Genomic DNA, 72089 nt, shown 5'->3' with positions numbered 1-72089 from the left:
TTTAGTAATAAGAATACAATGATAAATTACCACAAGTTTGTACATTTATACTTGCATGCTTGTGTGTATTTGTAAATAATCAAATTTGCAAGCAGATGATTTACTGAATGATTTGTGCTGAAAAATGGCAAAACAAATTCTAGCATTTAATGCAAAATCCATGGTATTTTTGATACTTGATACCATAAAATTATCTCAATATTGATCCCTCTTGTTTGGAGGCATCAGTATCTTGGACTGCACAGCTCCTGGTTCCTCCACCTTTCTAGCCTGCAGATGGCTATTGTGGAATACCCAGCTTCTGGTTGTATAAGATAATCAAATAAATCCCCTTTTTATAATCATACATCCTGTTGAGAATCTGAGTACAGAAATAATATACTATTAAATTTCTGTTATAGTGTAGCCACCATTCAAAAGAGAAAGGTCACAATAATTTTGAGATATATGCTTGTAGCCTTTTTCAGGGAAAAGCACAGCAAATTATTATAATTCAAATAAAATTAGCTTTTTAGTTTCTCTTAAATATTGTATTTCTTGTGGAAATTATTCTAAATGTAAGACAAATTCTGATTGGTCATGACAGACATAAATTAACCTTAGTTACATGTCCCACTACCTAGGTATATAATACTTAGTGATGAAGCATGCTGCCTATGTGGCCAGTAATGTTTTTTATTCACCCCACAGCTATTTGTCACTACGTTGGCCAGGATGATACATGACTGTAGTAAATGTTGGCTGTTTTGAGGGAGAATGCAAAATCGAGAACTCAGAGTCTATCAAGCTTTTAAGAGATGGGAGGTTTGTCAGTGGAAATAATGCTGTGTACTCCAGATCTTATAATATCCCTTATAATGTTCAAATCTTCTTCCAGAATCTTGATATCTTCTGGTCAAGTTAGAAATTTACTATGACCCAGTAGCTATTTAAATTCTTCACTTAAAGAGAGTAGATCTTATGCCACAGAAAATAAGGGCTTCTTCAAGAACATGAGGAGTCTATGCTGTGACTCTCCCACAGAAACTTGCCATACAGTCCAGAAAACATCCTTACCCAGCACTGATCTAAAGCACCTTCCAATTTGCTAGATGGTCCAGATTTCAGGGAAACTGTACTGCAGCATATGTCTGCTGCCAAGACTCACTGTGCACCCCAAACCTTGATGCTTCCAAGTAATTTGTTAAATGAATCAGAGCATTATTCCAAAGTGTGCTTTATGCTCCTCTAAAATCCAAAGAGGAAGCAAAGATATCCAAGGGCATCAAACAAAATGCAATGCTATCTGGTCACAAAGAAGGACTAGTTTAGTTTATTTTAAAACATTGTAACTTCATCTTCTATAACTCATTAAATAGGTCTTATGGAAAAATAAGCTGTAAAAATAATATTAAGATATTTAGAATAAGCATATTTTTGGTGGTGGCTTTGGTATTATTCAATATTGACAATACATCTATGGTTGATAAAATGAATATGCAGTTATGTTGTTAAGATTGAAGTTTTGCATGAAAAAAGGTATACAATGCAGTCTTATAAAAATTAATGATTTATAAAGTCAGAATTTTAAAAATAAAGCAAAAAGTACATCTTAAATATTAGGCATTACACACAGATTTCATATCAACTCTGGATTGACAATTTAATTTCAGAAATTAAGGTAATCCACTTAACACAGGATTTATCTTGAGGTCTGGCACATTTTATTTGGCATTTTCTATATTGTCATGACTGGCACAACATTTACTCAGTTTCCTGAACCAGACAGTAAGGAGACTGGGAAAAACGGACAAACAGACACAAAAATAGAAAAAGTGGGACTCAGTGGTTCAGCCTGACTCTGGTGGAGGAAGACTGACCACAGCAAGCTCAGCAGTTTCATTATATAAGTTTAAACATCAAAAGGATTTACTGTGAGAAAGCTTCTTTAAGATAATAAAATGGAAGTTGTGGGTAAAACAGTCCCATTAGGGTTTATCGGCATGCACCCACAACTCTTTATCTCCACGCAGGTGGCATTTGAACTCCTGGCAATGAACTAATAAATTCTGTGGCTTGCACAGAATCCTCATTTTAACAGTGTTTCACCATCAACTGGTCAGTTTTTGATCAGTGACTTCCTGCCAAGAATTTCCCAAGAGACATATCACCTCTGTCTGTCTATGAGCAGTTTAGAGCAATGATTCATTCATCACTCCAGACACTACATGGAATTAAAAAAATTGTAATAAGTATATTTTGATTAAATTCAAAAGTATCTTCCTAAAAGGAAATTGTTTTGACAAAGTGATGGAGATGTAAGTCCCTGGCAACTTAAAATCATGATTATGACGTTTCTGATTTTATATTATACTCTTAACTTTTTTGACAAATTTTAATTAGCATAATAATAAAGTCATTCTTTACCAATTCCATTGGGCACTTTATTACATTTTAAGTTCTAAAAATTACTGACAGTAATTTTTATTTGGTTTGTATATTTATTAATTAATGACTGCTACAGGATGAGTATGTAGATTAGGGATAGTACAACCTGGAAGGAGATTGAAGTCAGATTCTTGAAAATATTTAATGCAAGCAATGGAGATCTGTTTAATTTTAGAGCCTGAAAGCTGAATAAACTAACATGATCTGAAACAAAGAAAAACAATTGTGTGATGAATAGTAAGCAGATGAAGTTTAGGATATTTCCAAATTTAAGTGATAAATCATCATAAAAAAGGTAATGCTGACTGCTCACTAAATGCCAAGTATTGTTTTTGTACATAGATAACTTTTGAACAGTATTATTAGTATTTACATTTCAGTAATATTCTCATTTTACAGTTAAGAAAGGAGATGAAGGAGCTGGGTGTGGCAGTGCACACCTGTAATCCCAGTGGCTTGGGCAACTGAGGCAGCAGGACAGCAGATTCAAAGCCAGGCTCAACAACTTCATGAAACCCTGTCTGAAAAACAGGGGGGTTGAGGATGTCTCAGTGGTTACATGCCCCGAGGTTCAATCCCTGTACCCCTTGAAAAAGAAATTAAATTATGTAATTTGTCTAAAAGAATTCATTTAATGAAAATAGACTTGGGTTTGGCTTCAGTAGATAATACATGCCATTTTGGCAGGGGTTGTGGCTCAGTGGTAGAGTGCTTGCCGAGCATATGTGAAGCACTGGGTTTGATCCTGAGCACCACATAAAAATAAATAAATAAATAAATAAAATAAAGGTGTGCCATCTACAACTAAATAAAAGAGAGATTACATATGATTAAAACAATGACTGCCGAATATACTGGATTTGTTTTTAAAATTTACAAGCTGACAAGCTAGAATAACTAAAGTAATGATTGAAATTCATGGTTAATACATTGAAAAGCCAAAGATCCATAGATCTCTCTCCTCCTTCAACAGTGAACGATGAAGGTAGATACTACTGTCCTTTCCTCACACTAGTTTTGTTGTTCCTGTTGCTCATATTCTGTAAGACAGCATAAATTCTAAAAGACAATTTTGGATGAATACATCATTAAATATTGATGTATAAAAACACTAATATTTATGCAAACGTGCGTGTGTGTGCACGCACACGTGTAACGTACATGAGTGTGCATAATTTTTCAGGTCATAAATCACATATATGACTTCAAATTAAATTTCACTTCTCAAAATTATTTCCATGCTCATCTTTACTTCTACTGGAATTTTACACCATCAGGGATTTTTCAGAATTAACTTTTACTGACACAGTATATTTATATTTACTAGTGAGATTCATTATGCCATATTCATACATGCACATAACATAATTTATTCTCTTTCTAATCAGAGACTTTTGACAAGAGAAGTGACCCTGATATTTACATTCTAATTTTATTTTAGCTCTTTGAGTTCCTGATTTTATGGGATTCAGGAAGTCCTATTAATCATTAGTTATGAGCAAAAGTTGGTGTTAAATCTCTTGTACTTATCCTTCTCTGTCCTCATTCATTAAATCAACTCTCTATACTTTATTATAAATGCTAATTATACTGTACCCCCACTTTCTAAACTGGAATAAACCAGAAAGATGCCAGTCACAAGGTAATATTTATCTTATCCTTGTCTTAGTGCCAGCTATGGAAGTTATATACTTAAATGTCCCTTAAAAAAACTTATCATTCCATGAATGGTGTGGCATACCCATAATCCCAATGATTGAGAAGACTGGGGCAGAAGATCAAAATATCAAGGCCAGCCTAAGCAACTTAGCAAAACCCTGTCTCAGAATAAAAAATATAAAAGGGTGGGCATGTAGCTTAGTGTGCTCATGAATGTAAAACCCCAGTACCACCCACACACCCCAAAACAAAACAAAACAAAAAAAAAAAAAAAAGAAAAATTAAAACAAACAAATAAACAAAAAAAACCTTGCCACTTATCTTCAAACAGTACATAAACCATACAGTCTTCAAGTACTATTTTGGGGATCTGCACACAATGTCTGAGTAAAGGCAATTTTCTGACCAGTTTTCTCATAGCCAAAAATTGAATACTACAAAAGCACTAGGCTCAGCCATTTCTGCCCAACATTGGACTCCTCTGAGTTGCCTATCCTGTGGAGATCCTGTGTAGTTAGTTGGCTAAGCTGGTGCCAGATCCACATGGTATATGAGGTGGTGCTGCTCAAATCTTCTTCGACCTCTTCATTACTCCTCTGAGAACTTTACTGTCCTCAGTCTGTTGGTATCTGCTTATTCAAAAAAGGATACCGGCATAAAGAGTAAAACTTCTACCTAAGGAGAACCCAGATTTGAAAAAAAAAAGAAAAAAGAAAAAGAAAATCTTCAAATAAATTATTTAATATATTTATAAGAGCACTAGCTCCCCCTAAACCCTTTGACTGCTTTCCTTTGGTTGCATATTCTGTCTTGAAACAGCATATCTGGTAGAAGAGCAATTCAATATCAAAGAGATTATTTCCAAGTGGCAACCACAGTATTTTTATAGTAGATTTTTGTAAGACTGGAGTCTTTTGGTTGAAGGATTCATTTTAAGTCAGAGGCAATTCTTTGCAGATAACATGTCTATGTATGGACATGCTGTTGAAGACTGACAGAGGAAGGGCAGCAAAAGCAAATCCATACGCATCATTGTGTTAGTCACATTGACAAGGCTCTGGGCCTGCCAAGCCACCCAGTCAGCCAGCTGGTTCCTGCCAAGAAGCAGCAGCAGAGCTATGGAGCTGCAAAGTGGCATCCCTAGTAGTGGGAGGGCCCTGCCAAGTGGAGCCCGCCATACAGGCAAGGTGCAGCGAGTCAGCCCCAAGACCAGCCAAGGTTATGCGGATTCCTCACCCTGTGGCAGCCTGGGGGGCCAGTCACAGAAGCACACTCTGAGGACCTCAACCTCCTACTTCCTGACCTGCCATGGGAAAATTGAAGTGGGACAGATTTGAATGAAAGTTGAGACTCAAAAATCAGCCAATAGTTTTAGTACATTTCCAAGGCCTAATTAGCCTATATTTAACCAACAGCAACTTAGAAGTTTCCAAACCCTAATTAGTATAAGTATGGACCAAAGGCAGGGAACATAGTATTATGTAAACCCCTAGATTAGCACAATCAGTAGGCGAAAACCTGCTTTTGGGTCCCCTCTTGTGGTGCAAGAATTCTGTCCCTGTTCTTCAATATTTCCTACCCACATACTCATCATCTTCCATGGATTTCATTCTTCTGATTTGGGAGACAGGAACACAGAAATAAGGAGAAATGAAGATGAGCTGCTGGGTTCTGCTACAACACTGGAGGGCATGGCCTCCTACCATTAAAAGCTGCAACACTTCCCTAATACAGAGGCCTGCACCTTGTGCAGACTCCACCTGCCAGCCAAAGAGGTGAATTCAGTTTTATCTCAAAACTCTAATTTCAAAATGGATGCTGGCTAGATTCTTTATGGTGTGTAAAATATTAGAATTCCAGAATGGTTTTTTGTGGTAGTTTAATTGGATATTCAGGTGGTATTGCACAGGTCAGATGTGAACAAGAGAAATACATGGCAACTGGGTTGATGAAAGTACACATTTCTTCCTCATATCCAAGAGGAGACAGAGAAAGTCACCCAGTTTCAGTGACTTAATGGTCTGCATGTTTATTTAGTGAATTCAGAGAAAGTGAATCACAAAACTGATCTTGAACTTCCAATTCATCTTATTTTAATTTTGACTTATTTTTCTAATTCAATAAGCACCCAGGAATACATTTAATGTTTGATTGTGAATTGTGTTGATTATGGCCTCAGAAAATTTTCTTTCCAGCAGTGTGAATAAGGCCTACAACTCAGACTGGTGATCCTGCAGTTCAGGTTTTGTTGCCTTACCATGTGCATCCCTCCTTAAGGAAAAATGTGTATTTTTCATGTTTGCCTAATTGTGCATTGCAAATTTCACACTGTTTGAGATAAGGATTGAAGGCTGACCATAATTATGGTCCCACATGTGCACATTTTATTTTGATTTGGAACTTGCTTGGCATTAATGTCTTATAAATACCATACATTATAAAATTCCCTGAAGTTTTCATAAGGGTGAGTTCTGAAATCAGAGTATCTAGGAACAAACCACAGATTTACTCACATATTGACGAGGGCATGTTGCTAAATTTTTCTCCAACATAATTTCCTCAACTTTAGAATGTGTACACGAATGATGCTTATCTTACAGAGATGAGGTATTATGTAATAAAATATATAAAATGTAATAGTGGCCATAGAAATGGTATTCTTTACAAACAAGTGTATACCCAGTGGACATTAACTTCTTTTTTTTGGCACCAGGGATTGAACCCAGAATTACATAATCAATGAGCCACATATCCAGCCCTTTTAATTTTTTATTTTCAACTGTGGAAGAATATACCTGAGATTATTATTTACCACTATCATCCATGCCTTCATCAGTGCTTCTCAAACTTGAATGTTCAAATGCCTCCCAAGGGATCTTGTTAAAGCACAGATTCTGATTCATTCCCTAGGTGGGGTGGGGGATTTTGAGTGTCTAAATATCTAACAGGTTCCCAGGAGATGAAGTTATTGATACTGACTAGAAAGGAGTACTGGTGTGCCTTGCTGTAAAGGAAACCACATGAAGTCACTTACAGAATAGGTTAATACTAGTTAAGAAAAAAAAAAAAAAAAAAAAAGAAGAAGTTGAGTTCGTAGTTCCATGTCCTGACTCAGTGAAATAGAATGGAATGATGCTCTGGAGTGCTTGACCCCAAGTTATGTAACTGAAATTTTGAAGCAAATGCTATAGAAGGAAGGAGTTGACATTTGGACTCTATCTAGATGACACATGTGTGTCTTGTGAAGATAATGAAATAATGTCACTAAGACATCTGGACTTTTAAGAGAAAGTTCTAGAATTCATCAGGTATGGTAAATGCACTAAATTACATATCTAGATTCCCTAGATAAAGAAAGTAGATTAGTGCATTTTTTATGACTAATCATTTTACAGTTTGGAATAATTACTTTTATTAATTGTTGGACTTTAAAAAAGTCTTGGGTCTACTTAGTAGCAGGATGGTTTAGATTCATGGTTTGAGGAACTGTTGGGAAATTCTGACATCAGTAGTCGGTTCTATTTGTGTCTTGTCAGAGAATGCAGTGATTATGTGTGAGGAAGTCAGGAATGGGCACCTGTAGTAAATAGGGTGTGTGCACCATGGATGGTGAAGGTTGAAGTCATCACACTATTGTGAAAATTCAGTGACTTATGGGATCACCTTCCTTGTCCAAGCTCCCAAACTCATTTGTTTGTTGTCTCGAGGGATTTTCATAAAAAATTAATGGTAAATAATACATCCAGGAGATAGACTGTTGATAGGTGGTGATGGATAGAAAAAGGGAAAATAGGAAATAAAAAATGTCTACATGTAGGCTGGGGAAAATCAGTACTTTGGGGGTGCGATCATCTATTATGATCAGTAGAGTGCTGGGGCAGAGATATCTAGAAGCTATCATTCCATTTGTTCAGGAGAAAAATCACAGTCTCTTCATAGGACTTTAGTATAGTTCATCTAGCTCTTTAATACTTTAGAGTTAAAATAGTTTTTCTTCATATTATAACTAGGACATTATGGTACTTAAATGAGGCATAATACAGTATACTTTTCTTAATTTTTAAAATACATCTTTATATATTTTAAATTTAATATGTGTACTATTTAGTCACTGAGTAGCTCATGCAGTTTAATATTTTCCCCAAGCTCTGACAGCTTTATGTCATAGATTTTATATATATATGAGTCCAGGGTGCTTGTGTCATAAGTTCGGAAAATTGGGATTCTTCTTAAATCTTGAGACCCTTCATACTGATGAATTCATGGTGTCATTTCCATCAGAGGTAAATACTTATAACTGATATAAAAAACGTCATGGAATTTAAAAGTTGATGCTCATTTTGTAATACGTAGAAATAGTAAATATTTTGTTTCACAATGGACATGTCTATAGATAACATAATATAACCAATTCACAATTGCTCTAAGGAATATAGACATAACATGTAGAAAATGATCTATATGTAGAATACACACAGAAAAGAAGCAAAAATAATTTTGAATTTAACATACACATTCAAAACAAATATTAAATCTTGATAATGAGAGAAAAAAGAAACATTTGGGACAAGGTAGAACACATGCATGCAAGTACTCAAAATATCTGAATAAGAAACAGCTAGAAAGTAAATCATTACTAAATTTTCCTCTCTAGAAAAAACTTGAACAGAGATTATAAAGATATTTAAAGGAAATTTATCTCAGTAATTCCTAGAATTTCTAAGGAGTTATTGCCTGCCCCATCCCCACTTCCTTTCACTTTTCACTCTGCCTTCTCTGTTTCTTCCCCACACTTCTTCATGACCTTTTTCCCAGAGGCCTTGCAGAAATCACATGAGGTGAGAGGCCTCAGAATCCCACTGCCTAAAATTCAGGACATAGCTGCTCATCCTGCTTGAGTCTCAAGATGAAAATAGAGCCTGGTACACAATAAATAATCAAGAAATACTTGTTGGAAGAATAAACAGATGGTATAATTTTTTTTCAGCATGATTTTGCTCTTGAGTATTCTGTTTCCAATTAGACTCTGATGCCCTGAAAATAAGTTCTAGCTATTATTTTGCTTCCAAATCAAATTTATCCTCTTGCCTGACTTGGCCTTGGTGTAAAAATTACAGTCAAAACAGTCAATGTGACCAACAGCTGAGAAAGTGTGAAGAATTCTGTGTAAAGCAAATAAAGGTGAACTTGAAAAAGGATTAAAGATTAATCATCTTTAATTAATTAAAGATGTAATTAAATCATTAACCAAATTTTAAGAACCTTATCCAGAATAGAAATGGTTGTCCAAACTCCTTTATTAAGATAAAAGTTAAATGTGCCATCAGGAAAATATCTTAATAGAAGATACTAACAGTTCCTCACCTCTAATTATATAATAAATTATTTTCAAGTGTATTCAAGTGCTAAGTATTTGTGGAGGTATATATGTGGAGTTGAGGCTTTTTTAGGTGAAGGAAATTAGCAAATAAAAATCATAAATGTAAATAAAAATATAAATGCACATAAAAGTAACATGGAGAATCACAATTAAATATATTAACTCCTGAAAATTTTATTAAATGTTTTAAGCATAAAGAGTCTTCCTAAACAAGGGAGATAAATGAAAATCTAGGAAAAGTGCATACTTCTTTGTTGCTTGTTTTTGGGGAGGCTGCCCAGTTATTTTCTGGAATATTTAAACTCTTTGGGTTGGCACTTTACCGAATCTCCTACAGAAAACAAGGCAAGGTTCCAATCATTGCCATTATTCAATGATCGTTTATTTTCTAGCTTGTCCACCTTCTCCATTTTAATGTGGTAACTGTTGAGTAGATTGTCCTAGACAGCAATCTATCATTCACCAAAGATAACTCAAATCCTCTCAGACCTTTACAGAGAATAGCTGTAGCACTCAAGAATGTAATTTTCAAAATGGCATCCTGGGATCCTGAAATCTTTCATTTACTTCGTAGGAGAAGTCATTTCTCTGAAAGTGGTTATGTGATCATTGACTCATGGCAGGGGACCAAGAGAGGTTGCTTCAGCTAGTTGAAGGAGAACTTGAAAAGGGATCAATTAAGGATTAATTATCTTTAAGTAATTAAAGATGTAATTAAACCATTAACCAAATTTTGTGAAAACAAAAATTTCACTTGGCAAGCCTGCTCATAGTTCCTCACCATGGTGGGAATCATCCCAGAGACCAAGTACATCTTCATTTGGTAAAGTGAAGACAGCAAAGTCTGCTGACTATGATATTAAAACAAATTTTCTATCTTGAGGTAACCAGTAAGACCAAAATTTGATTTTTTCAATATCCAGATAAACTACAATGGAATATCATATAAATGTTGAATGAGTAATTGATTCATTAAAATATTTACGCCTTAAACCAAACTAACAAAGTGGCATAGCATTGCATTCAGATAAAGGGAGAAGGTTAATAAATTAGTAGTAAGTTTCTTACTTCTGAGGAATTGAGATGTGTAAAGTATTTAGAAATAAATAGAAAACAGTTTCTATTAAACTATTAGCTCTCAGTTGGGGAGGATATGTAGTACAGAACTTTCAAAATATATTACTTCAAGAGAAATTTGGGAGAATCAAGTTATAAGAAAGGAAATAGTGAGGAAGACCAACTGAGAGGGAAAGAAATGGTAATGGCTTATAAACCTGTTGGCAGAGTTAGAAGATGAGGGACAGAGAGGATAAAATAAAATCACTGCTGGTCTAGCAAGACATCTTCAATTCCAACCACTGAAAATTATGGACAATCTACACAAAGGTGGTAGAGACAATGTCACACTTTTGAAGCTGAACAGATCTTGATAAATCTATGTCACTGATCAATATAAAAAGCTACTTCACCTCCATGAACTTCAGTTTCTCCCTGCCATCCCAGGGGATTGAACTCAGGGGCACTCAACCACTGAGCCACATCCTTAGCCCTATTTTGTATTTTATTTAGACACAGTGTCTCACGGAATTGCTTAGCTCCTTGCTTTTGCTGAGGTTGGCTTTGGACTTGTGATCCTCCTGTCTCAGCCTCCTGAGCTGCTGGGATTACAGGCACATGCCACCTTTCTTAGCTAACTTCAGTTTCAACATGTATAAAATTGGTAAGTTGTTATGAGGAATATATATGATCATATATGTTGAACTCTATGTTCACAATAGGTTCCAGTAAAACATTAGAACCTGTTCAATTCCTCTTAATGCACAAGGGTCATTACTTCTAATCCTGAGACAATAGTAACTACAGCCTGCCAAAAGATTCCTATTGTGTTTTTGCTTTTCAAAATTAAATACTATGCAGAATCCTGAACTGAACTCACCATGAGGATACTTTGTCTCTCTCTACCTTAATAACAACCTCTAAACGTATTTCTTTGAATGGAGACTCTTACATTCCCTGTGTTTGTATTGGGAGATCAGTAATGTGTGGAGACATATTGGAGTGTAGGCAAAAGAAAAAAATCAATAATGCAGATGATGTCTCTACTTTAAAACCTGATTTATTGCTCATCATAATTTTTGTCATAATTTTGATTTTCAAAAATTTCTGTTCAATCTAATTAATCTGATTACTGATTCTTTTCATATCTCCTTTAATTGTTTGCCTGAAGCAGGTAGTTCACTTGCCTAACCCTAGCTCTGTCTCTGTGGGTCATGTTTTTAGTAAGAGGTTCAGAAATTTGTTTCTGTGTCACTTTGCCACAAATTTCAGGATGGACTTAATCATAGTATATTCTGTCAAACCAGAAATAAGTTTTGAGGTGAGAACTATCACCTGCACAGAAGGCCGGGGAATAGTTTACCCTAACTGGGCACATGAGATCTCCTGCGGGCTTCTACTCTGCTCTTATTAAACATGGCTGTACCCAGGGCTTGATCACTGACCCTTTGTATGTAGCACAAGTCTGCATCACTGGAAAACTTGGCATTTCTCTTTTCATTAATAACACCCCTGCTGTTTTATATTTGTCTAATGGTAAATGATGATTCATTAAACACTTATAGCACACAGGGCATTGGAATATCTTTTCATTTTCTCTACCTTGTTTAATTTTATTAGAGGAGAAAAGAGAAACTTAATACTAAGGTTTTACTGATGAGAAATCTGACACTGACATCAACCAACCTATTAAAAAGCTGTTCTTTGACTTAAGTCTCAAATATGATGGATATGCTCAACAAAAAAAGAAAAGGCGAGAAATCAGAGTGAGAGATCCGAACCCTGTAAATGAACAGGAATTAGACAACAAACCACCATGTCTATAGTTGAAAGATCTTTATGATCCACACAATACTAGAGGCATCATGCTGCTTGGAGTCATAAAGTACTGGAAATAAAGCTTCAGAAACAACCCATTTAAAAAATCAGCATAGTCTTGGGAATAGAGAAAATATATGAAGCTAAGTTATCATGGAAAAGGAAAAAATGACCAGAGTCTGGGGAAATGTTGGCAGTTCATACTGCCAGAGTTTAGAGAACAGAACTCTATGATTATTCCAGAAAAGTAAGGAATTGGCTATGAATCAGATGGAATTAGGTAACCACTCTGCTGATTGCAGACATGGAGAAGGGCATAATTATCAGGGAGTAAATCATCACCAACCATCACGGTTCACCTGGAACTGAGAAGGTTTCTTTCAATTTGTTGATGCAGGGCTAAAACCAGGACAATCCCAGGGAAACTGGAATAGCACCAAGGAAATTGGGATGGCTAATTATTGTTGCATGAATCAGAGGTTCAAACTCAGCAATCAACTGTCAGAATGACAGAACTGGAGCAGGTAAGCCAAGTCAAGTTATGCACTTACAAATGGAAGGTAGACAAGTCAGGCAATGGGATGGGCTAAATTCAGACAAGGGAATATAGCCAAGACAGTTGAAATTCTCAATTATTTAAAAAAATTTGTAAGGCTAATGGAATAGATAATACATGTGCACAGTGTCATAAAATAAATAGTAATAAATCCCATAACTGAGAAGAAATAGGATGGCTGTTATGGGGATTCTCAGAGGTTCGAGAATTACCAAATGCAGTGAAAGGAGAGAGAGGACATTTAAACTAAGATATTAAGCACGACTGGTTTGTAATTAGGCAGATTTGGAAGAAAGCAGAAGACCATACAGGGCATACTGCATATATACCAGATATGCCCTTCAGTAAATCTGAACTGAAGGTGAAACAGAGATGTAGAAGACAGTATTGGAATTAAAATCAAGACTGTTCTTCAAGGTCAAAATAAACACTTCAGGCCATGTGTGCACCTGTAATCCCAGCAGCTCGGGAGGCTGAGGCAGGAGGAGCTCAAGTTCAAAGCCAGTCTCAGCAAAGGCAAGGCACTGAGCGACTCAGGAGATCATGTCTATAAATAAAATACAAAAAAGGGCTGGGGATGTGGCTCAGTGATCAAGTGCCCCTGAGTTCAATCCCTGGTAGCAAAAATAACTAACTAAATAAATAATTACTTCAGTTTTGATTTATCAAATATCAGGGTAACAGCTACTTAAAAGATTTCAATCAGGGAAATGGGTGAGGAAAACGAACTATGCTCTAGAGGAATTGTGCAGACTCTGGGAATTGTGATCTTTGGAGTGGGAGGGGTCAGATGGAAGGGAAAAAATTACAGAATGACTCAAACAACATTGTCCTATGTATTTATGATTTTTAATTAAAAAAATAAAGTAAAAAAAATAAGTTCCATGAGGCATAATGACATCTGCACGGAAAAAAAAAAAATGAAGAGAGAAAGCTTGAGGGGATGGACATAGAATGGGAAGAATGAGAGAGTGGAAAGCTTAGAATTTGAGGCAGTATGGCAAAATGGGATAAGCTCAATTTTCAGAGAAGCCAACCTCAGTTTACTAGATGTGTGGCCTCAGTAAGATACTTCAATCTTCCCAAGACTCTGATTCTCAGCTATGAACTGAGGACTCTACTACACATATCAGAGGCCTGCTGTCAATTATCAAATATGACAACAGATGTAAAATACAAGTTATAAGGCCCAGCATTTGACCTTCAGTGAATAATGACCATGATTCTATAAATTAACAGAAATTGACTACTGATTGCAGAGATGGTAAAGCATCAAAAATGGCACAATTTTCATTAGAATTTTACAGGGGTTCTGTAAAATTTCATTATATAGCTACTGAGGTTCTATCTCTGACTTTACAAATCATTAATTTGATTGGATTCAAATTCTATCTTTTTCCAGATCATAACCTATACACTTGAAAATTTACCTCATTTTGTTGATAAGTAGTATATTTGGGAGGCGGACATTATATAAATATAAACATACATTTCATTTACTAGTTGATAAATAGGTTACCAAATGCTCTTATTTCTAAACAGTTCCTGAGAACTATATTTAATGTTGGATATGCCAAAGAAACAAAAGAATTACCTTCCAAAGAAAACTCTCAATGACTTTCAATTGAAATAAATAATAATTTTATGACATAGTGTCTGACTAGCTGGTAAAAATAAACACAAAATCTAGGATAAGGAAGATTGTGTAGGATGGATGTTCCTATGGCCAGGTTGATGGATGATACATGACTTGAGCAGAAACCCTAGGACTTCTTTGAAAAGAGTCTTTTAAAAGATACTGGAACAATTTTTGAAATGCACCAGCCTCTTCCATTAGAGTGCAAGTGGTGCTTTGGTCTATAGTGAATCCCCCAGAACCCCTTCTTCTTCCAGGTTTATGAGCAGATTCTTATTGCTACTTGGAGATCCTCATGATGGATATTTACATGTTAAGATGTAAAGTGGGACCACAAGTTTTCTAGGAGCAGCCACCTGGCACCCAAGTTGTAAAGATATCTGGAATGATGGCAACTTAAAGATGGAATGATCCAGATGAAGGGGAAAATAAATCTAAAAGTAGCACTGAACCATTCCCAAGAAAAGAATTCATTTGCATGCCACATGGTCCTTTCTGAAAATGATTAAAAAGAAAAAAGGCAAACAGAATATTCTGTGTTCCCCTTGCCAGCCCATAGAAAGATTTGAGAATACCAATGCTCATATTGGAATTTTCACAATGACTAGAGAATATATATGTCCATATGGCTTGAGAAAGTCCCTTAGTCAATAACTCTTATAAGGAAATTATAAGTGCACTAAGGGGAATCATTAACAATAATATTCTATTAACATTACAGCAATGTATTTCAGTTTATGGAACATACACTGACATTCACAGACCTTTGGGGAAAGTACTGAACATGGGTTTAATCATCAAGTGAATGTCAAGGCTGGCAAAACTGTCTTTGCAAACATGTACCTTTTCCCAGTTTAAATGGGTATTGGACAAGTAGATCTGTCTGGAATATTCATGTGCTTGTATACATGTATCTATCTACAGAAGAAAATGAAACATGCTGCTATAGGAATTTACTATCAGTATGAGTGTATTAAGAAAACCAAATTATTGGTTGCTAGCATAAAATCAATTGCACTTTGTTAGGGAATGTTGAATCCACTAAACAACCATGAAGACATTCACAGGACTGTAGGCACTTATTGATTTGAATAGCTTGAGCTAACACATTTTTATTAGAGGTAGATATGATTCTATCGTATGCTGTAAGTAACATTGCCTTCCCTCCCTCTGTGTATGAAGCAGTTGCCTTAACATCACAGGTTCCCAGATGACTGACTCATCTTGCATATTGTTTGTCTTCTTTCTGATTTGCTCTCCAATATGTGAGGTTAAAAAAAATGTGATTTAAAAAATGCTTTGAGTACAATAACCCAGAATGTGTTATTGTACACAAAAAAAGGGAGTTTTTGACACATTTCTCCCTCACTGCCATGTATTTGATCATGCTGTTCATGCAGTTGTGTGTATCCTCCTTGATTCATCTCCTATCCATTCCTTGATGCTTTGTTTAACTGGCTCCTGGGTGAGCTTGCCCTGACACCATATTTACTTAAATTACTTCAACCCCTGAAGTTTCTGTAACAATTTATATATTGACCATTTGTTTGTCTGTCTTCTCCTGTGGTTATTGTTGTTTGTGGCATGAAGTCGAATCATTAGAGCTGTGATAGAAATAAGTACTGTATAATGATAGCACGAGAGGAAAACCTGACTCAATATATTGTCTCAAACTTGTACTGTACCTAGAGGAAAAGGAAGAGTTAGCCTCAGGAAAAAGTAAGCCATTATTTTTGTGCTCACATTTGTGAACACAAGGTGACATTTTCACAACTTTCCTTGCTAAGTGACAGAGATTAGGTTATTAATAGAAGTGTCATTAGGACTGACTTTTATACTTACTCACCATTATACATTTGGAATTAACTGACTCACAGCCTGACCATACACTATATAGAACCTACCCTTAACAAGGACATGTGAGGGATAGATATGGGTTTTTTTTTTAGTACAGCTCTGTCTCCATTTCTGTTATATTCCCCCCGCAAAACAGAACAAAACAAATGATGTAGTACTTTCAAGGGATTTTCAACATCTTGGTATCCTGTGAATTTTCTCATGGTAATACCTCATGCTAACCATGCCTCTTACTTTGTCCAATGACTGTGTTATATATACCTCCAGAGTCGTTGATTTTCATCAGATAGGATGCCATTTGCTGCTAATGCTTAGTGCATTCTATTTCAGACATTGCTTTTTTTTTAATTTAATTGATGTTTAATTGCACAACCTTCAAGTATCATGTAGGAAAGGACATTATGTTGCACATCAAATTGCACAAGGGAAGCACCCTTGTTTGTCACCAAGGCCTATTTATGGTTAGCCTTCTTGTCAAAGTAAAGAAATATCAGTTGTTTAAAACAAGAGAAATTTGTGTTTTTCTTCCCTGCATCCAAAAGGACTCCTTTTCTCACTTCAACTGTATGAGGTACTTCTCTCTGCTCCTGGTGACTGCAGCAGCACTCAGGGCATTGTGATTCAAACTGTGGTGCAGTTATTAGAATAGAGGGACACAGTGAGGTCTTTAAAAGCTCTCCCTTTTCATAAATCTAATTATATGGTATTGAGTAGAAGTAATAATATTAATCTAGATCACACAACTTTGCAAATCAGGACTCTTAGGATTCCTAAGAATTATATGAGCAACTCTAGTAATACCCATAGAGAAATATAAGCATTTTGCATACATCTGCATATGAGTCAGAAACTGTTGTAGAAATCACTTTTTCCCTTAAAGAAACAAGGGAGCAGGGAAGCATACTACAATAAAGTCCCTCTGAATGCCTGAGCTTAAACTACTTGTTTAATTTGTCCAACTACCTCTCCAGCGGTCTTTTTTTTTTTTTTTAAATAAAACTTGGAAAACCTTGGGATTCCCCTCTATTCTGTAAGTGCCTTTATATGTTATTTTGCTTGTTTCCCCACAAGTGTGAATTGTAGATCAAGGAAAGTATAAAGTAGTGCAGCTTGTCCTTTCTAGACATAGAAATATGATGTCGCTGTCTGGCTCCCAAAAAATGTTAGAACTTTATTATTATAAACCTTTTCTTAATGTTCCAAAGCATGCAGGAGATGCCTTTGCTAAGAGGACATAACAGGTAAACTCTTGAAGCATTAACATTGGTAATCATCTGGGCATAACATGGGACCTCATAGGTGAAAGTCAGTTTTTCCCCAACCCTTTTTTGGACACCTTCCATTGTGGATCAGGAAGACTTAGATTATGACTACTCTATCATTAATATCTTTTCCACCATTACTAAATCTGCATGTTACAGTTAGGATAAAAGCTCTTACTATAAAAATTTCTTGTTAGGATCAAATAAGGCATTGGAAACAGAAGTATTTAGAAAACAGAGTGCCTCCCAAATGACGAAGGCTTAAATTCTACTAGGTATTATGAAAATTATTATTTTCCATGAAAATGATCAAAACAGCAGAGTGCAGACACAGAATCTTAAGCTGGCAGGTATTATCAGCTAGCTGGAATTCAAAAGCATATTTCGCTTTTAAGGTTTATTTTATGGCTTCCCACTATTAAAGTATGTTTTCGTGGATATGCTTTAGTGTTTTCTTCATGAATCAATTTATTCAAGTAAAAATGAGTCAATTTAAAGAAAATATGAAATCATATTTTTTCTTATTCATAGATATAAAGTCTCTAAAGGAAGTTGGTGAATGGCTTATAGTTGAGATGACTGAAGAGGCAATCTACTCTCTTAAAGGTTTTCTTTGGGGAGATATCCATCCTATAGGAATGGTTGACTTTCATTAATATTACTAAATCAGACTTGCCTCCCGCTTCTCTCACCATCCCACGTCCCCCTTGGTACCCCAGTCCTGCCTCTTCAGTTCCCTTGCCTTCCCCTTCAAAATATAATATGGTTCCTTTTTCCCCCCAAAAAAAATCATCTCTAACTCTCCTAAACTGAAATCTTCTTTTTTAAAAAGTTTTTTTTTTTTTTTCTAAATGAGTTTTGTGATCAAACAGCATGGTGGTCATTTTTGCTGAATATATAACCACAGAAGAGCTCATTTATTTCACCCTTTCCTCACCAATAGTATGTAGGAAATGCAGGTAATGATTATTTTCATGTTAGTGTAAGGATTGCCTTTTATAAAAATACAGAAGGCATTAGGACATCTTCTCAAACTCTATAAAAGTCCAGGGGTATGATGGCTACAGTTGCATTTAGACCTACATCTGTTTTATTCTCCCTCCTTCACTCCACTCCTCCCTCAGTATTACCTCCTCCCTTTTCCTCCTACAGCTCTTCCTTGAGCATCTTCTTGAGGACATTTCCTAATTACTTCATGTTTGTAAATAAAGACTATGCTCTCTCCCCAAAACCATATTTATTCATTTAATTTTTGTTTATTGAAGTTTTAATTTTATCTCCTATAAAAGTTTGAGCTTGATTACAACAAAGAATATTTAAAATAAGAGCACTTAAATTTAAATGTTACGTTCAAATATTTTATGGAGAGAATGGAATATAAATATGCCAAATGCACAGTTACCGTAATTGATCATAAATTCAGCTATGCAGTCTTGGCAGCCTGAGCAGAAGGGGAATTTTGACTGATAATAAGGGGTCTGATGAGTATTTTCAGAGTGTGGCTAGACCAGACTCCAGGTCCTGAAGGATAGAAGTTGCCTTCAACAAGTTTGATTAGGGATAGTTGATCTCTAAATCTACTCTCTTAAGTGTTTTCTGTGGGGAGATAGCTATCATATAATCATGGTTGAATTTCATTAAATATTACTAAATGAGATTAGATGTTTTATAAAATGTTTCTCTAGTTTGCCACTGTTTTTGTTTTTTCTTATAAAGCATTCAATTATAAATTAGAGTTTGATATATCACCCACCAAATGACCATACTGAATACGTAATGCAATATTTGGAGTTGAGGAATTATTTTTGGATAGCTGGAATTATTTTGTGGAGAAACAAACTAATTCTGTCCATTCATTTAGTATTTTACAGTTTACAAAAGGCTTTGGGATATATTATCACTTTTAGAAACACAGATGAAATATATTGGACAGAGCTTTGGGCCTAAAGTTAAGTAATTTGCATTCAAATCTATACAACATAGCCTTAAACTGTTCCATTTAATTAGGGTAACTTCTTCCTGACTCATTCTTCAGTGATTCTGCACATAGACATTTCCATATCAGTACAAGTTTTGATTTTAAAATTGTTAATATTTGTTATGCAAAGAAGGGAATACTGGTATTCCCTTTTTTATAATAAAAATTATTTTTTATTATAAAAAAAGGTCTAAAGTATACATTATTTTTCTTAATTTATTTTCACTTTACATGTAGTCTACTACAAAAAATAATAGAGAATCATTTTATTATCTAATATTCTTTTATCACTTGCATTCCTTACATTTTATCCCACGGTATCTGACAAATGGAAAACTTCCATATAGCTTGATGCTCATTGTGCAAAACAAATGAACAAACTGTGCTCTTCTAAGAAAATACTGATGAACTTTTGTGTTAGCATTCCATTCCTGTGGCAAACACCTGATATTATTCCAATTATGAAGAGGAAAAGTTTATTTGGGCTTTCTCCTTTGGAGGTTTTAGTCTGTGATCCACTGGTCCTGTTACTTTGAGTCTGTGGTAGCATAGTACCTCATGGTACTATGGAAGAAGCACATAGCAAAGAAGGCCTATTCACCTCAGGACTAGGTGTAAAGGAAAGAGAGCGACCAAGGTCTATATTCTCCTTTGGAGGACACAGCACAGAATCACCTAAAACTTCTCAGTAGACCCCACTTCCTAAAGGTTTCATCACTTCCCTAAAAGTGCCGCACTAGGGACTACAAATGAATCTTTGAAGAATTTCCAAACTATAACACCTGTTTTCATTCAACTTCGATGTCATATTTTACTAAAATTTTCCTATTTGATTTACTGTACCACCAGTGATAATTTCCCCTCCTCCCCAAAGTTAAAGGTGGATAAACAGGAAAGGGGGAAAGATAAGTATGTGGGAATGCACTTGGAGAGAGAACCATGTTGTTTTACTGTTGTTTTGTCATCCAGATAAACTTGTAGAGTAGATTCTCCACCATTTCTCATTTCTAAAAAAATTAAAATTAATGAACTAATGAAAGGAGTCATGTATTGCCTCAGAGGAAAAATTTTTCCTGGAACTTAATTCTAAAAAGATTTTTTTTCTTTTAGAAGACAGATAAATAGAATTAATTATATGCTTCAGTACATGATATACTATGCTCGTAATAATTTTTGTAAGCTTGATGTATCCATATTTGTTTTTTACCTCCTCAAATTCCCACCTTCATTCATTCCCAAAGCTTATCTTCATAAGCATTAATTCATTCCACTGGATATTTGTAAATCATGTGAAATTAATTTTTGTTTAATTTACATAAAGAATGTTGTTCTATAAAACATTACTTCTTTATTTCTTTAACACCTTTTAAATCCTGCATTCATGCTCTTTAGTGTCTCTTAGGCTTATTTCTTTTTTACCACTCCACAAAATTCCATCCAGTGGAATTTTCTTTTTCTCTACTACAGATAATAGACACCTAGATTGCCCAATCCTCCTTCTAGATGAGGTGCCACACATTTCTCTGCATTTATCCCCCATGTATTACTAGAGAGCTTCTCTTGTGGGACTTCTCTCTCTTGGAATATACATAATCTTATATCAGAAAGTATCATCTGCTATTACTGCTGCCACAGAGGTTCCTCTTAGCCAACATTCTGGCCAATATTTGGTTTCATTCAACCTTTTAATGTTTGTCTCAAAAAGAAAGCGTTTTAAGTCACTTTGATTTGGTGGTGAAGTAAGTAAACATTCTACCTTCCTCACCCTGGGGTAAATTTTTAATCAAGATAACAGTGTGAGAGCTCTTTTTATTTTCCCTTCTCTGATCCCCTATTCTTCCTCCATCCCATTTTAATAATAGGTCTTTTATTTTTTTGTTGTGGTATATTTTAATAGTTCATTGAAATTATACATATTAATTTCTTATGGGTTTACTTATTTTATATTTTATTTATTTATTTGTATTGGCAACTGAACCAAGGGACACTTTAACATTGAGCTATCCCCAGCCCTTCTTTAATGTTTTCTTTTTAGACAGGTCTCACTAAGTTTCTTAGGGCCTTGCTAAGTTAATGAGACAGGCCTGAAAATTTCAATGTTCCTGCCTCAGTCTCCTTAGTTGCTGGAATTATGGTATATGCCACTGCACCTGATTCCTAGTTCCTTTATTTTTAATTGACACATAATAATTGTACAAATTAATGGGTGCGATATTTGATATAAACATATGACAATGAGTAATAACAAAATCAAGGTAATTAGCATTTACAAACTCCTCTCTTTTAGTTATTTTGAAATATATAATAAGTTGTTGCAAACTAGAGTCATTCTATGTCCTGTACAACAAGTGAACTTATTATTTATTTCCAACTATATTTTGGTTCCTATTATCTAACTTCCTTCTGTCCTCCTCCCTGTTATCATTCCTAGAATCTATTGATCACTTTCTATTCTTGGCTTCTATGAGTTCAATAGTTTGATTCCACTTATGGGTGGAAACAGACATGAGGTATTTCACTTTCTGTAACTGAAAATAATTTATTTGAGAAGCTACCTGATTGCACAATGTCTTCCAGTTCTGTCCATGTTTCTGCTATCAGTTTTAGATGTTGCAAATTATAGACTTCTGTTAGTTGCATGATTTTTCCATTTGTCATGTAGTGAAAAGAAATCTCAATTTTTGTATGTGTTAACATATGAACTATTAACAAAATGATAGGTAAAATTTTCAGTTAATTTGGCAAACTAATGTAAAAACAATCTCTATCTGTCTGACTCAAACATGAAACTCAAACACTGACAGCCTAACATTAAATCTCTGATTAGAACAGGTTTTTTGTTTTGAGGGTTGTTTGCTTGAATTACTGGCATTTGTCTGTCCCACAAAATCAATTTTGTTGTTTTACTCTTGATCTAATAATTGTTATAATTTCTACTTTATTAACTGCGCTATGGGTAATATAAAATTCCACAGAAATAGAGCTATAACCTAATCAAAAATATAAAATTCAGTATGAAAAAAATTTTAAGATACCAAAAGATAATATAAGGTAAAATAAAGTCTTTTTTTAAAAAATGTATTAATACTCTTTTTTCTTAAAACTTATTTTTCTAAAAAATTTAAAAAAACGCCAGGGGGGGGGGGCGGAGGGGGGTCTGCGGTATCAGCGAGCACGAGGCTACTTGAGCGTTCGCGGCCAGGGGAACACAAGGTCCCCGTTCCTCTCCGGACCCCATCCCACCGGGTGGCAACGGCAGAGCAGCCGTCCTCACAGGGGCACCACACCGGGCGACACCGCGTCGCCGGGTCCAGCCCGCCACGGTCGCTCCCGCGCCCGCACACATCTCCCCCACCGAGGGGGAGAGCATGCAGGCGCGCACTCGCCTCCTTAGCCTTCCGCCCCCACCGGCGCCATGCGACACCAGGGGAGGGGTGGCAGCAGAACCACCGGCCCCCACGAGGGAGACCGGCGCCTTGCCTGGGCTCACCGCCTCGACCCCCCAGACGAAACACACTTTTTCTTTCTAGCCACTCACCTCGGAAACCCCCACGGGCTGGGGGAGACCAAACGTGAGGCAGCGACCTCAGCGGCAGTGCCAGGAAGAGGAGCGGCAACACGCCGGCTCAGCCTCGGGCACCTCAAGCGACAACCCGGACCGCGCCAGGGGCACCACGGAGGACCAAGGCAGAGGCGCACTCACGCGCCACGGGGCGCGGCCTGGCCACCACAGAGGGTGGCAAGCGAGAAGCGTCCGCTGCCTCAGCCGACCCCAGGCGGGGGCGGGGCCGGTTCCGCACCCCTGCCTTCCACAGGCCGCCAAGAGACGGGGAGGAGAGGCGAGAGGCCTGCGGGCAGGACGAGAAGAGCGTCCCCTTCGCCATAAACGTCCGTCCCTCGCCTGGCGCGGCCTTGGCCCGTCCCAGGAGAGCAGTCACCACATCGATAATGAAGTCCTTTTATAACTAAGAAAATGTGTTGTCTTAGAAAATATGGTTAATTTATTCCTAGAATGCAGAACAAGAGTTAGGGGGTCTTGATTTTTATTGTTGAAATGTGATTTCCAGTGCCCAGTAATCAAAGTTATACCTTTAGACTCTCTGAACAGATAAAATATTTTTCAACTCTAAAAACTCCAATGCTTGAAAAACTGAATTTGTCTCTTCCCTTAATGATACCAAGACATGAAACACTAACAATTTAAAAGTCTTCTCAACCTGTGATATTTTATTTCAGGCAGGAGTTCTGAGGAGGAAAATTACTCATCTCAAGGACCAATGGATTATAGCCACATGATTTCAAAGCAGATTGATTTTTATCAGAATGGTAAGAGTCTAACAACTTGGATTTTAGTGTCATATTAAATCTAAGAAAATATTGATAGTAAATATATAAATGGAAAGACTTAGGGGGAAAAATAGCGGCTGCTTCAAAGTATTTGAAACATTCTCAAGTACAATGATTTAACTTGTATGGAATTTACCCAGAGAAAAGTACCAGAGCAGAGAGAAAATTTTAGTTCAATGAAAAAAAAAAATAATAATAATAATCCAAAGCAGAAATAGTTCAACATTTAAAGTGAACTGACTCAAAATACATGGAGTTGATTGTGAATGTCAGTCTGACCTTGAAATTTTAGTATTAGGATATAGAAAGAACGAGGGCAAATTGGTGAATGAAAAGAACTTAGGAAAAATATTTGGTAATATTTTCTCAAAAGCAGGTTATCTTTGGGAGAAGTCAAGAGGTAGGAGGAATTAGGAGGAGTTAGGAACTAGTTATCCTATGAACTAGTTTTTCTGTATCTTTCCTCTTTCTGTTTTATCTCCAAAATATTATGGTACTGAGTTCCCATTGACTTATTCTTACTTCTCTTTTCTTACTTTCATTGACTTCCAAGTAAAATCAGGAATCAGTAAATGAAATGGATTAAAACTAAAAAGCTTCTTCTCAGCAAAGGAAATAATCAATAACAGAATGGGAGAAAATCTTTGCCACACGCACCTCAAATAGAGCACTACTCTTCAGGATATACAAAGAACTCAAAAAACACCAAAAAAAAAAAAAAAAAAAAAACACACAGAACCCAATCAATAAATGGTCTAAGGAACTAAGCAGATACTTCACAGAAGATAGACAACCAATCAACAAACATATGACAAAATGTTCATTATCTCTAGCAATTAGAGAAATGCAAATCAAAACTAGTCTAAGATTTCATCTCACTCCAAGGCAAAATGACAATTATCAAGAATACAAGCAACAATCAATGTTGGTGAGGATGTGGGGGAAAAGGTACTCTCATACTTTGCTAGTGGGACTGCAAATAGTTGCAACCTCTCTGGAATGCAGTATGGAGATTCCTCAGAAAACTTGACCCAGTTATCCCACTCCTTGGCCTATAGCCAAAGGACTTAAAATCAGCACACTATAGTGATGCAGCCACCTCAATGTTTATAGCAGCTCAATTCACAATAGGTAGATTGTGGAACCAACCTAAATGCCCTTCAATAGATGAATGGATAAAGAAAATATGGTCTACATACACAAGGGAATATTACTCAGCCATCAAGAATAATGAAATTATGGCATTTGCAGGTAAATGGATGGAACTGAAGAATATTATGCTAAGTGAAATAAACTGAACTCCCAAATCAAAGGCTGAATGTTTTCTCTGGTAAGCAGATGCAGATCCATAATGGGGTGAGGGAAGAGATGAATGAAGGAACTTTAGATTGTGCAGAGGGAAGTGAGGGGAGGAGGAAGTGTGGGGATGGGAAGGACGGTGGAAGGAGATGGATATTATTACCCTACTTACATGTATATCTTACTCTACCGATGTGATTCTGCACCATGTATAACCAGAGGAAGGAGAAGTTGTGTTCCACTGTGTACATTGTGTCAAAATGCATTTTACTATCATGTATAACTAATGAGAACAAATTAAAAAATAATCGGGAGTTAAATACACTAACAAAGCTCTTTAAAATATTTGTATTTTAACAAAGATGAAGCATGTCATATAAAATTAAGATAATGCAATGTTGAACTTTATGGCTTTGTTATTTCAGATTGGAACTGTTAATACCAAATGCCCAGAACTAAAGCTTAGGTCATACCAGTAATGGACACAGAGTTCTGATTTTAAGAAATTTATCCACAATGAAATCCTGTCTACCTATATGAGGGCACGTTTACACATGTAGTCACTAACATACACATACCCTTCTCCTACTCACAAAAACTCTGTTCTTCATACCTAATGCATAATCACCAAATAATTAAATGATAATTGGTCCAGAACTGACTGATTAAACTCCTAATTTTTAGCTGTTCCTTAGGTGTCAATATATACCATCATTCCAGAATGCTTGAGTAGAAAGACTTGAGTCACATAGAATGCTCACTATGTGCAAATTGAAATTTTACAATGTATTATCAAATATCATTGTTTCTACAAAGCCTTATATCTAATCATTTGGTTCCTTTGGCTTCATGTTGACTGCTACTTAGTGGAATTTTGTTTCCAGAAAACTTAGTATCAGAGCAGTAGTGTAGAAAACCACTCATTTATGTGTAGAAGTTTTGAAACTTCTTTAACTCCTTTTCTCATATTAAATGATGACAATATACTTTTGCTCAATGGGTCTCAGAAGAACCACCTAAATGTAATAGGAATCAAATTGAAGAAGAGAAGGAGTAATGCCAGATAATGTGAAGAGGAGCAAGGACTGAGTAAAGTAACTCTAAAATACAGTTGGGCAGTGTATCCATGGACCCCACCAACCTTGGGTAGAAAATATTCAGAAAAATCTGCACTTATATTGAACACCTATTGACTTTCTTTTTTATTACTATTCCCTGAATAAAATCATATAACAACTGTTTACATCACATTTACCACTTGCATTAGGTATTTAAAGTAATCTAGAGATGATTCAAGGAACACAGAGAAATATAGGCAAATGTTATGCTGTTTTAGGTAATGGCCATGAGCACCCACAGGTCTTAGGCAGAAGGATTTGCAGGACATGTGTGGATACTGCAGATAATCCTCCATGGATTCTGAGGGAGAATATACTTACACATTTTCCCATATCCAAATAGGTTCCTCAACTATTTAACCCTGGTGAAAGATCCAAATTTAATAAGTATGCTATCTAAGGGAAAATGAAAATTCAACTTTTGGAATGTCAGAAGTCAAAGGGAATATCAAGGTCCAACTCAGGAAAATGCTTAGAAAAACAAAGCAATGATTAATAATAATAATAATGAATAATAATAATGAAATTGAAGACCAACTCAAAGCAAGGCATCTGATGGGATAAGGCAAGAGAAAAGCAAATCACCATTTGGCTGTGTATAGAGGAGGCACCTCTGTAATCCTGAGTTACAGAATGGAGAAAACAGACCAAAGAATGGAGATATGAGACCCAGGTATAAAAAGAGCAAGTGTTGAGATCAGGCTTCAGCATGTAATGGATACTCAGGGGAAAACTCTAGCAGACACCTCTTGAAATGTTCAGTGCAGCTGTTCAGTAGGATATTCTAATGAAATACTATCAGTGTGTGGGTTAATTATTACCCCTGGTTCCTGGAGTGGCAGGGTAGTCTGCAGGTGCCTGGGTGCTCATTAGACAAGGACAGATGGCTGGGAGCCAACCCAGGAATTTATATTTTCTCCATGCTATTTTACAAAAACTTTAAAAATAAATTTTAAGTTGTAGATGGACACAATACCTTTATTTTATTTATTTATGTGATGCTGAGAATCAAACCCAGTGCCTCATGCATTAGAGGCAAGTGCTCTACTATTGAGCTACAACCCCAATTCGAACACAGACTTCTTTTAACTCTCCCTAAAAAATCATTTTCTTGGGGCTGGGGAGATAGTTCAGTCGGTAGAGTGCTTGCCTTATAAGCACATGGCCCTGGGTTCGATCCCAGCACCAAAAAAAAAAAAAAAAAAAAAAATTTCTTTACATAACTGTTATTATAAAGCACAGTTTTGCTCTGTGTGATGAAAGTAATTGTGTCTTTTATTGATCCGTTCATTTGTAGCTTTTGCAATCAATTAAAATAATTTCATGTGGGAGAAAACTGAAGATTTGTCAGTAAGTCTCTTTATGTGTGCAACAGCTTAATGAACTGGATAGAAGCAAACTGCATTGTTGGCTGACACTGCTTCCATTCTTTTGGTTCACTCACTATTCAAACAATCATTTGATTTTTAATTTGTCACAAAATCATAGAAATAGATTTTTATATTTTTTCTTCAAGACTGCCATGGTAATTATGCATTTTTTGAAGTATTGTCTAAATTATCATCTACTCAAAATAATTTGGGAACAGAAGTCCATAATCTTTAATTTTCCAGTATATATTAACCAACACAAGACTTTGAGGAAGGAATAGTTTGAGTTTGAAATTGCAAAGTGTGGGGCTATAACAGACTAGAAGTGGATAATAAGAAAAAAGAATAACAACGATAAAGAATTATGGGTAAAATAATTTCCAAAATATAAAAATAAAATGGATTTTGTTGGTTTCCTTAGTGGATATAACTTTGAGACTCCAAAGCAGAGTCACTCAGCATAATTTGGTAAGTTTGCTGTCACTCTGTGTTCATAAGTCAAGTGCACTCAGAGTCCCTGCTGGCGATAAGGCTTGAAAAGGATGCTATGAAGACTGAACCCACATAATATTTTCTGCATTTTGTTATTGTTAGTTCTGTTGCCAGGATAGCTTAGGAGCAGGAATCATTGTGGAATTCATGCCTATTAATGCTGTCTTTTTCCCTTCAGCTAGAGTTAATATTTTAAAGTCACCTTGACACCTCTTTATTGGTCCTCCCTCCACATCCCAGGCAAGTTTTATTTTTTTATTGTACTTCTATAATATCTCTTATATGCATACCTTTCTTCTCTCTACAGTAAAAAATAGAATATTAATGTGATCATCATAATAACTAACAGCTATGAAAGACCTGTTAGGTACCAAGTACCTTAAGCAATTCACATACATTTCTCAGCTGAATCATCACAGCAGTATTTGAAGGAAATAATGGTATCTTCTCCACCCTACCAGTGAGAAAAGTCAGTCTCAGGGAAGTTACATAAATTGCTCCAATCATGCCACAAGAAAGTAGGTTAGGACTTGAAGGAAGATACTGCTGAGGGGTTTTGTTGTTGTTTGGTTGGTTTTTGTTTTTGTTGTTTTAATTTTGTTTTGGTATAAGGAATTGAACCCAGGGGTACTTAACAACTGAGCCACATCCCCAGGATTTTTTTTTTATATTTTATTTAGTGACTGAGACTTGCTGAGTTGGCTAGGCAAGTCTGAGTTTTGAGCACTGCTCCTCCTATTCCTAGGTCACAACTCCAGCAGGGTTCTCCTTGTCTATATTTTTTTCAATACTGGTGCTTGATTACTCTTTCTGCTCTGCAAGCTCAGCCTTGTCAGTCTGCTTCTGCAGGATCATTCCTACTTACTGAAGAAGGTAGCATAGTGAGCAGGCCTCTGGGTTCTAGCAACTGCCTGCATTTGAAACTTGTTGAAGTATATCAACTTCAACATTACTTTCTTTGTAAGTTTGCAAGTTCCTTAAGAGCATAACTAAGTCTCATTGATGTGCATATCTGTGATGTTATTGGTCCATAAATTTACAGATAATACTTATGTAAATATTTATATTTATATGAGCATGAATGAACAGATGTGAACATTTTTAAATATATAAAAATTTAAGTACATAATTGAAAGAGGTTAATGGTGCCATTTTTCTCAATACTCAGAATTTATGAAATGGGAGAATTAAGACTTCTGTTAAGAGATAGAAGAGAATACAAATAATGAATGTACAATCATTCCACAAAATAATCAAATTTAATGTCAACCTCTTATTTTATCATAATAAAACCTTTTTTTGATAAATCAGCCTCTAAATCATTCTCTATTTGAATGTCCTATATTCCAGAATCCTATACCTCTATTCTATGTCCCATTTCATCCCTTCCATCTAGTTTATGACTTCTAGTATTCTCTAAATCATAAAACCAACTTAAAGTCTTCCAAGACCTCCACCACCTGTTTCCAGATTCTGGTAGAATAAAAGGAGCTGTACTTTCCCAGTGCTCCAATAAAATTGGAAATTCTACTCAGAAACAGGAATCACGGACATAGACTTGCCATATAGGTGTTTCACACTGGACCACCACTCAAATTTCTTGAGGCTGAGGAGCCCCACGGTGTACATTTTGGATAACTTATCCCTCTCATGTAAGGAATAGTAAAAATTATTTCTTGAAAAAAATCTACAATTTTTTCACAAGAATACATGATTATCCTGGGAACCGAGCAAATATTGAAATAATATTAATCTACAAGGGAAGGGGATGAACATAAGAGATAATATTACTTCATCCAGGGTGCTAATATTAGACTGTTGGCTAAAATCACTCACCACAATTTATAATCTGTACAATATTGAAAAACTTATTTTTTCTGTTTTTCCATTTGTAATATGGAATTAAAAGTAGTACTCAAGAGATACAATTGTTTTGGCAGTACATGACATTCAAACTGTGAGCAGTATCTCCAAACTCATAAAAAGTACCAAATAGAATAAATATTTATTCTTTGTTTGTTATTCTTCCTATTATGAACTATAACCATATCACTATATTAAGCTTTGGCTCTACACAGGTTACAGCTAAGGTACTGCTTCTAACAGAGTTCTTAAAGATATGAAAAGACCATTTGATGCCTACAACAAATGATTTCATAATGCTATGGTTAAAGTTTTTGGGGGAAGCATTCACAAGAAAGAAAACATCTTACTCACAAAGCCAGCCTGGGGTCAAGTGTCATAAGGAAGGACAACAGAATACTTAAACAGAATACCTAAAAAACCAGAATACCTAAATTGCACCACATAGAAACTGACTGTGCATTGACAGTTAATCATTCATGGCAGTACAATAAAGGAACATATATTCTCTGGCTACAGAAAGACAAGCAAGAAAGTGATTGCAGCACAATGAACTACATTCTGTAACATAAGTAAATACAAGTACTCCAGAGAATAAAGTGCCTAATACTTTCAGGGAAAATAAGAATGCTTTACACGAAAGGCGACACTGCCAATGTAAACCAATACTTCAGGGTCAGTTTGTCAGGCAGACAAAAGGAATCGGCATGTGCAGAGACAGTAGCAGTAAGAAAAGGCAAGGAGTCTCTAGAGATTTGAAAGTACTTTGGTGTAACTAATTTATAATATGTGGTGGATGGAGCCAAAAGCTGTTAGCAGTAGATGAGTCCAGAACTAGATTGTGGAATTTATTATTAGAGATCTTACATGGGAATCATTCTGTTGTTAATTCTGCCTGAGGAGTGCAATCAGAGGTCTGATATAATCAGACTGCAGAAGTTATTTCTGACAGCAAAGTCAAGGAGTATAGGAGAGAGCAAAGTATGCAGCATGGAGGCCTGCAGAGGCCACCTCCATCAGTTACCCAAACTACTTACAAATCTCTGGAGACTCCTTGCCTTTTCTTACCACTGTCTCTGCACATGCTGATTTCTTTTGCTGGGGAACCCAGTATTAGCAGAACCTCGGAACTTGTTAGAAATGCAAATTCTCTTCTTCTGTACCAGAAATTCTCAATCAGATACTCTGAGATGGGACCCAGACATTGGTGATTGAACAAGTTCTTTGGATAATTCACTTTTCTTATTATTTAAGGCTTATGATCCTAGATAAATCTGTTGCCTTTGTGTAGGTAGAGTTATGTGATATTTTCTTCTGGCAGAGACGGTCCTGAGATTAAAATGGACCATAACAGCAGTTTCCAGTTAGGGGCCTTTGGTAAGAAGGAGAAACTGAGAATAACTTTGACTCATCAATCAAGTCTGTTATGCCTAAAAAGCAGATAAGGTAATGCAATGGGTAACTTGTGTGTGGGTAGGGGGTGAGAGTTTTAGAGACCTGTAGTAGCAAATATTACTATTAAAACAAAGCATTTGGCATGAGGAAATATCTAAGTGGAAGTAAGGAGAACAAAGCAAAAAATAGCATTATTCACAATTACTTACATCTAAAGCTTCAGGACCAACGATATCAAAACCAGAAGCCCCAGTTCTACCTATATGCGACCCAAGGGAACTAGGCTAGGGGTCCCCTATGTCCTATACCTCCAGGAGCATTGAATACCAGCACCACAAGCTTAAATATTATCTATTTATGCCTCCAGGGAGCTAAAGAAAATCTCTTTCACAGTCCATGGAGTTGAGATCACAGATGCTGGTTCCAAATACCATGGCATGACTTGCACTTGTCCCTTGAGACCTGAGGAAGGGATCGTTTGGATTCCATAGCTCCTAAAGCAGCTATAAATGGTACCAACTTCAGCACTACCTGAATTTTCCCCAAGGGAATGAAGGAAGGCCCCCTTTGCACCCACAACCTCAAGTCTGCAGTGCTGGATGCCATACACCCCAAAATCACCTGCACTCAGCCCTTAGTACCTGAAGAAGGTTATCGCCCAATTTTGAATCTCTAAAACTGTTATTCCTATGCCATAGACCAAGCCCTCTCATATATTCATACTGAGGAACCTGGGGAAGATTTTCACATTCTCTGGAATAAGGACCAGGTTACTGATGCCACAATCCTTGATGTCACCAGTGCTTGCCTTTAGGAATGTGGCAATCATCCTTTCCACATCATGCATAACCAATGTTATGGAATCTGCTACCACAAGTCCCAATGCCATCAATGCTTTCCTATCTGAGGCCTTAGGACACACACCTTTGGAAGCCTATGGCCCCTGCAATGTCATACAACTGCCATCAAAAATTGCTGCAGTGTAAACTAATGAGGTGCTCATGGACAGTGTGGACATCAACCAGAGCTAAAGAAATTAGACAAAGCATACACTTTTGAGGTTGCCTAAAACCACAGCCCAGCTGATACCCCATATGCCATGTATTTTCATAGAAAAACTACATCAACTTGGCTGAGGCCACTGTTACATCAAATATTCACATAGCAATGTAGGAACACAAGAAATATGATACCTTCAAAGAAAAGCAACAATTTTCCAGAAATAGAATCTGAGGGAAATCTATGGAACACCTGAAAAGGATTTCAAAATAATGATCTTAAGAAAAATCAGAGAGATAAGATAATACAGACAGAACAAAAAGGAACAATTCAGGAAATGAATGAGAAATTCAACAAAGAAAAAAATTAAAATGAAATAATCAGAATTACTGGTACTAAAAATTCCATCAATGAAATAAAATTCACATTTAAGATCTTCCACAATAAATTGCAACAACCTGAAGGAAGAATTTCTGAACTTGAGAAAAGGTCTTTTGAATCAACCCAGTAAAGAAAAAATAAAATAAAAACCAAAGAAAGATAAAAGGAAATAAAGAATGAATGAATAAATCCTACAAAACTTATGGGGCACTACTAACAGAAAACCTGCTCAGCTTGTGGGAAATTCAAAGGGAGAAGAAAAAGGAAAAACTTTGAAAATCCCTTTTAAAAAATAAGACCTGAAAAATTCCCAAATCTTCAGTGGTATGAACATCTAGATACAGGAAGCTCAAAGGACCTCTACTACATTCAACCAAAAAAATCTTCAACACGGCATATTAAGTAAAACTATCAAATGTACAAGATGAAGAAAGAATCCTAAAAATAGGAAGAAAAAAGCATAAGTCAAAATAAAGCAATTTTTCTCTAGATTTCAAGTACATTGCTTCATAGAAAGCTTATAGGCCAACAAAGAATGTGAAGGTATAAAAAATGACCTGAAAAAGAAAAACAAGGGGAAAAAATGCAAACTATAAGAAACAAATAAACAAAAAGCCCGCCAAGAGTACTACACCCAACTATACCCAGCAAAACTGTCCTTCAGAAATAGTCTTTCCCAAAGGAGAAACAGAAAATTCACCTCTACCAAACCAGCCCTACAAGACATGCTCAATGAAGTCCTGCAATATAGACGAAACAGTAATAACCATCTTCATGAAAACACAAGTGTACATCTGTTTCTACTAGTCTTTTCACTAGAAGAACTGACACACAAAAAAGGTAGAGAAGAGAATTAGTCTTTAGCATGACAGAAAACACTAAATTATAAAAATTAATGAGAGGTGAAAATGAACATGTGATACAGAGAACAAACAGAAAACAATTAACAAAATGACAAAATGAAGTTCATCCCTGTCAATTATAACCTCAAATAAAAATGGATCAAACTTACCAAATGACACAGACTCACTGAATAGATTCTAAAAACAAAAATATAAAACCAGACCCAACTGTATGCTACCTTTAAGAAACTTGCAGATACTGTTAAAGATACACAGAAACTGGGAGTTAAGGGTTGCTCAAGATACACCACACAAATAAAAACCAAAAGTTGGCAGAAGTAGATCATTTCCCTAATTCCTATCAGATAAAGCAGAATTTAAATAAACAAAATTTTAAAATGACAAAAGAGTCAGTAAATGTTTGAAAAAGTCTAAACTCAGGAAGAAGATAAAATTGTAAATATGCATGTATCCAACACAGAACCACCAAAAAATATAAACCAGATATTCCCATCTCTAAAGGAAAAGATAGACTTGAATACAATAGTAGCATGAGATTTCACCACCCCAAAATGTGGACAAAAAAATTAAAAGAAACATCTGACTTGAAACATACTGGAGAGGAAATGGACTAATGGAGTTTTAAAGAAAATTTTATCCTACAGTGGTAGAATAGACATTCTTATCATCAGGACATGGAATATTTTCTAAGATTTATCATATGTAGGCCATAAATCAAGTATTGATAAATGGTTAAAAAAATCTGAGGCCACAACATCATAAAACTGGATATGAGCAAGAAGAAAAATGAAAAGAATACAAAGACCTGGAAATTAAATAACATGCTTCTGAGTGACCACAGGTCAATGGAGGAAATTAAAAGAGAAATAAAAAATTATTAAAACATATGAAAATGATAGTATAACATATTAAAATCTGTGGGATACAGCAGAAGAAGAACTTGGAAGTTTATGGCAATATTTGTATGTATCAAAATCCTAAAATGATCTCAAACAACTAAATAAAATAAAAAGACTATACTCAAAATTAGGACAAAAATAAAAAAAATCATCATGAAGAGGTCAAAAATTTTAAAACTGCAAGAAAATTAAACAAAGAATTGTTTTTTAAAAGAATAAACAACTACTCTAGTCTCACCAAGAAAAAAAAGATAACAGTCAAATTAATAAAATCAAATATGAAAAAGAAGACATTAAGCTTATAGCACAGAAATACCTGAGTTCATAAGAAACTACTCCAAACAATTGTATTCTAAAAACTGGAGTATCTGAAAGAAATAGATCAATACCTGAATACATACAACCTATCACAATGGGATTGAAAAGAACTAGAAAATCTAAACAGACAAATAATGAGTAAATGAGTAATTAAAATCTGTAGCAATTAGAGATAGGCAAATAAAAACTACACTGAGTTTTAATCTCACTCCAATCAGAATAGCAATTATCAAGAATACAAGTAACAATAAATATTGGCAAAGATGTGGGGAAAATTGTTGGTAGGACTACAATTTGATGCAAACATTCCAGAAAGCACTGTAGAGATTCCGCAAAAAACTAGCAATGGAATCACCGTTTGTCCTTGATATCCCACTCTGTGGTATATATCCGAAGGATTTTAAATCAGCATACTAGAGTGATGCTGTCACATCAATGTTTATAGCAGCTCAATTCACAATAGCAAAGTTATGGACCCAACCTAGATGTCCTTCAACAGATGAATGGATAAATAAATCGTGGTATATACACACAGTAAAATACTACTCAGCCACAAAGAAGACTGACTTTATGACATTTGCTGACAGATGGAAGGATCTTAGACTATCATGGTAAGAGAAATAAGCAAATCCCCAAAAACCAAAAGTCAAATGTTCTCTCTGTTATGTGGATGCTAATACACAACAAGTGGGGAGGGACAGAGAAGAGAAGTTCAGTGGGTTAGACAAATGTTAATAAGGGGAAGTAGGGAATAGGAAAGACAGTGGAATTAATCTGACATAACTTTCCTATGTACATATATGAATGTACCCCAGTGAATTGCAAGATCATGTACATCCACAGTCTGGAATCCTAATTAGAATAAGATATACTCCATGTTTGTATAAATATGTCAAAATAGACTGTACTATCAGATATAACCAAAAAGAATAAATTTTTAAAAATCTCCTACTGTAAAAGTTCCAGAACTCATTGGCATTACTGCTGAACTCTATAAAACATTTAACAAAGGATGCGAATTCTTTTTAAATTATTCCAAATAATTGCAATGAAAGAAACTGCATCAAAACTGTATCATGTGGCCAGATTACTCTGATACCAAAACCAGATAGACACAATGACAACATAAAACTAAAAAAAATCTGATGATCATAGATTCAACATTTTCAATAAAATTCCAAGAAACCAAATTTAACAACATGTCAGCACAATCATGCACAAAAATCAAGTTGGATTCATACCAGAGAAGCAAGAATGGTCAAAGTATGCAAATCATGGAACACAATGATTTCCAACAGAATGAAGAACAAAAATCATATGATCATCTTGGTAGATGTGAAAAACAAACATTCAGTAAAATTCAGCATGCCTTCATGATAAACTTTCAGCAAATTATGTATGGATGAAACTTAACTCAAAATACTAAAGGCTATGTCAGAAAACCTGACAGCTAATATCATACAGAATGGGGAAAAACTGGAAACATTTTTCTGTCTAAGATTGTGGAAAAACAGTTTTCCACATATTACTGGAAATTTTATCAAGAAAAATTAGCTAAGAAAATAAAGGGAATCAATCAGAAGGTAGAAAATTATCCATGCTTCCAGGTGACATGATTTCACACATAAACATCTATGTACTGCTTCAAAAAGGTGTTTGAACTTATAAACAAATCAGAAAAGTTATAGGATACAAAGTCAACATATGAGAAATAGAAATATTTTTATTATAATTGACTTGCCAAAAAAGATATTAAGAAATTAATCCTGAGCCAGGTACACTGGCACACTACTGTAATCCCAGGGGTTTGGAAGGCTGAGGCAGGAGGATTGTAAGTTCAAAGCAAGCCTCAGCAGCTTAGGGAGGCTCTTAGCAATTCAGTGAGACCCTGTCCCTAAATAAAATCCAAAAAAAAGGACTGGGGATGTGGCTCATTGGACAAGTGCCTCTGGGTTTAATTCCTGGTTCAAAAAAAAAAAAAAGGCCAATTCTATTCAGAACAATTATAAAATATTTAGGAATAAATTTAACAAAGGAAATAAAAAACCTCTACAATGAATAACTATTAAAAAACTGACAAAAGACATTTTAAAGGACACCAAATATGGAAAGGTATTTCTTGTTCATAAATTGGAAGAATTAATTTGTTAAAATTATCATATTACCTAAAGTGATCTACACATTCAGTGCAATGACCATGAAAATGCCAAAGACTTTCTTCACTGAAATAGATTTTAAAAAATTCTAAAATTCATATGGAACCCAAAATGATCCAGAATAGTCAAAGCAATACTCAGAAAAACTCAGAAAAAGAAAAAAAAAAAAAAAACTAGTACAAATAAAGAAGCAAAACAACACACAAAACTGGATGCATCATGATACCTGAGTTCAAAACATACTAAAAAGCTCACCAAGGTATAGTGACAAAAACCGTGTGATTCCAGCATAAAAACAGACACATAGAATTGTAGTCAGCTTTTTCGTTGCTGTGACTAATCTGACCAGAACAATTTTAAAGGAGGAAAAGTTTATTAGGGGCTCACAATTTCAGAGGTCACATTCTGTAGACAGCAGACTCCATTCCTCAGGGCTGAGATGAGGCAGGATATCATGGCAGAAGAGTGGAGCAGAGGGAAACAGCTTATGTGGTGATCAGGGAGCATAGAGAGAGAATCCACTCTCCAGATACAAAATATATACCCCTTAACCATGCCCCAATGAACCACTTCCTCTAGACACACTCCACCTGTCTCCAGTTACCACTCACTTAATACCATCAGGGATCAATTTACTGATTAGATTAAGGCTGCAACCCAATCATTTCTCCTCCAAACCTTCTTGTATTGTCCACATGTGAGCTTCTGGGGGGCACATCACAACCAAACCATAACACATAGTCCAATAAAACAAAATAAGGTGTCCATAAATTAACCCATGTACATAAAGCTGAGTTTTTGACAGAAGTGCAAGGAGGATACAGTGGGGAAAGGATACTCTCATCAATAAGTGGTGCTAGCAAAATTGGATACATATGCAAAATAATGAATCTCAGTCCCTTTTTACTATGCACAAAAATCAACTCAAAATTGCCGGCATAATATGAAATTACTAAAAGAAGCCATAGGGGAAACACTTCAAGTCATTGTATGAGCAGTGAAGATCCCAAACTCACAAGCAACAAAAGAAAACATTGACAAGTGGAACTACATCAAACTAAGAAACATCTATGCAGCAGAGAAAATAATCAACAGGGCGAACAGATGACCTACAAAATGGGAGAAAGTAGTTGCATACTATTCATCTGATAAGGGATTAATATCCCATATATACAAGAAACTTCAAAGCCAAAAAACAATAACAAACCAATTAAAATGTGGGCTAAATATGTATGCTACCAGAGATCATTATGTTAAGTGAAATAAGTCAGACAAAGAATGACATACCCTAAGTGTTCTCACACATTTGTATTCATTAAATGGTCACTTTCATATAATGAAGGGGAATATTGACCACTAAAGAGTGGGAAGGGCAGGGAATAGCTAGGTAGAAAGGAGATCAACAAGGGAATAAAATAGAGAGGAGGAATTTGTTCTGGACTTCAGTAATGTAGTAGGGAACTGCTGATCAAAACAGTGTATCATACACTTCAAAGTGAGTATTAAATTTCCAACACATAAGGTTGATGGAGAAGATAGAAATTCTTATTACCCTGATTCAACATTTACCCATCACATACATGCATTTAATTACCATAATATGCCTCGATAAAGATATCAAATACGATATTTCAATAATAAAATATAAAACATGACAGTGATTGGCACACAGTAAGAAATCAAGGAAAGGAGTGCTGGTATTGGCTGAAGATCAAGACCAGGTAATTTTTTCAAATTTCATCAGTCTTAGACAGATGTTGTTCTATACCTATCCTAAACCTTTTCTATCATGAAATAGTGCCACCAACATTAGGCAATTGTACTCTGTAGTTTCAGAGGTCAGAGAAATGTGTTTGCCCTTCTTTTTTTTTAAGGTGGACAAATAATTTTATTTTGTGCATGCAAATACATGTCAAATACTGCAAACTTTTGCATCAAATTTCTCTCAAACACTGAAATCATGATGCTCTATTTTGTGAACAGCCAAAGCTAATTATCTCTTCACTTCAGTGCTACAGCAAAACACACAGAATTCACTCTTTGCTATTCACTATCATCACAACCCTCATTGTTCCATCTCTGTCCTCCCCCCATATACAGGCCTTATAAATCCTAGCCTTCCCCCATTTAATCCTATTCCTATAGCACAAAGGGAAATATTACAATTTGGAAATTCAAATTGAAATAAGTGGAATAGAATTTATTCCCATATATATTCCCCATTTCATTGTACAGAATTATTTTAAATTATAGTTTTAAATAGAAGCTGAGTATATGCCTTAAAAATGAGCATTAAATCCATCTTAGAGATGGTGTCTGCTTTTTACATGATGGGTGTACACCATCTTTAATTTCATTTACATTTCAATTGAACAATAGATTTGCAAAGAAAATGTCTAATACAGACGTAAATATATTCACACTAGAGCTTCACAATCGGTTGTACAATTGACAAACAGACCTCTTTTCCCAAACTTTCCGGCTAAGCAAATTTATAAAGTGTAATCAATGCAACAAGAAAAACATTTCTCTTTCACTTCCAGGGAAAAGAATATGCAATAAACACTATAAATGCAGACAGCAGTTGCTGCAAGATAACCACGATACTCCCAAGTGGCTGTACAGTGGATATGTGCAGTACAAATAAAAGCCACATGTGTTGTATCACAACTACAGTATAATTGTTTGCCCAGCTAAGAGAATGCATGCACTTCCATGCCTTGGGTTATAAAATGAGGCCTAATTCTTGACAGGTTGATGGAATATGTGCAAATGACCTTGGCTTTTGGCAGTACTAAGTGCAGCCAGTGTCTGTTTTCCACTGGTTTGGGGATATTTTTAAAATTTTATGTTAAAAACAAAACAAAACAAAAGAAAAGAAAAAAACCCAAACACCACACACACACACACACACACACACATACACTCACACTGCTAGTTTCGGACTTGGGGGAATAACTGCTCTTGGAGTAAACATATGTCTCATCTCAAATGTGGGGTGTTCTAATCTGTGGTCTCGACTCCTTATATTCCCTTGCCAGCAAAGGGATACAAAGAAACTGCTAGTATAAAGGAGTTACTAGCAAACTTATTTATCCAGAAAATGGAATACTCCATGAGCATGTTCATTTGTGTTCTGCTTGCAGAAGGGGTCCTTATGTAGGAGTTACAGTAAGTGATTCCATCAACATTCTTCATTCACTAAAACACAAAGGAAGTTCTTCCAGGAAACTAATACACAGTTGCAATCCAACTTTTCCCTTTAATGATCAGTTACCAATACTGGTGACAGCCTGCTCAGAAAATGACTCAAAGAAGCTAGGGAAGAAATATTCAGATTCAAAATTTAAATCACTTACTGAATCTGTTACAATTCCACCCCTGCTAAGAAGACAACATGGGCTTTAACATCCAAATGCAAAAGCAAGGTAGATGGTTTTTAGAATATTTTTTTCAAACATTTAAATGATCCAATTTAAAATTCCTATGAACTGCTGTGCATTTTTATAATTTTCTCAAGGCAGTAGGTAAAATTGGAATGTAATTTATATACTTAACACCGATTTGAAATCTTGGTGACAATTTCAGTTTTAGTATGTGAGGTTTCATTTTCTATTCTCTTATTAAAGGCCAACAGAGGGGGAAAATCAGTGTCACTGGTCTAATGAACTACCTTCTCTTGAAAATTACAATGTACAACTTTACATATGACACTGGCTCATCACATGGCATTGAAAGTAAGTCACTGCAGCAAAGGCAAGGGAATCTGATTTGTTTGGGTACCAACTGGGAAGAAATACATATATAACTTTCTCAGAATTCATAAAATGAAATGAGACCACAAAAAAAAAAAAAATTACTGATACTACATCCATGGCATCTAAATGAGGCACATGGATTTTGGAATGAGACTTAAAAATTCAAAAAGGAAAATCACAAAAAAGAAAGAAACCACCAATTTCCTGATTTCCAGACCTCAGACTGCTTTTTCCTGAATGGCAACAGTTTAGTTACCAGCATTACAAATTTCCTCTCCTGTTGCGCTGTAGTCTTTGATTCCAAATACGGATACATTACAACATGTTGGTAAAAGGGTCAAATGACCCTGGTCCTCAATGTTAAAGTCACATTCTAGGTCTGATTGTACTATTTTCCTCTATGACATCAGTAGATACCATTTTGAAGAAAGATCAGATGCGCTGTTTTCTTCTAAAGTGGTAGAGAACCAATGGCTTTACTCACATTAAAATCCACCATGACAGGCAAAAGGTGGCCACCATACAGAAAGATGCAATGCAGAATAATCACAACACAGAAACAATTCCTATGTTGTTAGTGAGAGAGTAACATTTTAAGAATAGGGAGTTATGTTTTATGGGATCACCTGCTGCAAGACAAGCATTATTTTAATATAAATGTTCTGAGACATACCAGTAAGGTGGCAGGTATATACATACACTGATGCAAATGTAATTTACTGGACAAGTAGGCAAACACCTAAGCAGTTTATCCCAACACCCTCCAGCAGAGCACAACCAAGTTTTTAAATTTCAATTTTAAAATTAAAAAGATAAGGTTAAATACACAAGATCAATTTATGTAGTATATATTCACCCTCAGAACGTGCTGAAGATGTTTTGTGTAGTTCTGTTGCACAGAGGGTTCTTTCCCTGAGGGCACATAAGGAGCTCTTGAACTGTTAATAGGTCTCTATTTTGTAACAAAATAGCAATTTTAAAATCTTAAAAAAAAATACATTACCTTCAACATGGAAGATCTCACTATTAAATATCCATGAAATAGACAGACTGGTTTGCATATCCTTTTTGGAATTACAAACAGCAAATAAAGTACATTGGGAGCATTTAAAATGTAATAAGCACATATTTATAGAAAGGTTCTGATATAAATTATATAACAATCATGTTCCTGTAATATCCTAGGCTAATTTATAATGTCAGAAATAAGTTAATGTAACATGGTTTAAAACTCTTGTTCCTATTCATTTCAGATTACAGAGTGAAATAAATAAAATGTCTTTGTAGGGATGGGGAGCACTGGCCATGGCAAAAAGGTACAGTACTAAAGAAAGGAAATTAAGTCAAGGCTACTGTGCTGTTATGCTACAAACATCTTCATACATTTGAGTATTAAATAAATGTGTAAGATCTTCCATACTGACACCAGAATATCAAAACTACCCCTTTGTTTCTCAGGTATATTTACAACTTATCAGTCACTTTATGAGCATGTTCATTAAGACAGGTATCAAACACCAGTATTTACTCATTCTGATCAAGAAATTTCAGGGAAATGTCAACCCTCCCGCTCCTGGAAATGTGCACAAAACTTTTATCAAAATCTTATCTGATACAATGCTGTGGTTTTGTAAAATAACTAAATAGCTCAGACGACCAATAACATGATCCTGTTTAAGCATCTTGCTAGCAGGAAAAGCCCTTACATACAGTACACCTGGTGAAAGATCAGCTTGGCTTAAAATATTCCAGTACAATTTTCAGAGTAAACAACTTCACAGAAGTTAATTAAAAAAATAATAATAATAAAAGTCAAACTAATCTTAAAGAAATGGAGGAAAAACAAAAAGACAAACTATAGGCAAGATCACCAGGAAGGAATGCCCAGCTTTTGTTTTCAAATGTTGACTGAAATTTAGGTTTCAATAAAATACCTCCCACAAATCTGAGGCACGGCTGGTTGAACATACTGCATACTTTCAGATGCCAAGTCAAAACAATTTCAGTCACATTATGGCAGGGCAGATATTATTCATGTTTTTAAGTATGAGTAAATGTTAGCCATTGTTCTACTATTACATGGTTCATAGTCTTATCAACCTAACAGAAAACAAGGAAAATTGAAACCCCAACATAAAGTAACAATAACCAATATTTAACCAAGATAATGCAATGAACATCCAAATTAATTATTTTAAATTAAACCCAGCAATACCATCTTGTTAGTCAGTGCAAACACTACATACAGGGTTTTCTCAAGAAAGCTGAAAGCACCTGATTCTTTTGCCAAGTCATCAGATTCAATAATGTACAGGCTTAAATCTGCATTTTAAAAAACTGCCATTACATTAGTGCATAATTTATCAAAATTGTAAAAATGATTCTGCATAACTTAGGAGAATTTAATATCTAGTACATCAGCTGAAAGACTTAGGCACTTGGTTATATTTTTAATTAATTACTTCAACAAGTAGCCTGTGTGTAAATATTAATAAAGCAGAAACTATTCTTGAAAAATGGAAAATCAAAAAAAAATTAAATGCTACAGATAAAAGCACTGCACCACACTCCTACATATAATGCAGTAAAGAAAGCTAGTATATAACCCTGTAAAATTCTATGGTAAGAACGTCTAACTCCACTCTTCAAAATTAAAAAAAGGGGAAAAAAAAAAAAGGAAAAAAAAATTCATGCAAAGTCCCATGAAAAAGATAAATAAAGCAGCTGGAATGAGATGGAAATTTCTCTCAGTGAAACATAAAATAGAAATAAATAAGTTAATTAAGTCTACTTTCACTAGATGTATCATTGTAGGATCCTGCTAGTTTAATAACTGAGTTGTTAATTTTCTATAGAAGCCATTTAAAATAGGAAATGGCTCAGTTACTGCACCGAATTGCTACAAACTCATAATAAGCTGCTTGAAGCTTAAGTTAAATGTTGTCCAAATTCCAATCACTTCTGGAAAGTGAACATATTACCCTAGTAAAGTAAATTTTCTTTTTTTTTTTTTTCATAATGCTAATAATGCAAGAGGGCTTGAAGTATCAAAGAGTCCACAGGAAATGGATGCCCCCAGTAATATCTTTTTTTAAAAAAAAATATACATTACATAATATATATATATATATATATATATATAAAGCCAGTGTAAATGCTTCCATGGTGTGGTCACAAATTTGAAAGATGAACCTCCTTTCAGCTGTTAACCATCTTCCCATTTGCAACAGGTTTTAAAAAGTCATTTTTATCTTCGGACATAACATGAGTTTTCAGAATGAGGTTGCCAACACTGACAGATGTGGTGATGGGGAGGCAACTTGCATTGCTAATAGACACTGGAAGTGGCTGGTTAAAGCAAGAAGTTACCGGCAGAATTGTTTTTTGCTCCTCCAGAATCACATGATCTTCACCTAAACTCTGTCTCTTCTGCTTTAGTGGCTCCTTCTGGTGCTGTTGGACTGGATGCCCATTTTCCACTGTAGTTCCATTCAGCAACTGATCATTTTGAGAACTGATACCAAGTTGCATGTCCAGGATTTCTTCAATTTGTTCACTTTGTCCATCAGGTTCATCAGTATCAAGTGCTGAAAGCTCTAACTCAATATCTCTATCAAGCTTAGTATCTGCTGCATCTTCAGTATAATCACTCTCTCCATTTCTCAGTTCAATCTCCTTGCTTAGAAGATTTAAGGTAAGGTGACGGCCTTCATCCAGGGAATTCCATTTCTGTTGCATGGCTAGAGCATTAGCCTCCCTCTGAAGAAGTAATGAGTTACTCTTGGCCTGCTGAAGTTCAATGCTCAAAAGGTCTCCAGTACTGGAATGCTTTCTATGACCAGATAAATCAGTAACAATGAATCTATCCCGTTCAATATAGTGTGCTGATGATGTGGCCTCATTGCCATATGAACTCCACCTTGAATCCACGGCATTGACATAAGGGACATAATCTGACACACTTAATGGGCTTAGTTGCACTTCCTTGGGAAGCAGTAGCCTGGACAGGATCTGTAGTATGGTAACCTGTGCGGGAAGATCGGGAAATTGCACCCCATTTTGAGATAATAGGTCCAACACTAAAGGGAATTATTGGATCTTCTTCTTTTGTCCTTCTCTGAGTTTCAAATAAATGCACTCTTCTCTTAACATCTCCACTGTCCAGGTCCATTAACACAGCATTTGAATTAGCAATTACATCTTTCAGCTCTGAATCGATGGCATTTATACAGGAGCCTATGGTACCACAAGACCAGGGAGAATAATGGGAAAGATGATCTTCAAATTTTGTACCACTCACAGGCTCAGGGAAATCGGTGCGGAAGTCTGCACTGAATAGAGGAGAAGGTGGTGTTGGTGACTGTGTTGCCACAGGAAGAGTTGAAGACACAGGTGCTTTCTGAGTGTGGTACTGTGCCCACTGATCTGGCTTTCTTCGTATCTGCTCCTCACAACTGGTCTTCAAATGACCACAAGGTTCCCTTGGTAAAGGCACCGTTGTCCTTGGCTCACTTGGTGGCTGACAAGCCACTGAATAATATCCATCTAATGAGTTATATCTTTCCCGCAAAGATGTCTGATAGACAGATGAGTGCATCACATCCATTGGAGGTAAAGAATTGCTTCTAATAATGTCATCTCGTTGGTACATGGGTGGACGCCAGATGCACCTACTGTTGTACACAGGAGCATACATTCCAGAAGGTACTGGAGGAACTGGTCCATACTGCTGCGGAGGAGGAGGTTGGTAAGGAGAAGAATTCATTCGATCTCGAGGGGAAAATGTACTGTAATGATCGGCATATGGCATGGAAGCAGGTGGGAGGGAGGACTCTGGAACATTATTGGGTCTCACAAAGCGAGGAACACAGGGAGCCACACCAGCTGGTACCATTGGCGGTGGTGGGTAGTATCCTGTTTGTGGGTACTGTGGGACTTCAAAGGGTATCTGAGTCCTTGGATCTTGAAAATACTGAATGTTTTCAGAATGCTGAGGGTATACTGGTACCCTAGTGAGAAATGGGCTGGATTTTGGAGGCACAGAATTCAGTTCTGCTCCAACATTAGAGGGCCCAGCTGAGGTAGCAGTTATGTTACTTACAGGAGTCTTGGGTGGAGAACCAATTTTATTTTTAGTTACAGACTCTGCAGAGGGCCCAGCAACATTCTGACCATTAGTGCCAACCTTCCCCACTTTCTTCACAGACTCCAGAGCTCTTAAAGTACTGTCAGTACTACGTGGGATTAGCTGGGAAACACTGTTTTCTGCATTTGATATTCCATTTGTACTTGGAACAATTTTCCCGGTTGTTTCAGTACTTCCTATGACAGAAATGACATTTCCGGCTGTGGTTGTGACAGTGTTGTTTACACCAACTTTATTTAGAAGAGGAAACATTCTTACAGTCGCATTGATCTTTTTGTTCCTTAATCGATACTTTTCAAGCTCTTCCTGAGAATGGGCAAACGTACAATTTGTTCCTCATGGACACCCCCCTTGCTGTCGCAAATCTCGGCACATGCTAGTCTTGTATTTGCTGTTCGGCTGAGGTTGAGGTGTCTCATGGCCTTTTCTGCTGTAATTTTGTATGAAGTCCACAAGGCCATGAACCACTGTTTTAACAGCTACCATTGCATTTTCTAGCTGCTCCCAAGTAGGTGAAACAGCATCTGGATTAGGGTCTATGTTCGCAAGAAGCTCTAAATGAGGCCTCAGTCTATTCAAGTTAGCTGGGTCGCTCGTTCGTTGCAAAACAATTGTCAATTCCTGGACACTCTTTGCAAATGATTCTGGGGACTGCAGCTTGTCAATGATAGATTGCATGTGTGGTTTATGAGCCAAGTCACCATATAAAAGTGAGGACCACTGCTCAGGTGAAATACGGAGTCCTGCTTCCATAGCAATATGAACAATTTGGGCATCATGTTCTCTGCGTAGTGCCTCATAACTACGGAATTCCTCCTTTAGCTGCATCAGGGAAGAATCTTCATCTCTTTTAGTAACCTTAAAACAAGAAGCTCGATACAGTAGTTGCACAACATGACCAATACTTGTTTTTGATGCCTGAGGAAATCTTGGTTCTAGTCTTTGCACAACAAAAAGTACCAGAACTTTCCTTGAGAGAGCAGAACCATCTTCTAATGCCAGCAACACTAGCTTCAAGGCCTCTTCTTGCATAGCTGGCCCTAGGAACTGGCATCCTCGAGCCCTGACAGTGGCCCACAAATTGGCAGACAATTGCTGAGGATTCTGGTGCTGTAATATCAGTTCTGTTACAGTTCTTTCTCCAAGTGAACGGGCTGCTCGCATGACTCTGACACGACCTTCTTTGCATTGGACGGCTCAGTGCACTCTGGTTCAAACTAGCTACACATTTTCCTCCACTTAGTGGTTTTAAGTAGAGTGCCAAATCCTCAACACATTTCTTTGCAACCTCATAGTGTTTATTCTCACCTAGATTACTTAACTTTATTGACTGATGATCTGGTACCTGGGCTCCAACTAATTGGAGAAGTGCGAAGTTGACAGGAAGTACATCAATGTCTGTGTTGATGGCAGTTTGGTCAAAAGGACAAGCTTTTCGGTGAAGTTTATTCAAGCAGGTCTTGCAAACAGTGTGTGAACAACCTAAACTGATGGGTTTGTGCACATTCTCATCAAATTCATTATAGCAGATTGGACAGGACAGAAATTCTGTCCATTCAGCTGCCTGCACAGGCATTGTGGAAGCTGGATGCTCGGGTTAGCAGTCTAGCAGATCATTATTTTGCTGTGTAGTGTTTTGTAAGCTGAGGGGGCCCGGGCGGGGTCGCTAAGGGCCGCTCCCGGGAGCCCCGCGACGGCCGCGGCTCGGCGACAGAGGCGCCTCCTCTCGCCAGGGCAGAGCTCGGCGGCGGTTTCACGGCCTCAAACTCCATCGGGAGCTACAGGGACAGCCCCGTTGGTGGCGGCGAAGGCCACTGCGGGGCCTCCTCCTCCTCCTCCCTCCGCCTCCTCCTCCTCCTCCCTCCGCCTCCTCCTCCTCCTCCCTCCGCCTCCTCCTCCTCCTCCCTCCGCCTCCTCCTCCTCCTTCTCCTCCTCCTCCTCCTCACCCGTGTTTGCCCTTCTTACACGACATACATGAATACAACTAAATTCATTCCAGAGATTAATTATGTTATTTGATTGACAAAGATAGCAATTTATTCATTTAATGTGCTAGAATATTGTGCTCTCTAAGTAATGAGCAATAGCAGGCAGAATATTTTTTTCTCTTCTAACACGGTTTTAATGCCTGTTGAATAAATCCTTGTGTTTCAATAATATGTGGGAAATGTTAATGAAACATGAATGGGGCTGACAAAATTGCTGGCTTACCATGCAACATATAACTGTATATATAATTGCTCCCTGCATCAAAATTCATCAGAATTCATCATTCTGTTCCTTTCCAACTCAACCTTCTAAGATACTGCTGACCAAAATCATTTTCAGGTTAGTTTTTGGAAGGAGAATAATATTTTTCATTGTGTGTATGGACTTACCATAAAAGTAAAATGCAATTAAATCAGATGGAGCTACCAATTTATTGCCACATTAATGTTACATGCAGCAGAATTGATAGGAGACTGGAATTAGCAAACAAAATTTTACTTATAGTTGGGAGACAGGAATTTTCTTTCCATGAACCCATATTAAAACTTTTTAAGTATTTTATGTAACCATCAGCTATTAATTTTAGCAGAGGATTTCTCTTAAAGATGACTGCACAGCAAAAACAAATGAGAAAGCAGATTACATATGTCTTATTTGAGCTTTCTCCATTGAACAATGCTACCACATCAAACATGCACACCTAACATGTACTAATTTTAATTTCAAGCATTTTTATTATCCATTGAGTTATATACACAGAAAGCTAAGGAAGTAACTTCTTCAATATCATTTTATACTTGCAAAATTGTTCAGTATCTTGCAAATAACACAGTGACTCTATATGTTTACTCTTCATTTCACAAATTCTAAAGCCTTATGCTCCAAGGCTGAGTTATGATTACTATCATCCCAAGAAGAAGGAATGTAACCCTAGAATAAAGAGGTTACTATTCAGTTAACTAAGCTGACTGCTTTTAGGGAGATGACAGAGTTTTTTAAAACCAAGATTTTATGTTAATAGTTGAAATACTAAATTTAAAATCTAGTTAATTCCACAAAATCCCAGCCATATTAGGTTATGAAGTTTCTACCTGCTAGAAATGAAAAGACAAGACTCCTGAAAAAACTTGGAGTGTAATGAAGGCTCTCTCCCTCGATGCAAAGTTAGTGATTTGAAGGAAAGAGAAAGAGAGAATTACTAGCATACATGTACTGTCCTTCCTCTTGACTGGTAGGCAAGGTCTGAGATCTTTGTAGAGCAAATCATTTGAAACCATAAGAGAAACCCTGCAAATGACTCCTTCTCAATGAAGCGATGGGTCATGGCCTACTGATCTAGGTGTGAAATGCATGCATAAGTAAGACTGGCTTATCCTCACCTACCTGTGGGATGTCCAGCACCAGAGGTTTTTTGGTCTTTGTTAAGTGTGTCTAAAGAGTTTCATCCTCTGGTTCCCAAAATTTGGGTGTTTGTAGCTTAACAAGCACAATAAATTGCTTAGACTATGTACTTCAGCAGTGGTTTCTTTTCTGCCACCTCTTCTGTCATCTTTGAGAAAGGTTCCTAGATTTGTCATTATGCAGCAGAGAACAGTAAACATCCAGAAAATGCCAAATACAGGGTAGAGCCCCTTGTCCCCAGAACATCAAAATATCTTAAGTTGCTGGATATGGCCCATATATGCAGACTAAAAAGGGATGAGGGAAGAACTCAGAGATTAGTGATATTTTTAAATATACCATGGTATCCACAAGAGCCTATTTATGCAATTTGTGTCAATAGTAAAACTTCCAATAACTATTTAAACAGAAATGAGAGTCTTTAAAATAACAGGGAATGAGATGCTTTCATTTAGAAAACATAACTTTCTCATCTATTTGGTGGGATGAAGGAAGATTCATAAGAAGGTAAGGATAACAGTAAAAACAGGTAAGTGAAGGCGATAGGTTTAAATAATCTAAAAGAAATACATAAAGTGAGTATAGTTATTTTGAAAGACCCCAGAGATATCCTAAGTCATAAGTGTTTCCACAAATCAAGATAATTCAATTTAGGGAGGGATAAAATGATAAAAGAAATTACAGTGCCATTCCTATGACATAAATTTGTTAATGTATATTGTAAGATCATCGTTTTCATATTAAATATGAGGGGAATGAATCTCAGAGATCAAACAACTTTATTAGAAGCACCTAATAGAAACTGTTAAAAGCCTGAGACCACATACAACACTTTCAACAGTACAAAGCTTAAGAATTTCTCTGTACTCTGTGTTTTTAGTGTCTATACCAACAAAAACCAAATATACATAGAGGATATCTATATATCAAAATAAAGTGGTTTGTAAATGGTTCAGTTTATCTGGGTTAATGTAAGTGAAAATAGTTACCAGACTCATACATTGTGTAAATTTACAGAAGAATTCTTGTTAAAGATATAACTTTTTAATATTCAATAAAATGATGGGAAAGAAAAATTATCATAGAAAATATTTAGAGGGGAGGATAAATCTACTCCAGAGCAGTAAAAAAAAAAAAAAATCTCTCAATTTGGAATTTCCATGCTAGTCTGTTATGATTTTTGTAACATGACATTTACATACTATCATATTTCACTTAGATTTCATAACAAAGCTTAAATATCCAGAAAATACACATTGTCATTTATTTTTATCTCCTTCATTCAGTAACATTGACTATTTACTTTTATGATTGCCCTGGCCTCTTCAAAACAATGTTATACCAAACTGATATATCATCAGCCAGTTAGTAACCTACACCAGATGTTGTTGACAGGTAGAAGTGAATTCTTCTTTGGAAAGCTTGTAATTTAATACTACACAGAGGGAAATTGTTAATCTCACAAATACTCTCCACATATTTTAATAGAATTACAATTTAACATCATAATTATATACTTCACTAAAAGTGAGTAAAAGAAATCAATTCCATAGACACAAAGACAAACACCTGGTTTAACTGGCATATTTTTAAAAAGATCAAGTTAATTATAATTTTAAAATACTGAATTCTATCAATAACAACTGTTCAGGATTACTGAATTCCCACCGATTGAAGTATTTTTATTTTTCCCTAAAAAACTTATGTATATATTTATAAACATGTATTTCATATATATGCATATATATGTACATATATGAAGAATTTATAGGTTACATGCATTTGGTTTTACACTTTCACCACAAAATGAGACTTTAATAAAAAAGAAGTAGAAGATTCAAAAGTCTGGGACCAGATGGATTCTCAGCCAAGTTCTACAAGACCTTCAAATAAGAACTCATTCCAATAGTACTCAAAGTATTCCATGAAAGAGAAGAGGAGGGAACTCTTCCAAACTCATTCTATGAAGCTAATATCACCGATACCAAAACCAGACAAAGACACATCCAGGAAAGAAAATTTCCGACCAATATCCTTACTGAACATAGAAGCAAAAATTCTTAACAAAATTTTAGCAAATTGCATACAAAAACATATTAAAATGATAGTGAACCATGATCAGGTGGGTTTTATCCGAGGGATAGAAGGTATGTTCAACATCCGGAAATCAATAATGTAATTCACCATATCAACAGACTTAAAGTTCAGAAGCACATGATTATTACGATAGATGCAGAAAAAGCATTTGATAAAATATAGCACCCCTTCATGCTCAAAACACTAGAAAAAATAGGGATAGTAGGAACATGACTCAACATTGTAAAGACTATCTATGCTAAGCCCATAGGCAATATCATTCTAAATGGTGAAAAACTGAAAGAATTCCTCCTAAAAACTGAAACAAGGTATGTATACCCTCTGTCACCACTTCTATTCAACATCATCCTTGAAACTCTAGCCAGAGCAATTAGACAGACCAAAGAAATTAAAGGGATATGAATAGGAAAAGAAGACCTCAAACTCTCCCTATTTGCTGATGACATGATTATATAATTAGAGGAGCTAGAAAATTCCACCAGAAAACTTCTAGAACTCATAAATGAATTCAGTAAAGTAGCAGGATATAAAATCAATGCTCATAAATCTACTGCATTTTTATTCATAATTGATTAATCCTCTAAAAGAGAATTTAGGAAAACTACCCAATTCACAATAGCCTCAAAAAATATAAAATACTTGGGAATCAATCTAACAAAAGAGGTGAAAGACCTCTGCAATGAAAACTACAGACCACTAAAGAAAGAAATTAAAGAAAACCTTAGAAGGTGGAAAGATCTCCCACATTCTTGGATAGGCAAAATTAATATTGTGAAAATGGTCATACTATCAAAAGTGCTATGCAAATTCAATGAAATTCCAATTAAAATCTCAATGATGTACCTCGTAGAAGCAAAGCAAGTAATCATGAAATTCAAAATGAATTCAAAATGAATCCTTAGCAGGAAGAGTGAAGCAGGGGGCTATCAATAAAACCAGAATTTCAACTATTCTACAGAGCAACAATAACAAAAAAGGCATGGTATTGGCACCAAAATACACAGGTAGATCAATGGTACAGAATAGAGAACACAGACACAAACCCACATAAGTACAGTTGTCTCATACTAGAAAAAGCTACCCAAAATGTACAATGGAGAAAAGATAGCCTTTTCAACAAATGGTGCTGGGAAAACTGGAAATCCATATGCAACAAAATGAAACTAAACCCCTATCTCTCACCCTGCACAAAACTCAACTCAAAATGGATCAAGAGCCTTGAAATCAGACGAGATACCCTGCACCTTGTAGAAGAAAAAGGAGGTCCAAATCTTCATCATGTTGACGTATGACCAGACTTTCTTAACATGACTACCAAAGCACAAGAAATAAAAGCAGGAGTCAATAATTGGGATAGATTCAAACTGAAAAGTTTTTTTCTCAGCAAAGAAAACTATCAGCAAGGTGAAGAGAGAGCCTACAGAATGGGAGAAAATCTTTGCCACACACACTTCAGAAAGAGCACTAATATCCAGAATCTATAAAAAACTAAAACAAAACAAAACAAAACAAAACAAAACAAAAAACTTTACAACAAGAATACAAATAACCCAATCAATAAATGGGCTATGGAAATGAGCAGACATTTCACAGAAGAAGATCTACAAGCAATCAACAGATACATGAAAAAATGTTCAACATCTCTAGTATTAAGAGAAATTCAAATTTAAACTATCCTAAGACTTCCTCTCACCCCAATTAGAATGTCAATTATCAAGAATACAAGAAATAATAGGTGTTGGTGAAGATGTGGGTAAAAAGGTACACTCATACATTGCTTGTGGGGTTGCAAATTAGTGCAGCCACTCTGGAAAGCAGTATGGAGATTCCTTACTACGCTTGGAATTTAACCACCATTTGACCCAGCTATTGCACTCCTTCATCTATACCCAAGGGTTTTAAAATCAGCATACTACAGTGATGTAGTCACATCAATGTTCAAAAGTTGCTCAATTCACATTGGCTAGATTATGGAACCAACCTAGTTGCCCTTCAATTGATGAATGGATAAAGAAACTGTGGTATACATACACAATGGAATATTACTCAGCCATAAAGAAAAATAAAATATGGCATTTGCAGGTAAATGGATGCAGCTGGAGAATATTATGCTAAGTGAGATGAGCAATTCCAAAACCACAAAGACCGAATGATCTCTCTGATAAGCAGATGATGATACATAATATGGGGTGGGTGCGAAGCAAGAATGGAGGAAAGATGACTATAGGGAGGAAAAAGAGGGGTGGGAGGGTTGGGGGAAAGGAAAATAACAGAATGAGTCAAACATCATTACCCTATGTACATATATGATTATACAAATGGTGCGACTGTAATTCATGTACAACCAGAGAAAAGACGGTTATACCCCATTTCTGTAAAATGAATCAAAATAAATAAATTATAAAAAAAAAAAGAAATAGAAGATTCAGTTGAATGATTAATCAAGCAGGGTGCCAGGAGATTTTTGTTACTTATGGGCGGAATAGGACACCTCCTTCTAAAATAATCTTACTATCATCAAATTGTAATTTGAACCAAAAAATAAATAAATAAATAAATAAAAAATGAAATTGTGAATTTGGAAAACATATGCAAGTTCTGAAAACAGAAGACTTTCTAACCTTAAACAATTGAATTACTTTTTCCAGCCATCAGCTTCACCATAGATAAAGTTTTAGAAGGTTAAAATACCTTATTAATATAAGAAAAATATAGATAACCCATAAAATGCTTCAAGATTTTCAATTTAAATTACATAGATACATAGATCAGTTTCCAAAAACATTTATGATTCATCAGAGACACAATTAGCCCACATGTATTTACATTCAACTAGTTTTTTGTTTGGTTTTTGTCACCCCCACACACTAAATTTAGGGTCTATTAGAACAGGGGAATTGGTTATTTATTTTCTCATTTTTCTTGCCTTGCACAGAATGACTTATAAACTACTTATTGATTGAAATATATGATTCAGAATTTCCTGGATTATTCTAGAGTAACTAAAGCTTTGTCATTTAACATGAACAAAAAGGGAATAAAGTTTTGTTCACATTGCAGATCCTAGTGGGTCAGCAAAGGACCCACTACCCATAGAAGCAATGTGGGTTGAATTATGTTCCCTTAAATTCTTATATTAGAGTACTAACCCTCAATATGTCAGAGTGTGATTGTATTTGGAGAAACAGTCTTTAAATAATTAAGGCAAAATAGGTTCATATACCTAGACCCTACAGCAATACAATTTGTGTTCTTATAAGGGCACAGACAGATCCAGGGGAAGGCCATGTGGAGACACAGGGAGCAGGGTCATCTCCAAGCCAAGAAGACAGGTGTCAGAAGAAACAACTGTACCAAAAACTTCCAAAACTGTGAGAAAATAAATATTTTTTGTTACAACTACCCAGTCTTTGGTAACTTACGACACATCTAACAAACTTATATGAACAGTCACTTCAACACATAAGCTAAAGGAGCATCCACCTCCCAAAGCAGACAAGAAAATATGGAGAACTTCACCCTGATTCTTAAATATTCTGTTCAAAGTGGTATAATCATCACCTTTTCCATTAAATCATGCAAAGTTTATGGCCATAATCAGCTTTCAAATGGGCATCTCTTCAGTATTCCCAGAAAAAAGACATTTTTGTAAGACTCTACCTTAATAAGGTTACATGTGGGAGAGGGTGTTAGTTTGGATAAGTTCAATAAAACACAGCTTAAGTTATTCCTTTCTCCTTTTTTATGAATTATGTGCTTTGGAAAAGTACTTTATCCACCTGTCCCCAAATCATAGCTTTGATTAATATCTGTGCTTCTATTTACAATATTCTCAATACATGGAGAGTTTCCTGAAAATAATATTACAAATTAATAACCAACATGATCTGTTTTTGTACCACAAATCTTTATACAGGTTCAATATCACTAATCTAAAATTTCTTGATTTGCTAACTTAAAGCCACAAGTTTCACACCTATCTTCATATGATGGATCACAGTCAAACTACAGATGCATTGAAAGTATTGTATAAAATTACCATCAGACTATACGTATGAAGTATATATGAAAGATGATTAGGTATTTAGACTTGGGTGCCATCCCCAGGACATCTCATTCTGTATATTCCTCATATTCCAAATTCCAAAATACAAAACAATACCAGTTTCAAGCATTAAGGATAGTGGAGAGTCAACCTATAAAACATACAAAGTAAAGTGAAATTATAAGCATGTTTATCCATTCTTATGAATCATCTATATAATAGCAGATTGGAAATAATACAAATACTAAACTGAAAGGAATTAATTATAGAACATATACTTGAAACCATCCAAAATAACTTAGAGATTCCACATAAGGCATTAAGAAGGCTTAAGTTTTGAAAAAATACATAAAGAAGTTATTTATGAACAAATCCACATAAAAATAGCATAAAAAGTTTGTATAAAAGAATATGGAGGCCGGCCGCCTCGGGCACGCCGGGCGGGGGCCGCGGCGCTGGGGTCCTGCCGCGCTCGCCCAGGCCACTCGCGCTCCCGCGCCGCGCCCGGCCGGCTTCATGTGAAGCGCTGGCCCTCCGCCCCCTCCTTCCCCTTCCTTCCCTCCCTCCCTCCCTGTCCCCTCCTCCTCCGGCGCCCGCTCCCGCTCCCCGGGCCCCCAGCCCGGTTGGGCGCTGACAGCAGGGGCGGGGGTCCTTGCTGCCGCCGCCGTGTCTCGCGCAGGCTCTGGCTGGGGCAGCGGAGCCCCCGGTGCGGCCATGAACCGGCGGCCCCTGGCGGCGTCGGCGGAGGCGGAGGAGGAACTGGAGTGGCAAGTAGCAAGTCGCCGGAGGAAGGCCTGGGCCAAGTGCTGCAGCTCCTGGCAGGCGTCGGAGACGGAGGATCTGTCCACAGAAGCAACGACGCAGGACGAGGACGAGGACGACGAGGAGGACCTCCCCGGCGCGAAGCTGCCTGCACCCACGGGGAGAGGAAACGTACCCAACGAGAAGATCGCGATATGGCTCAAGGACTGCCGTACACCTTTGGGAGCCTCACTGGATGAGCAAAGCACCGGAACACTGAAGGGTGTGCTTGTGAGAAATGGAGGAAGTTTTGAAGATGATTTATCATTGGGAGCTGAAGCCAACCACCTCTATGAAAGTGATGCTCAAATTGAAAACGGCAATAATATCTTGGCGAAAGAGAGAAGGCTCCAGTTTCATCAGAAAGGGAGAAGTATGAATTCTACTGGGTCTGGGAAAAGCAGTGGGACAGTCTCAAGTGTTTCAGAATTATTGGAACTTTATGAGGAAGATCCTGAAGAAATTCTTTATAATCTTGGATTTGGACGAGATGAACCAGATATTGCTTCTAAAATTCCTTCCAGATTTTTTAATTCTTCATCATTTGCCAGAGGGATAGATATTAAAGTATTTTTGAGTGCTCAAATGCAACGGATGGAAGTAGAGAACCCAAATTATGCTTTAACAAGCCGCTTTCGTCAAATTGAAGTGCTTACTACTGTGGCCAATGCATTTTCTTCTTTATATTCCCAAGTCTCTGGGACTCCCCTTCAGAGAATTGGAAGTATGTCCTCAGTGACCTCTAACAAGGAGACAGACTCGCCTCCACCTTTAACTCGAAGTAACACTGCAAATCGATTAATGAAAACACTATCAAAACTGAATTTATGTGTTGATAAAACAGAGAAAGGAGAAGGTAGCAGTCCTTCCCCAGCAATTGAAAAAGGAAAGATTCCAAATGTTTCAGTGATTGAAGAAAGTGGCAATAAAAGTGATCAAAAATCTCAAAAAGTTGTAAAGAAGAAAGACTCGTCATCTATGTTAGCTACGGTTAAAGAAGAAGCCTCAGGTGTTTCTACAGTGGTTTTGGAGAATGCTGACACTGACAGAGTTTCTGATGAAGCAAATAGTAATTTTAACCAAAAAACTGAAAGTGAACAGAGTAAAGAGACTCAAAGTCATGAGAGTAAATTGCCTGAGGAGTCTGTTGTAGAACCTAATTCAGGTGGTGGTTTCAACATTTCCAGCCAGAGTGAGTTGGAAACCAGCAGTGAACTGAAAAATGTCCCCGAATCTGTACTCGAAAAAGAACCTTGTGCACCACTGACGATCCCATCCATAAGAAATATAATGACACAGCAAAAGGACTCCTTTGAAATGGAAGAGGTTCAGAGTACAGAGGGAGAAGCTCCTCATGTTCCAGCCACTTACCAGCTAGGTCTCGCCAAGTCCAAAAGAGATCATCTGCTACGTACTGCAAGTCAGCATTCTGATAGCAGTGGTTTTGCAGAAGATTCCACAGACGGCCTCTCCCTTAATCATCTTCAGGTTCATGAGTCCCTGCAAGCCATGGGGAGTAGTGCTGATAGTTGTGACAGTGAAACAACAGTCACATCATTTGGTGAAGACCTTGTTACACCAACAGTGCAAGACCAACCTTATTTCAATGAGTCAGAGGAGGAGTCTGTCACCACTCTTCAGAAAGGAAGAGCCAAGGCAGCAACAATTGCTGAATGTGGGACTCTTGAGAATACAGGAAGTAAGCAGTCCACCTGTAGTCCAGAGGATCATGTTACTGAAAGTACCAAAACAGAAGAAACAGAAGAGGACTTGTCTCCTGCACAGATAGTAGAGCTGCCCAGGGAAACAAGTGGTGAAAGTGATGTGGATAAAAGCAGTGAATGTGAATTTGCCCAGTACACCACACACCATATTCTGAAATCATTGGCTTCCATTGAAGCTAAATGCAGTGATACGAGCTCTGAAAATACAACAGGGCCTCCTTCTTCTGTGGACAGAGTTAATACAGCTTTGCAAAGAGCTCGAATGAAGGTTTGTACTCTGTCTAATCAAAGAGTGGGGCGTAGCTTGATAAAATCAAAAGATCTTTTAAAACAAAGGTACTTGCTTGCAAAAGCTGGCTATCCTCTAAGAAGGTCTCAGTCTTTACCAACAACTTTATTGAGCCCAGTAAGAGTTGTGTCCTCTGTCAATGTCCAGTTGTCTCCAGGGAAAGAGACCAGATGCAGCCCACCTTCCTTCACCTATAAGTACACACCTGAAGAGGAACAGGAAGTAGAAAAAGGGATGACTGAGCATGACAGTCAGTCTTTGGTTAAATCCACCATTTTCATCTCTCCATCATCTGTGAAGAAAGAAGAAGCCACCCAGAGTGAGGTGACACTGTTGGAAGAATGCCATCATGGAAGGACTCCTGCCTGTTCACAGTTCACTCCAGCACAGATTTCTCAGTCCACCTGCTCCCTTCACTCTGTCCACTCTGAGTGGCAGGAAAGGCCCTTGTGTGAGCACATGAGAACTCTGAGCACACACAGTGTTCCCAACATCTCAGGTGCCACCTGCAGTGCCTTTACCTCCCCTTTTGGGTGTCCTTACTCACATAGACACACTGCCTACCCTTATCGAGCGTGCTCTGTGAATCCTCCCTCTGCCATAGAAATGCAGTTACGAAGAGTGTTGCATGATATTAGAAACTCACTGCAGAATCTTTCACAGTATCCTATGATGAGAGGACCTGATTTTGCTGCTGCTCCATTTAGTACTCAGAAATCATCTGTTCTACCTCTTTATGAAAATACTTTTCAGGAGCTTCAAGTAATGAGGCAGAGCCTGAATTTGTTTAGAACACAAATGATGGATTTAGAGTTGGCAATGCTGCGTCAGCAAACCATGGTTTATCACCACATGACTGAGGAGGAAAGATATGAAGTTGATCAGCTGCAGAGTTTGAGAAATTCAGTCCAAATGTAACTTCAGGACCTGGAGCTACAGCTGGAGAACCGCTTGCTGGGCCTGGATGAACAGCTTCAGGCTGTGCAGGGAATGTGTGGCAGTAGAAGCGCTGATAACTTGTCATGTCCTTCTCCGCTGAATGTAATGGAACCAGTCACTGAACTGATGCAAGAACAGTCATACTTGAAGTCTGAATTGGGCCTGGGACTTGGAGAAATGGGATATGAGCTCCCTCCTGGAGAAAGCTCAGAATCAGTTTTCTCCCACGCAACATCAGAGTCATCTTCTGTGTGTTCTGGTCCCTCTCATGCTAACAGAAGAACTGGAGTGCCTTCCGGTGACTCAGGGGGAAAATCCAAAACCCATTTTGTGGCAAGAAAGAAAGTATTCCGAGCATCAGTGGCCCTAACACCAACTGCTCCTTCTAGAACAGGCTCTGTGCAGACGCCTCCAGAGCTGGAGAGTTCTGAGGAAGTTGGAGCAGCTGAAGAAGCCTCACGGGTTGTAGGGCCTAACTCTGAAGTGGAAGAAGGGCCTGGAAAACTACCCCTGATGCCAGCTGCTGAGGAAATGCATAGAAATGTGGAGCAGGATGAGTTGCAGCAAGTCATACGGGAGATTAAAGAGTCAATTGTTGGGGAAATCAGAAGGGAAATTGTAAGTGGACTTTTGGCAGCAGTATCTTCAAGTAAAGCATCTAATCCTAAATAAGATAGTCATTAAGTGGAATTTTTAGGTTGGCATGGATCCTGTTAATTGTGACTATTGGAGTTATCAATGATATACACTGGGGGAGGTGTTGTCTGTACTTCAGAAGATACTGTCTGCTGAGCTGGGCTACTTATACAGTGTACAATGTGTATTTCCCCTGTGCATATCTTTCATAAAAACATACATAGAAACTAGGCACTTTGCTGATTATTTCTTTTCTAATCTTTCAAAACTGTAGCAATTGGAAAAGCCTAATATTTATTTGTATGTCAATATTTTTCCAATTGATTCCCTATGTAGAATTAATTATAAAACTTGAAGACTTCCAGACATAACCAATTTATAAATAACATTTTTCTTCAGACTAGCTTCTTACAACACTGACCTCTATGAGGTATTTACTGTGCAATAACTGATTCATTTTTTGAGAACTTGAAGCAACCAATGATTTTCCCTCCACTGCTGTTAATTAGTTTCACTTCCAAGAAGACAAACTGTTCTGTTGTAAAAATTGCTCTTAATTCTTGAGGAGGCTACTAATAGCAGTAGGTTAGAATTACATGAGGTTACCTACAACTACTCAATGTTCTTACACTGTAAGCCTCATTGCTTTACCCCAAACAAATGTAATTTTATTACAGCTTACATAGTATTTTTCTTTTGGAAATGTGCCTTATGTTAAACACTATGTACTTTTTGCATTGTCCAGACTTCTTCTTATAAGGAGATGTTTCTTCTGTCTTTTAGACTACATAGTAGAGTATTGTCAAAATAATGGGGCCTCTGACTTGAATGGATAGAAATGAATAAGCTTGCTTTTTGTTTTTTTTCCAAAATGGAAGTAATTTAGATTTGTTCTCATATGTAAATGATTTTAATTCAGTTTTAACCTGTCAAAACTCTTTGTTTTTATTAAAGAAAAAGGAAAATGGTTTCCTATTTGGTTTTATATGTGTTAAATAAATGTGAAAAGTAACAACCAAAAAAAAAAAAAAAAAAAGAATATGGAAAATAAGTATACCCAAATATTGTCACTTGTTATAGTCAATTAGTAAAAGCACAGCATTTTATCATTCTTACTTTTAAATATTTTCACAAATTTTAAATGAACCTATATCACTGTAATATTCAGAAACATTCCATTACATATAAAATTTAAGATAAGCATTTTTATACTTATTCTAGAAATTGGTTTGCATTTTGTAAGTAATTAATTAACAATTAAATTATCAGTATATTTTCTTCAGAATTAGTATACTCACTAATGATGTTCCTTGAATAGATAGAATCTTGCACTAATATTTTTTGAAAAAAGAAATGTACTCTAAGGGAATTGACAGTGACATATCTTGGATGGGTGCTGGTGGCTGTCCTTCTTAGTACTTCCCAGTTTCTATGATCACCACTCTTAGTATATTAGCCACAACACTAAGTCACTGAAATATTGTGTTGTCCATCGTTCCTTGAGTGTTCTCTATTCTCTTTTCAAGTGCTTTTCTTGCAGCTATTTACTGTGATGTATGAGTTAGGAAACAGAGGGTACACTCAAGAGAAGAATCCTAGGATGTTTTAATTTTCAGGACATTTCTAAAGATGTAGAAAAGAGATGAAGAAAGAAAGAATGATCAAGCACAACAGTGACCACAGATACTTATTATCAATCTTACAGACAAAAAGTTGGGTGAAGGAATTTCAATGAAATGCTATAAATAATTGTATGCAAAAAAATTGGATATCTTGAATTGAATGAACAAATTCCTAGGAAGACAAAAACTATTAAAACTAACTCAAGAAAAAATAGGAAATGTGATTTGTCCTATAAATATAAGTATTTGGAGTAAAAATTTCCCCAAAGAAAAATTCAGAACCAGATAACCTCTCAAATGAATTCTAGCAAACATCCACCAAAGAATAAAATCAATTCTTCACAATCTTTTCCAAACTCTTGTTCCCAATGAATGTTCCCAATTCATCTGTATGGCCAGTTTCATCCTGTAACTTAAACTAGGCAAACGTATCACTAGTAAAGAAAACTATAGACTAATAACCTGTATGAACAGAAATCTTTAACCAAATATTTGTAAAATTAATCCAACAGTGTCTGAAAATGTTAATTCGTAGTGACCAATGTGATTTATTTTAGTAAAGCAAGATAGGTTCAACATATGGAAATCAACACAAAAGAGTAGATCAGTAAAATGAAGGACGAAAAGCACTTAATCATTCCATTAGAAGCTAAAACAAAATTGGAAAGATTCATTTATTCTTCATTAAAAAAATTACTCAATATGTTATAAATAGAGGCCACTTTCTCAACCTGAGGAAAGACATATTTAATTGTCAAAAACAGGATGTTTTCCCTTAATATCAAAAACAAGACAAAGTGTCCATTCTTGCCATTTGTATTTGATATTATAATGGAGGTTCTGGTTAGAGTAATTGAGCAAAAAAAAAAAAAAATAATAATAATAAAAAATTCACATTGAAAAGCAGAAGGAAACTATCTCAGTTTGCAAATGTCATGATACAGAATTAGATAATCAAAAGAAATATATGCACAACTATTAAATGAACTAAGCAATTTCAGCAAAGTTGTACATATAACAACCTTGCTGTTGCTCTATATTTATCTTCAGCAAGATATAAGATCAATATAAAATATTTTTTCTCTACAATGAACAATTCAAAATTGAAATTAAGAAAATAATTCTATGTGTAATAACCTCAAAAAGAATAAAATATTTAACCTAAGAAGAATAAAACTTTTGCACTGAGAACTATAAAACATCATTAAAAAAATTAAAAATCTAAATATATGGACAATATTCAATATAGTCTTATTTTAAGTAACATATTATTTATATATTCTGATAAACCTATTCACTCCTATGGAAATCATAGTTTCTTTTTTTTTTTTTTTGCAGAAATGTTCTAGATGATTTTAAAATTCACATAGATAAACGGGATTCAGAAAATAGCCCAAATAATCTTGAAATGAACAAAGTTAGAGTACTTTCACTTCTCGATTTCAAAACTTACTACAAAGTTGAATCCATCAAAAGTGTATTAGTGACAAAAGGGTAGTTGTATAGACCAATGGAACAAAATTGGAAGTCCTGAAATAAGTCCATACATTTTAGGTCAGTTGATTTCCAACAAGGTTTCCAACACAATTAAATGAGAAAGGAATAGTCTTTTTCAATAAATCATGGTAGGTTATTTTAGTCAATTTTTTTGCTCTTGTGACTAAAAGACCTGACAAGAACAATTTTAGGGGAGGGAAAGTTTATTAGAGGGTTCATGGTTTCAGAGGTCTCAGTCCATAGAAGGCCAGCTCCATTCCTTGGGGCTTGAGATAAGGCAGAACATTGATACCGCCTTTTAATGGTGACAAGTTCTGCTCCTTCTAATGTTGAAGTTTGAACACTAGAGAGGCATGCCAAGGCAAGCATATTAAGCAGGTTTTATTTAAAGGTAATAACACAGACGTCTCCTGGGAGGAAGAAGGGGGCATGGCTGATGTTCTAAAGTCCCAAGAAGTGAGCGCACCGTACATCTTTTATAGGTTAAAGTCTCTTTTGTTCTCCAGTTCTCTCCCCCCTTATCTCGCCTTCCTGCCTACATGACTAGGCCTGGTTTTGCATTAAGTGAGAAGCCATGGGCAGGGGGAGGGCCAAAGTGATTTAGGCAGGTAAGGCCCAGGGGGCATTAATTAGCAGCTCCATGCTTACAGTCCTTGATAAAGGCAGGTAAATTTGGTAATCAATGAGCTCCCGAGATCCTTGACATACCATTCTTCGAGGGGGGCAGTCTCCAACTTCCAGAGGCAGATGGCTTCATGGCTTCATTTCCTTGATTTGACCCTATCCCCTATTTCTACACTAACTACCTGTCCTTAATTCTGGCTTCAACATATGGCAGAAGAGTGCAGCAGAGGGAAATGACTCACATTAAGAGCCGAAAGCACAGAGAGACTCCACTCACCAGATTCAAAATATATAACCCAAAGACAAAGAAGGAGACCCCATCTCCTCCAGCCACACCTTACCCACCTTCAGTTACCACTATTAAGCCCATCAGGAGATTAATTCACTGACTGGGTTAAGACTCTCACAACTCAATCATTTCTCCTCTGAACCTTCTTGCATTGTCTAGCATATGAGCTTTTGGTGAACACCTAATATCCAAACCATAACCTAGGACAATTTAATATCCATATGTAAAAGAATGATGTTGGATTGCTACTTCCTAACAGTCACAAAATTTAACTCAAAATGGATCAAATAGCTGAATTTAAGAAATATAACCTTATAAGTCCTAGAAGGATGCATATGTATAAATCTTCATGAACTTGAATTATACAACTGTTTCTAAGATATAGCACAAAAAATACAGTCAAAGAAAAAATAAATACATTGGACTTCATAAAAATTTAAGATTTTATTCTCTAAAGGACACTAAAAAGTTGAAACACAGCTTCAGGATAAAAAAAAAAAGTCTGTAAATCATATTTCACAAGGATCTAATCTTCACAATATATTAAAGAACTTTTACAACTCAATAAGAAGACAAATATCCAGATTAAAATAGATTTGAATAGACATTTCTCCAAAGAAGATATGTAGATGGCTACTTAAGCACTTGAAAAGATGTTTAGTGTCATTAGTCATTAGTGGAATGCATATCAAATGACAATGTTGTACAACTATTCACATTAGGGTAACTACAATCAAAGGATGCAATAACAAGTCTTGGCAGGGATGTACAGAAAGTTGAACCTGTCTGACTATTGGGAAAGCACCCAATTTGGAAAAAAATTCTGCCTGGCTCTTCAAGAATTAAACCCATCATATTGAAGCCAGAATAGGGGACAGGCAGTTAGTGTAGAAATAGGGGATTGGGTCAGATTGAGGAAATGGAGGCCATGAAGGCCATCTGCTTCTGGAAGTTGGAGATTGCCCTGGGAGAATGGAATGTCAAGGACCTGGAGAGCTCATTGATTACCAAATTCACCTGCCCTTGTCAGGGACTACAGGCAAGGAGATGCTAATTAATGTCCCATGGGCACTTACCTGTCTGAATCACCTTGGCCCTGCCCCTGCCCATAGCTTCTCACTTTATGCAAAACTGAGCCTAATCCTGTAGGCAGGAAGGAAAGAGATAAGGGAAAAAGAATGGGAGAAAAAAACCTATAAAAAGGACAAGATTTGCTCATCCTATGGATTCTGCCTTTGGGTTCCCTTCTTCCACCTGGGGGGAAGTTTGCTTTTACTTTTCTTTAATAAAGTTGTGTGTCGATGTGCTTCTCTGGCACTATACTTCAACACCTGAGGAAGCAGGACTCATCACCGGTAAAAGGCGGTATCAATATGACCAAATGATACTATTCCTAGGTCCACATCAAATAAGTGAAAATCTGTGTCTAAACAAAAACTTTTACATGAAAGTTCATAGAACAATTACTACAGTCCAAATGTGGACACAGTGCAAAAGTTTGTTAACTGCTATTTTAATGTTTAAACTAAATGTGAAACATTTATCACATGAAATATTATTCAGTAATAAAAAGAAAATGAAAACATGATTCATACTACAACATGGATGAAACTTTAAAAAAATGCACAGCATAAAAAGCCAGACCAAAAAGGCTCACATATTTACCTCATGTACATATATATCTGCATGACTGATATGATCCTACAATATGTACAATCAGAAAAATGAGAAATTACCCTCTGCTTATGTATGATTTATCAAAATGAATGAAGTGTATTCTACTGTCATGTACAACAAACTAGAACAAATAAAAAAATAGAAGGAATAAAGAGGTTCACATAAAATAAATTTCCTTTTTAATAAAGTGCCAAGATTAGACAAATCTATAGACATACAAAGGAGAGACATGGTCACAAGAATATGGGAAAGAAGAAAACGTGCAGTGATAGATAAGGAATACAGGGTTCTCTGGTGGGTGATAAAAATGCTCTGTGATAATGGCTCTGTGGGATGCATAATTTAATACTATAATCAATTGAATCATAAACTTTAGAAAGATAAATATTTTGCTACATGAATTATAAATTAATGAAAAAATCAATGTGGAAATAGTGGCTGGATTTCAAGGAATCCACACTAAAGGAGAGCAGTGTAATTGGACTAGTCATCAATCCACAGTGTGGTATGGAGGGAAATGGAAGACTAAATATCACATCTTCTCTTTTACAAACTGACCTCCGGCTTATGTTCCCAAAAGCCTAACTCCAACCAGATTTCAGATTACAAGAAAGCTGAAAGTGCAGTTGGTTTTCTACAAGGGAAGGAGAAACAGAAGGGTAGAACTTAGTTCTGGAGTGAAATTCTAGAATATCTCTGCCAACTCTTAATGTCTTGCTATTCTTTCCTTTGTCACGATGCCCAATAAATTACTGTCAAGCAAGAAGTAATATGACAAACCTTTATTTTTCACCAGATTTTATGACTCTATTATAATACAATTAGTTCTGTATTCAGTGATACTTATTTGTCTATGTGTGTTCCTTCCATTGGAGAATGAAAAGATGATCATGAATTGTAGGAGGTTGCAATCTACTTAGTCATATGGGAGAAAAAATGTTACAAATATCAAGTTTTTAAGTTGTGTAGGCTGTGGGAACTTGGAGGGAAATCATTTCAGTTGAAGATCATAAATTTAGAGAACAAAAAATAAATTACATTGGGTATTTTCAATTTTTCATTAGCTAACTAGTTACATCAGCAAAGGAGAGTTTATTGTTGTTGTTGTTTAATGCAGGTGTCTAGACCTAATCGAAGAGTTAGTATGTTAGAATCTGTCTCATAGGATCTAATGGGAGGGTCTTAGTAACCTTTATACCTGAAAGTGTTCCCCAAATGTTTCTAATGTTCATTGATATATAGAGTTCACTCCTGTAAATAGTCTCCTGGGGAACAAAGACCATGCTTTACTCTCAGTCTTTTGGACCCAAGTCCAGAGGTGATTTCAAATAGAGGTTCACAGCTCTAGCTCATATCATTCACACTTCACATCTATTTCTTAGGCACAATTACAGGTGCATTGTTTTATCTGTTTGTGTGCACAGGTAAAAATATCTTGCTCATTCTCTAATTACAAGAGTCAATTGTATCAAGGATGGTGACCATAAATTACTCCTTAATAATTTAATTACTAAATAGGTAATTGCGAAATTCTTATCTATCCTATCAAATTTTGTAAAGGTACACTATTGATTTGGTTTATTTTTTCACCTGAGTCTGAGCATCTGTTTACCTTATTAATATCATTAACTTCCATATTTTGTCCCATAAAAGACATATAATATCCCATAAAAGACATTTTATGGGAACCTGTCATTAACAGTGTGAAAACTAATTGCAAGTTGTATTAATTTTTTCCCTCAAACACCTGAGAAGTAAAACATATGCTAATAAAGAACAGATAATTTTATCCATATATCTGCGAAGACAGATGGTAGGTACCAAAGACATGAAATTTCAATTCACTGGAGTACTGTAGGGAACATTCCTCAAGCTTATCTGACAGCAGTTGCTGATGCCATGGTCTAAGTAAGCCAAACAGTCTGGACAGAGAAACTGAGGTAAAGGTAAAGACTCGCCATAGATTGAAGGTCGTCTTTGCAGCTGCTGAGGCTGAATTAGGAGCTGAGGGGAGGCCTTGCTTATCAAGCATCCCAGCAAGCTGTGATATGAGCTCACCTCATGCTGTATGCTGGAGCTTACCATCCCCCCAGTCCTTTGTCTTAGACCTGTTGCTGGACAGAATTACTTAGGCATACTTGGTTTGTTTACAATAACTTGACATATAGTTCACCTATAGGCTTATTCTGTTATGCTTTGACAAGAGTGCTAACCTGATTGGATAATGTGCCTATATATGTCCTGTACAATCCTAAGTAAAATTAGATCTGTGCCTTCAGAGCCTGGTCTCCGATATCTGAGTGTGCATTAGGTAGGCATCATACGTCCTCACCCTCAGCAGACCCCTGTCTCCAAACATCTACAGATAATCCTGTTTCTAATATGATAGGTAATCTATTCAGATTTGATTTAGAGTTATTTGTACCTGTATGATATTTCATTAAAAAATATTCATCCTTTTTGGTTCTTAAATGTATGGCTAAAAATCTCAAGCTAAATGCAGTTAATTATTTTAATTCTTTAAAAAAATATTTTAAAGCAGTGTAATTCACACTGTTATGAAACCAGCTGGGATGATGGTACATAACAGAGGGGAAAGGAAATATATATATAGTGCATTTTTACTGAGCCATGAAGAATGAAATTATTGCCCTTGTTGGTAAATGGGTGGATCTGCAGAATATCATGCTAAGTGAAATTGGCCAGACTCAGGAAATCAAGTGTTGAAGTTTCTCCCATATGTAGAAGCTAGAACAAATAAGGGAGGAGCAATTAAAAGAAAGAAATTAAAGGTGTCAAATAGGTATAGAAATAGGTAGAGAAATAGGTGAAGAACTCAAACTATCACTATTTGCTGATGACATGATTACGTATTTAGAAGATCCAAAAATTTCAACCAAAACTTTCTAGAATAAGTGAATTCAACAAAGTATCAGGATATTAACTTAATACACATAAATCAAACACATTCCTATACATCAGTGATGAATCCACTGAAAAAGAAATTAAGAAATCTACCCCATTCACAGTAGCCCAAAAACAAATAAAATGATTGGGAGTCAATCTAACAAAAGAGGTAAAAGACCTCTACAATGAAAACTACAGAGCATGACAGAAAGAAATTGAAGAAGACCTTAGAAGATGGAAGACTTCATCTGTTCCTGGATAGACAGAATTAATTTTGTCAAAATGGCCATACTACCAAAAGCATTATGCAAATTTAATGCAATTCCTATTTAAAATGCCAATGACATTCTTCATAAAACTAAGAAAAGCAATTGTGAATTTCATCTGGAAAAATAAGCAAAGCAATTCCTAGCAAAAAAAAAAAAAAAAAAAAGGAAGCATCACAATACCAGACTTTAAACTATACTGTAGCGCAATAGTAACAAAAACAGCATGGTATTGGCATCAAAACATATGCATAGACCAATAGAAGAGTAGAAGACACAGAGTCAAACCTAAATAAATACAGTTATCTCATATTAGACAATGGTACCAAAACATTACTGGAGAAAAGATAACTTATTCAACAAATGGTGCTGGGAAAAAAATTGAAAAATAATGTAACAAAATGAAGTTAAACCTCTATCTCTCACTCCACAGGAAACTCAACTCAATGTGGATCAAAGACTTAGGCACTAGAACAGACACCCTGTGAGTACTAGAAGAAAAAGCAAACCCAAATCTTGACCATATCTGCCTAGGATCCGACTTGCTTAAAAAGACTACTAAAGCACAAGAAGTTAAATCAAGAAGCAATATATGAGATGGACTCAAAGTAAAAATCTTTTTCTCTGCAAAAGAAACAATCAATAATGTGAAGAGAGAGTCTACAGATTGGGAGAAAATCTTTATCACATGTACCTCAGATAAAGCATTATTCTATAGGATATATAAAGAACTCAAAAATCTTAACTCCAAAAAACCAAATAACCCAATAAAAAAATGGGATAAGGAACTGAACAACTGAACAGACACTTCACAGAAGAAAAAATACAATTGATCCACAAACACATGAAAAAAAAATGTTCGACATCTTTAGCATTTAGAGAAATGAAAATAAAACATACTCTAAAATTTTATCTCACTCCAGTCAGGTTGGCAATTATCAAGAATACAAGCAATAATAAGACTTGGCAAGAATGTGGGGGAAAAGGTACACTCATACTTTGCTGGTGGGTCTGCCAATTGGTGCAGTCTGGAAAAGCAGTATGGAAATTCCTCAGAAAACTTGGAATGTAAACACCAATTGACCCAGTCATTCCACTCCTTGGTTTATGCTTAAAGGACTTAAAATAAGCATACTACAATGATCAAGCCACATTAATATTTATAGCAGCTCAACTCACAATCGCCAAACTATGAAACTAACATAGGCGTCTTTCAACAGATGAATGGAGAAAGAAATTGTTGTATATATACAGAGTGGAATATTATTCAGTCATAAAGAAGAATGAAATTTTGGTATTTGCTGGTAAATGAATGTAGTTGGAGAATATCATGCTATGCAAAATGTCAATCCCCCCCAAAAAAACCCAAATGCCAAATTATTTCTCTGATATGCTGAGGCTAATTCATAACAAGCACTAGGGAAGAATAGAATTACTTTAGATTAGGTTGAGGGGAATGAAGAGAGGGGCTGGGGTACTGAGGTAGAAAGGATAGAGTGAAACAGGAATTATTTACCTCATGTACATATATAACTGCATGATCATTGTGATCCTACAACATGTAGAATCAGAAAAATGAGAAATTATACTGCATTTATGTATGATTTATCAAAATGCATAGATGCATTCTACTGTCATGTAAAATTAATTAGAACAAATTAAAAAGAATTTAAAGTTGGTGGAAGGGGGAATCCCACGAAAACAGAAGGGAGATCAATGGAGCAGAAGAAGAGATTAAAGAAGAGAGAGAACTGATGGAATGTAACTGACCGATGTATGCTATATAATGTATGAAAGTACTACAGTAGTCTCACCTTTATATATATTTCAAAAGCAATAATTTAAAATAACTATAAATAAAGAGCATTATATTAGAGGAATGGGAAAAGGCAAGAGTGGAAGGAAAGAGAAAGTTCTGGGGACTGAAGTGGAGCCAATTTTATTTCATGTATATATGGTTATATAAAAACAAAATTCCCATATTATGTAGAACTATAGTGCATTACTAACAACATCAAAAATTTCTTCTAAGCTTGTGATTATTTCTCTTTCTTCTTATCAATATTGTAGTTTCACTTGCCTTATTTATCCCCTTTAGATTGAGAAGCTATGTACAGTGTGGATGCCTGAAATCCTAGCCATTCCCCAGGTTGAGGCAGAAGGAGTCCAAATTAATATCCTGGGCAATTTAGGGCAAACCTGCCTGAAAATAAATTGGAAATAAAGCCTGGGGCTGTTTTTCAGTTGCAGAGTGCCCTGAGTCTTGCAGCTTATTCCTGATATTGGATTTTCTAAGTCATTCAGTTTTTATTATAATATTTAAAATTTTTGACACTAAAGTGTCTTTTGTCACTTTTTCTTAGCCCTTAACATAAATACTATGATGTCTCATTTTAAGTCCGATTTTTTTTGTACAATAATAGCTCTGTCTTGTCTCAAAGTGCTCTTTAAACTGTATACCTTGACTGAGAATTTCTTTTTGGATATTCTCTTTCATGAGTGGTTTCATATGCATGAGAGTATAAAGAGGGAGACTTTCACCAATAATCCCAGTAAGAGAGTTCATGGAGTCTCCATGCAGAAGAGAGCTTTGTCTGTCTCTGTCACAAATGCATAATCTATTGTTCCTGTTGGAATCTGTCTGCAGTACTTTGGTGTTCAACCAGCTATGAAGTTCTCCTTTGTCCTCAGTGGCCACAATTTTAGCTCTCCATGACACAGGAGAGAGAAGGCAGTGGCCTGAAAATCCTGAGTGTTTCATTATGTTCCCCACTTCTCTGATTACCAAGGGAAAAACTGAGAATTGTTTATTTTCTTCAGATCATACCAGATTGTGTCCAGGTTGGGACAGACTGTTTGTGGATACATGGCAGCAGTTGTTCTTTCTCATTTTCAATATAAGGCTATTCTTGTTTTTGCACTTTGTTCTGATTTTTCTTATTCATATTAGTATTATTTGGATGGGATGGTGGGTTGTACATATCTCCAGGTGTGGTTGCAAAAGAGAACTCATTTTGAAAAGCTACTTATTTACATGAAGTCCACACCCATTTAAGTAGTTTGGGCGCAGTGCATGATGTTATGTTTAGATTTGCTAAAGTAAAAATCAGTGGTCACTTTGGGTAAAACAATTTTGGACGAGTTCTTGAGAGAATGAACAGAGGGTTTGGGATATGATTCAGGGGTAGAGCATGCCCTGGGGTTGATGCAAGTACTTAAAAAATATGGACAATTAAGTCAGTTAGTACAGACC

The 72089-nt window shown here is 36.2% G+C and overlaps 2 protein-coding genes across 2 annotated transcripts; one reads left to right on the top strand and one right to left on the bottom strand.

Moving 5' to 3' along the window:
* Nucleotides 1–39960: 39960 nt before the first annotated feature.
* LOC306659357 (roquin-2-like) lies at nucleotides 39961–47747 on the bottom strand. Its single transcript, XM_079136805.1, is given in 4 exon segments — nucleotides 39961–44850; nucleotides 44852–46369; nucleotides 46373–47216; nucleotides 47218–47747. Coding segments are annotated over 4 exon segments (3519 nt in total). The 5' UTR covers nucleotides 47610–47747; the 3' UTR covers nucleotides 39961–44085.
* An 8374-nt stretch (nucleotides 47748–56121) lies between these two features.
* On the top strand, nucleotides 56122–60212 carry LOC306658811 (protein ITPRID2-like). The gene has a single exon (XM_079136111.1). The coding sequence runs from the start codon at nucleotides 56280–56282 to the stop codon at nucleotides 59295–59297; it is 3018 nt and encodes a 1005-aa protein (XP_078992237.1). The 5' UTR covers nucleotides 56122–56279; the 3' UTR covers nucleotides 59298–60212.
* The last annotated feature ends 11877 nt before the right edge of the window (nucleotides 60213–72089 follow it).

Source organism: Sciurus vulgaris (assembly GCF_902686455.1).
Source record: "Sciurus vulgaris genome assembly, chromosome: 4".
Taxonomy (NCBI): domain Eukaryota; kingdom Metazoa; phylum Chordata; class Mammalia; order Rodentia; family Sciuridae; genus Sciurus; species Sciurus vulgaris.
This window is presented reverse-complemented; position numbering and strand designations above follow the sequence as displayed.

Bases quoted from the DNA above. Each gene is read 5' to 3' on its own strand.
- LOC306658811 (XM_079136111.1), top strand. From the start codon at position 56,280: ATGAACCGGCGGCCCCTGGCGGCGTCGGCGGAGGCGGAGGAGGAACTG.